This window comes from Cyrtonyx montezumae, unplaced genomic scaffold, assembly GCF_038088225.1.
Source record: "Cyrtonyx montezumae isolate F1298 unplaced genomic scaffold, pur_monq_1.0 scaffold_8, whole genome shotgun sequence".
Classification (NCBI taxonomy): domain Eukaryota; kingdom Metazoa; phylum Chordata; class Aves; order Galliformes; family Odontophoridae; genus Cyrtonyx; species Cyrtonyx montezumae.
The window spans coordinates 106,157,760-106,229,848 of NW_027072089.1; the positions used below are offsets into that span (position 1 = coordinate 106,157,760).

A 72,089-nucleotide genomic window follows, 5' to 3' on the forward strand; every position below is an offset into this window, starting at 1 on the left:
ATCACTTCAATGCATGTGCTGTAACAAAATATGTATTTTTTCAAAAGCACCTGAGAAATGCTACAAAACAGAGATAAATCCTTCTGAAGTTAATTTCTGTGTTCTGTTCCATGTTGATGGTTGGACTAGATAAACCTACTAGTATTTCCAACTGTAATGATTCTATGATTCTACCATCCCATTCTCTCTCATCTGACTCCATGCTGAAGAGACTCTTTTTGATCTCTTCTCCTATGGAAACCACCTCATATTCTTGATGATCTTACTGCCTTTATCCACATCTGTAGCTCCAGATCACAGATCTATGGAGATGAGAGGAACTTGAAATGAAAGCAATGTTCCTAAAGTAGGTTTCCCAGGATTTTATGCAGTGGTTTGTAGCACTGTTCAATTATTATGCTGGCTGGTCTATTTCTCTTGTAATAATTCCTGGTGTTTATCATTGAAAGTCTTCTTCCATAACATTTGTTCAAACTACCCAAACTGCTCCTTCAGTAACCAGATCTTGGATCTTACTAAGACATGATTCCCTTTTCTGGTGTGCTTGGAAAGAAAAGTTCTTTATTGGTTTGTTTGTTACCTTGCCTTTATATCTAACCTTATCACAATTTATGCCCCACTTCCACTTTTCTCCTTCAGATTTCACTCCTACAATTTAACGAGTATGTTTTTAATTCCCGAGAGTCTCATTTACTCCTGTTCAGCAATGCTAGCTTCTTTTTCCAAGTGTAGAAGTAGAATGACACTCTTTCTAATTGATTTAGATTTACGTTGCTACTAAGCATCACACAGAAACAAGCTGCAAGACTCCATGACACCATTAAGCATTTTAGCCTACAACTAATCCTTTTACTTAACCTTTCAAATTGAGAAACACTGTGGTGGATATTCAGCGGCAACTCTTTACTAGAACAGAACTCTTGTATTTTCTCACTGGTTTTCCCATGACCATATGCTGCATATGTAACTGTAGTGCCTCAGTAGCACTGCAATTCTATGTAGTTAGTTTGTTCCTTCAGAGGGGATCATGAGAACAAACACTGAATGTATGAACAAATCTATAAAAGAGCTTCTGCATACTCACAAAAATGCACATAGAAAAAAGGTGCTGAGACTGAAAATCACTTTCCTAAGCAATGCATACTAAAAAGATCTTCTGTCTGTCAAGAACCTGTTTCTCCTCAAAATGACTGGTCAACATGTCCACTCACTAATGCTGTTTCCTCCTTCCTGCTTTGGACTCATCCAGACTTACCTGTAATAAAATCTGCCCTTTGATGAGGAGTCCACAGCAGCACTGAGCACAGTGGAAACTGCCACAGGGATGTCTGCCCTGAAAGTTATGGCAGTGCTGATGCAAAATGTTGCTACTGAAGAATCATAAAGGCTGGAAAGACCTCTAAGAGCATATAGTCCAACCATCAACTTGGAATAGAACATAAAAAATAACTTCAGAAGTTATAACCACCATACCACTAAACCATGTCCCTCAGTGCCACATCTGTCTGTTTCTTGAACACTTCCAGAAACTTTATCATTTCCCTGGTCAGACTGCTGCAGTACTCCATCACTCATTCTGAGAAGAAATTTTTCCTAATATCCAACCTGAACTTCCCCTTGTGTTAACTTAGTCTCTTGTCCTTTCGCTGCTACTTCACAGAAGCCACTTCAAACATAATATATTTTAATAACGAAGGTATTTTTACCTAATCCCATATAAAACTGAGAATAGAATAAAAACAAATATTAAGTAAATATATAAAATATGAGAGTAAAATATGAGTCTAAATAATACAGCCCAAATGCACCATCACTTTTCTTATCCACAGAGCATAACAACAGTACAAAATCAGCAGAGAAAAATCAGAATTAGTTTTAAGGAGAAGGATCAAGCTGAGTGAGGTATCTTGAATCATTTAGAAACAAAAACTAGGATTTTTTTATTTTAGATCAAGACAGTGAAATCAATCACATTTAAGCTGTTGAGCTCTAGCCCTGCTTTTTCTATTAGTCACTGAGTTATGCATTTCCCTCTTTATTTTCTGTCATATACAATCTCTCGTGACTATGGAAACATCCAGTTCCTATCATCTGTATTTATGTGCTAAGATATCACAGCTACAAACATACTGATTTACTCGATTTTGAGTGAAACTATTTTGGAATATCATTCCTTAAAGTATCACACCATCAGAGCTTAAAAAGTTTTTGCCATGGACTTCAAAGAGCACACGGTAATTCAATGCAGAAAGGTGAGCAGTAAACATGATAAAAACAAGTATCTTCTTTGTCTAAAGGTTTCTACTTTTTCTGCTTCTTTTCACTGAAGTAAACAAATGTAACTCAAATACTTGAGTTGTCGTGAATACTAGCACCACCAAAACAACATAGCTGAGGCACAGTGATTTAATTCTTTTCCCTCTTCAGCTAAATTCAGCTTGAGGAGTTTGCATCTACTGGATGTCAGAGCACTTTGTTGATTCTTAGATTTTAAGCAGAGATTTCACTACTGGCTTTGAAAGAAAAAAAGTGTGAAGAGATGTTTGATAGGGAATCTACTACAGAAAATCAATATACCCAGAGAACTGATATGAAATCAGCCTTTGTGAGCCATTCTACAGAGTACAGCTGAACTGGGTTTAAATTGGTTTTGGTCAGGATTTATAGCACCTGTAGTCATTAGCTCACCCTGTGCAAAACAGTACTGTCCAGAACTGTCCTTATGGATTGTGTAAAAGGGTGGAAAAAATGGAAAAACTAAGAATAAATTATTTTGCTGTCTTTGTCAGTTTGGGGGAAGAGTGTTGTTTGCTTACATTTTAAACAATCCCTGCTTGAAATCAAATTTCAAAACCTACAAGTGGCGGACTCTCAAGAATTTTGTATATGTTACTATTTAAGTCACTTCGTCCAAATTTTCTGGAGAAATTGCTGTACTTAGTTGTGAACAAAGAGCACTGAATTCCGGATCAAGTTATCACCTCCTGTTTACTCTCTTCCTTTAGTTATTTCTCCTCCTTTTTCCAGAATGAATACACCAGCTAACACCCAAAAAACCACTTCAGCAGCATTGCAATAGAAGCAATACAAATTTTATCCTGAAGGTAATTTTAAAGAAAATAATAGAACTATTCAATGAGTGAACTTGATTCCACCTATAGACGCCTTACAAGTGTGTGTATGTGTGTTTGTCTTCACACAGAGATGTCCTGTTGGGCATGGTTTGGTACACTGGCTGTACAGTACAACGTTTTATCTGATCTCTTCAGACTCACATTTGTATTTACCCCAGCTGCTTTGGCTCCTGGAAGAGGTCAGGCAGAGTTCAATGCATTTGTGCAGCAGTGGAAAATTTGCTAAGATAGAGCCTGAAAAATGGATCATATAAAACGCAAATTTAACAAGATGCATTACCACTGGCCTGCTTCCCTCAGAAAAAATGAAAAAGAGGAGGAAAAAAAGTCCCTATTGTCTCAGTGCTTTGTAACAAATTTTAAAAGTGATATTTTTTTGTCCATGTTCTTGAAGGAAATAAGATCAACAACCACGTGACCTCTAAAATGTAAAAGATTGTACTTTTAGCAGAAACAATTGCTTGTAACTTTGCTAAGCTTTAATCCATAAAATAATATAAAATATTTTGTCTAACACACAACAGAACATGCTCAGACTCTATCTTCATTTCCTTTATTCAAATTTTTAAAAAGATGAAACCACTTGGAGTTTTGAGGCCATATACAAGTTTTAAAAACTAATGTTATCTATTTTTTTTCCATCGCTATCAATCCTTCAGTTTGAACAGCATGAGTAAGTTTGCTTTTGCCGTTTTGCTGTCTTCCCTAGTCCTCAGGACACCTACTTGAAGCTTGTGGGTGCATGACAAAAACTATCCCCATTTCCCCACTTACCTCTCATCATAAAATGTTGCTTTTTCATTGTGGTCACTCCTCAGCACTGCCAAAACACCCTCCAGGATCCTACACAATTTTCCATCCATTTCTCCTGAACTCAAGCACTCTGCTATCCCCCTTTCGTGTCCCTCTCCTATCACAAGAAGTAACCCAAAAAGTCAGCTGCCATTCACCAGGTCTTCATGCTGTGCCCTGGGGAGAGAAGCATCTTTTGGGAGCTCCCTGCTCTCATACCTTTCATAGCTCCCTTTATCATCATTCTCATCCTCCATCTCACAAGCACTGATCATTTCCCAGAATACTCTGGCACCATACAGGTTTCTGATCAAGAAATTACTCTGTTTTACATGGTTCAAATTTACGCTTTTATTTGTTTTTTCTTAAATTAAAAAAATAAATTTCATTATTAAATAGTGGAATGGGTCTAAACTAAGGTTTACATATTAATTCACTTGCTTTAGAATACCAGAGAAACAATTAGAGTATACTGCCCAGACAAAACTCTCTGTTAGAAAGCTCAACAGTGGTGTAATTCAGTTAAACGGGGGGGAAAAAAAGTCTTAATGTTTACAATGAATGTCGGAAGTAAAACTCTGCTGTTAGTGCCATCCAAATCTAGTTTCCATCGCAAAGGCAGTCATTGTATTTGGAATACTATACCACAGTGCTAATGTCATCGGCTTCATCTGGTTTCTTTTGCCTGCTTGGCAGGGATTTCAAGTATTCAAGGTGCCTTCTCGCATCCTCCTGATTTTGCCGGACATAATAAACCACGTATGAGATCACCATGGTGAACCAGCCAAACATAGTGACCAGCATGGCGTAATCGGTAGTCTTTTTGGGAAGGTTACAGAGGTCAGCATCACTGGCAGCATTGAGGAATGGTCTCCCAGCATGTTCATCCAGCACAGAGGTCTTGCAGATGACGTTGTTGGCTGTCTCATGGTTGACGGCCATACTCCTCAATACTTGCTGCAGTGTGCAGTCGCAGTGCCATGGGTTGTTTGCAATCCTGGCTCTGGCCTTTAAGTTGTTGAAAGCATTTTTGTGCACACTTTGAATGCGGTTGTCGGACAAATCCAGAGTCTGCAAAGTTTCTGCCACCCCTTTAAAGGCATGTTCATCTATAAATTCAATCCCGTTTTTTGATAAATTGAGGACTCTCAGTTGGTGCAAATCCTTAAAAATTTCATTAGGGATAGATGTTATCTGATTGGAGTCCAAATAAAGTAAGACTGTTTCTGCTGGAAGATCTCTTGGTATCTCCTTGAGGTTTGCATTGCTACAGCTGACGTTTAAACCTCCAGAGTGAGAACAGAGGCAGCCTTTTGGGCACATACTGGCAGAATGAAAGCACAGTATCATGAGGACAAAACTTTGTAAGAGTAGACACATGGAGAGGGAACGAGTTAACCACAGGTCTACCAAATGCATGCTGGGGTGTCAGCATAATCACACGACCATTTCTCATTCAGCCAACAGTGGTGGGAAAAGGATTGGCAAAGATGAAGTGTGGCTTCATTTTCTTCATCAGGATTAGTAAAAATTGACTAACATGTAGACTTCCTCATGGTCGATATGCTTCTTAAAAACACACCTGCAAAGAGGAAGAAAAGTTCCTTATACCATAAACTCCAATCCCAATTCTTTTTTTTTTTTTTTCTAGGAAATACAATAAAGTAAAAGTGAGAGCCAACACCACAACACCAAATAAACTATCTATTATCCTATCAGTGCAGCAGAGCATTTATTCAGGTACCTCCTATTAGCATTAATCTGAGTTTAGTACATAAATCCCTGGGACATTTTTAGGAGGATAGACTACACTCAGTACAAATTGCACTGTTTTAGGCTTTAATAGTTATTAGAGGAGCCACTTTTTTTTAAACTAGACTTTCCTAAAACATCCATAAAAACAAATCACATTTTCCCTCACTAATGCAGGAGACGCATTAGCAGGAATTAGGATTTGGATTTCCAGAAACAGTGACAGGTAAGTGAAGCATCAGTGGTGGTTAATGTGAACTTATCTCAAAATAATTTATGTTATTTTTGGTCCAAATCAAAGTATCCCAGCAAGGAAGTACTTTATCAGTAACAACAACAACAAATCATTGAGCCAAATAATATTGGAAGACACCACAAACATTCATCATTGCCTTGTTGTCCATTTCTTTTTTGCTTTCGCACACTGTACCTCTCAGTATTTTGTGAGCTACTGTTGAGACCCACAGAAATAACTTATACAACTAGTTTCTTGAAAATTTTCTTTATGTTTAAGACAGAGAGAAAGAAATAAAGGTAGCAGTTGCCAAAACCTCTCAGCCTCCCCACACCAAATAAACCTCACACAAATCTATGTGCAAGCTAAACAAAAAAAAGTTATTCATGGCATGCAGTTTGCTAATAGAACACATGAAAAATATTATTTCCTCTCCCCTTGCAAGTTGGCTTAAAAATAGTAGATATCCAGAAGCTTTTCCATTTTCCTCTTTAATTGGAACACAAATACAGAAGTCAGAAATGCTGACCTATAAGGTTTCAAAGACAACCTCATTTATTTTTTCCCCTATTATGGTAAACTACAAATTTCTAACCACTACAGGTCCATTTGTTTTCATGCACATGCACCCTCTGTCTTCGTAGCAGCTTGGATATTTGCAGCCTTCAGGTTGTATTTACATATAAATGATTTTTTTTTTCCAACACGCAGTGTAGTCTGCTGAACAACAAAATCCCTGCAGGGAGGATGTGTGTGATTCTACAGGAAAAAGAAGAAATTGTACTGCAATCATATTTGCTTGCAGAATTCACATAGTAACTGCAGTTTCTGGCATATCATGGTAATATGAATTAAATCATGGACTACTTCAAACCCACACTGCAATTTTTATTTAACCCTTCTGAATGACTGTCAGAATGTCAGTAGCCCTACAGGAAAAAACATCTTAAGAGTAAGTATATTATGTGCGGCTACTTCTTTTCTATGGCTTGGGAGTTGAAAAAGCCCACATCTCATTGCAACTTCCTGTATCACTACTACTTATAAGTTCATAAGTTCATAAGTTCATAAGGTTGGAAAGGACCTATAAGATCATCTAGTCCAACCATCCTCCTATCACTATCTCTACCCAACTACTAAATTAAGTCCTTTAGCAACTTAACTTTAACTTGTCAGCTACTGATCAAGAGAGAGATTGTACAAGAACATAAACAGCAAGCTTGTGTTTGGGCTCTGTAGCATGAAGGTCTTCTACCATGAAGTTTCTTTCTTTTCTTAAATAAAAAGTAAGTTAGCACTTTATCTTGCAGAGTTAACCCTAGCAATGAAAAAGCATTACAAAGGGAAGTAAACTGAACGCGAAGAGGAAAGGGAGGTGATGCAGCATCTCCACAATCAGCAGAGAATCCATATGAAACAGGCCACGTGTGAAAAAAGACCATTGCGCCGGGTGCCATTTCACCCTAAAGCTCTTTGGTCACTGCAGCAGCACAAAATCAGATCAGACAGAAATCTGCTACAGAAGGAGACAAGCTACAGAAGTTGTTTTATCCCAGCCTGCCCAAAAGTGCTAAGTACTTGCTAAAATGTGCAGCCCATTCAGAGGCCAAGCTGGAGGGGGTGGCAGTTCGCTCTGGCAACTTAGTGCTGGCAATCTGCTTCTCCCTCCCACAGCCCGGGATGCTGCAGCAAGAAGGGCTGTCCCCAGGTTAAACAGCCACATATTTTCTTTTCCCTTCATGTTTACGGGTCGCACTATGGTGCTGCACCAAGAGAGTAGAAGAGTAGTCCAACTCACCATCACAGAAGTAGTAGTCATCACCTCATCACTTTCTACTTGTACACAGTGGCTTTCCACTAGTGATACTGGAGTCCTACTGCTGGCACAGACTGAGGTAAAAGAGCAAAGTGCTGCAGTCATCTCAGATGCTTAACTGCAGTGGCATAAAAATCCTGCTGTTTTCACCAGATTGTGAGGATTAAGCATCATATTTGCTTTCTTACAGGCTAAAAAAATGAAGACTATGAGACACTGATGAGAAAAATCACCCAAATTACAGTATTTTAACACTCTACATCTCTCTACATCTATACTAGCACCTTTATTAGCATAAGATAGTATCAGTGGCATAGTTATGAATGTATCAGAACTAGCTTTATGAACTTCGAAGACTTTGATCATTATTAGTCCCTAGATAGCTGGACATCAGAAATGTAACATTAACATCTCTGCTAATGCTACCAGACTTAAGCTTTTCTGCATAACAATGTTCATTAATATTATGAAAGTGTGGGAAAACATTCGTGCACCAACCTAAAATTACACCATGAATCCTACTGAGCCCTCCGCAGCATAGCCATGGACCAAATGTAATGTGTCAAAGAAGAAAATGTGGGATGTCTTCAGCAGACAAGTGAAGCTCTTTTTCTTTAACATATTAATGTGTTTAGAGTGGAAGGAGTAGGATCATTACAGACTAAGCAGGAAAATGTTTAATGAAGCAATGCCTCTTCATAAGAGAATACTGACTAAATGGGTAAAGAGGGAGAAAAACTCCTACTGTTTTAAGTTGTTAAAAAGAGCAAATACAAGTTTAAACCCATAATTAACAATCCAGTCAACAAAAAACTTCACTGAGCAAGAATAAAGCTCAGCACTTTCTCAGTAAATTAACTGGAAACAATCCAATGAGATTGAGCATCAGTCAAGGGAAACAGAGCTTTTTAAACTTCCACAATCAGAACATCTTATCCCATATCTGTGGTGTGAGTTACACTAACAAATCCATACCAAACTCATCCCTTACTGTCAGCCATCCTAGCACCTGCAACGAATGAAATGAGAACTACAATATGACCTTTAGCAATGCCAAAAGGAAGGTTTTTTGACTTCCGGAGCATCTATCACATTTTCTCAGCCTGGAATGCGTTAATAAAGAAGAAGGGAATGGAGGTTGGAATAAAGACAAAAGACCCACAGAAGACCAGAAAACTAAAGACTACAAAAAGCAAATGGAAGACATAGAATTAAAACGAACATATGAGTTAGTTGGAAATCTGTAAATAAATAAACACTGAAAAATAAATTATCAAGTAAAGGCACAGGAAAAATCACAGCAATGCTTAAGCATGGATAACAGCATGGCATAGAAATACATTTTGTGTACCTTTCTAAAATAGAAGTAGACACATAGAAAACCTAACATATAAGTCAAATACTGCAGGGCAATAAAACTTCACAGTGCAGATGACACAAGAGAACTTTTTACAGCCTTGCCATTTTAACTGTTTTTTTTGGTGCTCCCTCATGGCCATTCATTCTGTACAAGCATCCAGCAATGTGGGAAAATGTGTTTTCCTTGAGGATTTCAAGATGTGTACATTTGATTTTAATACATGGTGAGTGTTCAACCAAATCTCCACGTCACATTCTTGCAGATGCTTGCCTTTCAGGCAAGCAAAGTGTATAAATGTATCCTGGCATCTGAGTGTTTAGCAACTATGATTCTACAAATTCAGGTATTTAATTAGTAACTCCTCCCCACATAAAATGCAGTGAGGTAAAGAAGAATTAGTGATATTAGCTATCTATCTGGAAATAAGGGCCTGCAAACTTAGCCAAGTCATACAGGAAGACCATGACAAGATTACTTTCAATATAGTTTATGCCATTGTGTTCAGAGCGAGATATAGGAAATCCTATAAACATCACAGAGAACAGCATAAAAGTGACACTGAAACAGAGTTTTTGTTTATGACAGTGCTAAGACCACAAAAGGCATAATAAGACATCATATATATTGCTAAAGATGGCTCATCACATCAATTTGACTGATAACCGATCGGGACAGCTGCACCTGCCCCTTGGACTCATAACCCAAGAACAAGAGAATGCAGCCATGTCAATGTGAAACATACGAACCCAGTATAAGTTTTTATCCTTTGGGTGCAATCGCCCCAGGTATTGCACATGACTACAAAGGTATGACAGGACAAGGGTATGACACAAAATGAGTTACAAAAGAAAAACAAAAGGCAGAAGCATTCCCAGTGTGAGAAAAGAGACTGCAACGCTGCCCCAAAAACATGAGTGATACTAGGGTCCACTACCAGAGTACTGGGTTCTCTGGGAAGATGGGGAAGGCAAAGGAGCAAGGCAAACTTATGGAGTCAACTCTGGGAGCACAGTATGAAAGGTAGAGCATAGCTGTCAGCCACTTGCAGATTTTTATGTGACTTCTAGGGTCAGAAAGTCTGGCTACAAAGGGTTTTCACTGCTAATCTCTTATGCCAAGAGAGTTCCATCTCAGATGTGACTATCTGCAGATTCCATAAACTAGATTATGTCCTCTTTGGCATTTGAGCAACTGCACCATCTTAGTTGTGAGCCAAGAAGGATGAATGGCACACGTCTGACTGTGAAGGAAATTCAGTGAAAGCATTTTCTCTATCAGTTATGTACTGGACTAATCTCTCTTCCTATCTTCAAAACCAGATTCCCTGGTGAAAAATACTGCCTCTCTCATCCTAGTAATGTCACTCAGGTCAGTGCCAACCAGATATGCTCAGCATCTGGGGCTAGCTTGTAGTTGTTGCTACTGAAAGTGCCAAGATTAGAGAGGAATTTCTTGTTGCTGGAGTTTATATGTTTAAACCAGAAAGTAAGAATGGGAAGAGGAAAAAGACAGAAGCCAGCCAAGCAACCCTGGGAGGTGGCCCATTGGTTGTGTAATGATTGCACTCAATCTGTTTGATCTGATGCTTTCGAGCTCCAGAAGGAACAGTGTGGAAGAATTAGAAAGTAGGCAAGCCTTTTCTACAGACCTCTTCTCTTAGTTATCCATTAAAGCAAACTTGAACTTTGAATAAATATTAAAATTTTACAACTAAAAATCCATTAAAGGATTGTAACACTGTAACAAGATCACTGTTTTACCTCTATTCCAGTCAAGATATTGATATATCTGAGATATTTTACACTTTTGAATGATCTGACACTGTTACAACAGTTTTCTTTAACACACTGACTTTTTTGGTCTATAGAAAAGACATGCTCATTGATAGATCCAGTCTCTTACTTCTCCATTAAAATGAGACTTAAATTTGACATACTGAATGCCTTTGTTTAAATAAGGTTTATCAAACTATCCTCTGTCAAAACAAATGCTCTTTTTAATGAATTGTTTTTCCTCAACTCATCTTCCTATGACACCAGTGTGTTTCTTACAGAACATGCACAAACCAGCCTTACTGTCCACATCTCAAGACTGTATTTTATGTCTTTGTATTCCTTTTTCTCTTTGTATAGACATACACTAGCTTATATCCAAAAATTTTACCTTGCAATTAGTATTAACAAGACAGCCATAAGCTGGAGGCTGCAGGTTAAGATTCAGAGGTGAGTTCCCCAACCAAGCAGTTCAGTTTGCTGAAGAACTAAGGATGTAACAGTTTTACCCAATTTTACTGAAAACAAAGATATTTGCAAACAAGGCCTGTGTACACTGTGAGACATCCTGCCTGGCTACTCCCAAGTACAGAGCTAGAAAGCAAGAATAGGTACGAGCTGAAGTTGAGCAGGAGCCACAGGACAGCAGCAAACCAGAGAGATGCCAAGAGCTGCCCACAAGGTGCCAGGTGATCTAAATTCCCCAAAGACTGTCTCTGGCATGGGAAGACTTTCGGTATCTCAGAGTGTGCCACAATGAAATTCTAAAGCAGTAACAGAAAAATGAAGAGAAGCCAACAGCAAATGAGGTGGTGAAAGGGGGTGCAAAAGATCACCGATTCAGTGAATAATTGAAATGTCATGATTAATCAGTGTGAGCCTGAACTTCAATTTCATAATGGATTCATTATCTAATGAAACACCAAATGTACTGAAACTATAATATTCTCCTTCAAGACAGAATTTGGAATGCACATCGATATTTTCTTCCCCAAAGTTTTCCAGTATAGAAATCTTTCTAACAGCTGCTTATGGCAAGATGTTTCTTGTGGCAGGAGCAAATAGCATAGGTACAAGTTTATAGATCTTACAGCTCTGAATACTCTCTCTTAACAATTACAGAATGATAAAATAGTTAAGGAAAGCCAAAATAACATTTTAAGCTATAATTACTTTCTGATTGTGAGATCACCAAATGTATTACTCTTTATTATAGATTAACAGCTTACTTAATTATACTGTGTGGGTAAATGAATCAGCACTTTGAGATTGATGGGTTGGGTTCACAGTAAAAATGTATTTGACTTTTCTCCCTTTTCATCTCAAGTCAAAATTATTTTATAACTCTGCTGATAAATAATTATGTGAAGCTTAGCAGATATAAGAACAGATCAGTGACAGAAGAAAATATTAGCAATTATCTCCTATCCTCCTTATGATGCTTTTCTTTTGGAAGTCTTCTGTGGCATAATATTCCTTGGAATCAAATTTGATATACTTGATGGAAATTAAAGGAACAGCTGTCAGGGATCCTCTTAGCCTTAACAAAAACTGAATGCATTCTTACTCTTCCACCGATAAAATCCCTTGCTTGAACACTTAATGCTGCACACTTTCCTCAGTTTCTACCTGCATCCTCTTCAGATGACTCAGACTACAAAAACTCTCATCCCTTCCCTGAGCAATGTGCTGCTAGGAAGTATAAACAACATTCTGATTGATTATCTATGCCGTTTGAAAAAGGAACCAAAACATTACATACACTTGTAGTGCATGTGTAGCAGCAACATGAAGTGAGTGAAAAATGAAAAGGGTAAGATATAAGCTGAATATCATCAACTGCTGAACATCGTCCATCTTTGTATTTGCAAGAAATCAGCTGATGATCTACAAAAGAATGAACAAAGGCTCAAGATATGCCACTCACTCTTCAGCAAACACTTCTGTAAAATGGATTTGTTTTACCACTATATCAGTACACGAAGAACTATAATACAGATGATTAACGGAAATGGTCCACCACAGATGGTCTGATGTGTTCTCCAAAGCCATATAATTTGTTTCTAGACTAATTACTCTTGTGCACTGGATTCAAAATGATTTTTAGCATTTAAGATCATATTCTATCCACTCTTTTGGGTTTTCTGTGACATCGTTAAAACTATTCTGTTCTAGTAAGAAAACCTGTTCCAAAAGTAGCTAAGGCAACACTCCAAATGATTTAAACTAGGAAAAAAATTTCTGAAGCATTGTAATGACATGAAACACAAATATTTCATCTTCTCCAGGTAATACTCAGAATAAAGTAAATTCTCAGAATAAAGTCTATTCAAAGCATGGGTATGAACCGAAAGCACAGGTGTTTTCATGGACAGGCAATGCAGTAGGCTTTCAACAAAACTGATAGAATCCAATGGAAAATCTTTTCAAAACAGACGGTCAGTTTCACAGTATTTGCTGATCCATTTTCTTCCATCTTATAAAAGAATATGATCAAAGAGAAAAAGTTCCACGCCCTGACTCTATCCAGGTCATGATACATGCTCCTTCAACTCAATTCCGCAGTACCATACCAGAGAAAATATCTTGATCTCATGATAATTACACTGATCACCTCAATGATTACCAGCATAATCAGTGACAAGTCTTGCAATTTAATCTTGATAACTGCATCTGGTGACTGCAGATGGTGCCCTTGTCCAAATGAAAATCTCATTCTTATTTTACACACTGTAACAAAGAAATGTTATCAGAAACTTACAGGCCTTCAATGTACCACCTTGCAAAGATAAGCAAGATACAGACCATCTCGAGACTCTTCTTCTACTTTTAAGAGTACTTATCTGTTTTCTGTAAACAGCTATCTTCAGGCTCATTTAGAGGTTCATCCAAACATTCCTGCAGCTTACCAGACAGTGGGAAGAGAGAAGCTGTAATTAGGCTGGGGAACTGTGCTGATAATAAAGTCAGCAAGGCAGAAATAAGCATGCAAACCTGAAGGGACCATTCAGCAAGGAACATGCTAGGAGCTCTGTAAAGTTGACAACAGTTGCACGAAGCAGCCAGCAAGACAGCTGCTGGCTGCTGATACCCAGGCACTGGGGAGCCCTAGAAGAAATAAGATGTGTTACAGACTCCAAAATAAGACAGTGAAGGGAGGAGGAGAATGAAGCAGAGCATGACTAAAAGTTGCTTCTCTTTGCCATAGAACAGGCTCCTAGGAACTGCTACGGGTCACTGAAGATGAAACCACATCTAGGGTCTCATCTTCAGCGGTAGGCAAGACACCTCAAAAAGAAATAAAGATGTGTGCAAAGATAGTGCCACAGAGACAGTTCAGCATCCACTTTCACGTATTTTATTGTTAACTGAGACCTGTGCTACCTTGATGTGTTAAACCACAGGGAACCAAGGCTGTTTCCTTCCATGCACAACTGCCCTGTGTCAAAAATAGAGAGCAATAACCTATGGCACTAGGAATTTGTAAGGAAAGAAGCCAGGACAGTAAAAGCTATTACTAAAATCAAGCATTCTGATTAACATCCTCAAGATGAGACTACAAATAAAAGAAACACGCTTCCAGAGCAATTATTCTGGAAGAAAATAATCTGGAAGCAGGGGTAAGAAACCACAAACTAAATTAGCTGCAGGGGACAGTGCTTTAGAAGAACACCACAGCAGCTATTTATTCAGCTCCTTGTGCTTTGAAATGTGCTGGGTGTATAATAACAGGACCTCTGTGAGGCTTTCAAAAGTAGACAATCTCATTAAAAAAAAATTAAAATGTGTAGCATTTTTATATAGAGAAATCCTGTAGTGTTTGAAATTCAAAATTACAAATTCTTCAAGTGCAGGTTAAATACTGCAATACCGCAATGTTTTATCACCAAAAGTAAAATAGTTAATTTCAACAAATTTCAGAAAATTGCAAAAGAGTGTAATTATGGAATAATAATGATCAATAAACAATTAAGCAGCTTTGAGATGACACTGAAATGACCTTCTGGAATCAAGTGACATGCTGAGTTAACTACAAGCCATTTGGGCTTGCTGAAGAAACAGTTTGATCGGTGATGCTGGGTTTGCTGGGTCAGTGGTTATTCAGCTGGCACAGTACTGACTTGCAAAGAGAGCAAAGAGCACATCTGCAGCAATGCATAAATATATACTTCATGATACTGCACTGAAGATGTCAAAGTGTCATAAACGGCTGCCATATCAAACCACCCACCACCAAAACCACATCCTCACTTTTAATATTTTAATCCACGAACAGCTTCAAATAACTATCATTTCTTTTTCATCAGCTTGCCAGAGAAGCACATCTTTTTTCTTTCAATGCAATAGTACCAGGCTAATAATAGATTTCTATATTTAGCTATCATTACAGCTGTACAAGCTGAACGTGCAACAGTCTAGAAGAGTTAGAAACTGAGGTTTTGCATTTCTTTGAGAACAAGGGTAGCAGCTTCCCATTAGGACCCAGAGCTTTTAGTGCTGCTGGCTGCTGTCAGCATTAGAGCCCAAGGAAAAGGCCAGCTCGCACACAACCTCCACAGCTGCATTTCAGCTGAGGATCTCCCAGGCAGGTAAAATCTAGTAGTGGAAAGCTTCAATGCCATTTGTTCTGGCAGCATTTCCCTAATTAAGAGTTTAAGGACAGATGGAGCCATTAGATCATCTAATCTGACTCTCTGCCTACCCTATGACGTGCTGTTTTACCAGTAAACTCCATATTGAGCCCAATAATTTAGGTCAGGCCAGAGCACGACCATACTGAGGAGACTGCCATGTGCACCTCTTGCATCAGATGAACTTGTACCATCCCACGCTAGGTGGTAATAGGATGCCTTCTACAGAGACTTCAGCCGGAAAACTCACTTCCACCAGCACCCACCGTAATAGCTAAACACACTTTTCCATCAAGAAATTCATCTAGCTGATACATCTGCTCCACCAAGACATAGACAGTAAGCAAGAATAATAAAGATTAAAAACAAAAAAGGCTATATTAAAAGATTCTGTTATGCTGCTCATCAGAAACATTTGATTGTTACTACTTGTCTCCAGATGAGAACAGGAATCTCTGCTTATTTTTTTAATGTGCTGGTGAGTTACCTTAGGCCCTCAACTACCGTTAAAGTACTCAGCAGATGTGTTCCACCTAAGCAAGAATCAGGATGTATTCCATCCAAAATGACTACCCCAAGGCTTCCTAGGAAGTCAGGTAGAATTCTTTCATTTTTTAAAACCATGTAGTTTTTGTGTTGTTTCTTTTTTAAGCCATAAAAAACATACAGTTCACATTTCTCTTCTGAGGATGTATGATCATAGAAAGTTGATATTACAGCTTGACACAGGAGGCTGAAATATTCTAAGAGTTCTCTGACCCTTACTCAGCAAAATATTGAGCCTGGATGCAACCCAGCGAGCCTTCAGTGTTCAGGGGGCTGAAATAAAAGTTGTTTATCAACAATTGCTGAATAATAGGAACAGCTCTAAAGAGAAAATGGATTGCCATTTCTCAGTGGAAATAAACACTAGCCTTTATCAGACTTGAAATCTAACTGTGCTAAAAAAACAAAACCAAGACACGGCTGCTCAATACTGTGTGAGATTTTCTACTTAGTCTTCAGTTGTTCTTCCCAAGGAAAAAAGAAAAGAAAGGAAGAGATGGAAGAATGCACTGAAGTTGCTTATTTTCTGAGAGGAGAGTTCTTTATTAGCATTTACTAGAGCACAACAGGAAGAGAGTCAAGCTCAGTTCAATAAAACTCCCATTTTAAAGACAAGAATATATCAGCTTTCTGTGCGTCTCCACAGAGTTTAGACAGCCAAGTTGACTTTGGCGAAGCTAGCTGATACAAAAAGCAAGGGTTGTGAAGAAAAAAATCTTGATTAGCCGGGCTGTGATCCAATAAGCAAGACACTAGGGGCTGCAAGTTCACAGGTGAAGAAACTCAGGTAGAAATAATTTATAATAAATTAAGCTGGATTGTGATAATGAAATCTGAAGACGTGCAGGGCACAATTTATTTTACTAAGGCTTTTTAAAAAGTGAGAACCAAGCAGAGGCAACGGTAGGGCAAATTTAACTCTAGTTACACTTGGTATTGGCACTGAGATAAACTTAACTTGACATATTTATAGTAAAAAAAAGAATTCAAGAATTGTGTGTTTAAAAAAAAAAAAAGCCATGGGGCCATGCCACCTTGCTCTCCAGCAAGGCAGCTCAAGCTTGAAGCCACACCACAACACAAACAAGGAAGAACTACCTCAGCACAGGCACTGGATATCAACATCTACACTGCCAAGCCCTTCCCCACCGGCACAGACCAAGGACGGAGGAGCCTGAGTAAGAGCATCAGTCCACTCACAGTTCACCAGAAAGAACTGGTCATGGAGTGGCTTGGTGCCTCATCCCTGAGGGCTTTGTGTGGTTCCCCAGCAGGTGATAGCTGGTGGCAGCCTGGGCTTGGCTCTGGGTGGGAAGGGCTGCAGTGTCATTATGTCCTCGACTGTACCTCCTGCCACCTACCTGCCTCTCTCCCTCCTCACGCTGTGGGAAATGGCAGGAGAGGAGAGAAAAGCACAAGCTACTTTATAATGGACTAATGCAGCAGTTTCCAGGAGGGAGAAAGAGAGAGTAATGAAAAAGCGTTAATATTAAAGTAATAAAGCTTATGGCCATTTTTCAGCCTGAAATGTGTAACACCATAAAACAATGCTTAAAGGCACTCACTTCTGTTCCAAACCACCTGCATGGTAAGGCACCCTGCTACTAGCACAGAAGTTGTTTATTACCATTCTCATTTCAGTCTGATTCCAGGAGAGTCATAAAACTGCATTTTTTCACTCACTACAAGAATCCAGGTGGCCCCGGGTTTTCTTTGCTATGCCAAGTCTTGCCGTGTCACCTGTGATCCCTGCCCAGTTGCTAATCCATTCATTTCTAACAAGACGTATAAAAATCACATTGGATAAAATGAATCTGTCTCCAGTGCTTGGCACATGTATTCCATTCTTCTCTTGTTCCTGAAACAGCAGCAACTCTTGGTGAGGTGTGTTTAGCATAATTACAAGAGCGGCTTTGTCTGCCAGTACACGTTCCATGCATCCACACACTCCCTCAAAACATTCTGGCTGGTGATAAGTAAAACAAGATCACTGGTTCCTCTCCCAAAACAACTTCTTTAAAAAAAAATGAAAAAAATAAAAAGGAGAAACAATGAAATGCAATGGCAGAACAGATTAAAAAGGGTATTTTTTGAAATTCAGAATTATTTTTACCTTTTTTTTTCCCCGCATGAAATAATACAAATTCTGAGCCACTCACCAGCTTTTCTGCCAGAAACACGTATCAGGACTTAGGACTTCTTTATAGAAATGACTAAGCAACAAAGAAAGACTTTGTCTTGCTGACAGGACTATAAGGACAAAAAGATTGTGGGGGACAAGAGCAGTGATATGCAGAGGAGTGTTCATGGCTCACAGAAACACTTGTGCTACTGCAGGAATAGTAAAAAGGGAAGAAACTGCCATCATACTTGTGCTCACACTGTGGAGTGAGGAAGTCCCACACTTCCATTGTTCCACACTGTCCTACTTGGACAATGCCAACATAAAGCAATTTCACAATGCAGTGGTGCCACACATGCTTCCAGTGCTAGTCAGGATGTGGTTCAGGAAGTTTGTCTGCATGCCACAAAAATACTTAACAGAAAATATTAGATTTTATATCTCTTGCAACTGCACAAAGAAGCCTGTTCTTGCAAACCTTAATTTCAAACCTTGCAACCTTTGCTTGCCCGAGGAACAGTCCACTATTAAGCTTCAGCTAACACAGCATTGACAACCAATTTTCAAGCTGATTCATGATAGATGAGCTGAATTTGAAGGCAGCCAGTGTCTGGCAGACAACAGCTATGTCACAGCACCCCTGGGGCACTCATGGTGCTCTGCACTCTAAAGTACCTCCCTGGAGCACAGGGGGAAGCCACTTGTAGCCACAGTACAGATAGTCACTGCATATTGTCACTATTTGGATGCACATCCTCATTAACAAATCTCCTGCAGACCTTAGCCCCGTTCCTGTGCTGAGCTCTTCAGTCTTTGGCTTCTTGCAACCAGCTGCCCTGCCACCTCAGAACAAACATTCTTTCCCAAATGTGTTGTCTCTAGATAAAGGAAAAATAAACTACCTTTGCAAAAAATGAAACAGTAGTTGTTATTCTTGAAAGGAACACGCACTAGGATATGTCTCTCCAGCATGACAGCTGCACAGATCCAGCTCTAGTGGGAATATTTCTCTGTAAAGAAATCTCCGAACAACTCACTCCCATGATCATCACAAAGGGCACTTGAAAAAAGAAAGCTAGAAAGCTAGGGTGTGTAAGACACACTATATTGAATAGGAAGAAACAAATCAAAGGTGGTTTCTTGATGTTCACAGCCATCAGGGGGTGGAGGATGAGGAGGCCTTGCTAGCTGCCATGTGTGCTAGAGCAAGTCAGGAAATTGCACACTGACAAGCAAGTGGCTCCTTAGTGTATGAGCCTTGACAAGTCCTACAAGCAATTATGTTGGCTTCATCTGCTTCCCTTCTCACTGAAATACACAAATTCCCCCTCCAACAAAAAATGGCCTCATGAAAACAACCCTTCAAAAATTCTTCAGAGTTGCAACACTGAAATGGTCTTTTGCAGACATAAACACCTCACATAAAACTGGGAAAAGTAGGCAAGTCAACAGTCAGCCCCAAAGGTGTTTTTCAACTTCAACTACAACATTAACCCACAAGATCATTACTTCATACTACTGAGTTACTGTTATGGTAGCACAAACAACTTAACGGGTGATTAGTTCTCCACCAATTATTTTAACAGCTGCCTTAACAGCACAATCATTTATTTATACATAAAAAAGAAATTCTAGCCTTCTCTTAGAACCAACTTAGTAGTAAGGTTTGAGAAAAAATCTTCTTTTTAAAACCTGCTGGTAATTATTTTATTTAAGGTTAGTAAAATACTCCCCAGGCAAAATTATACATTTCACGTTGACTCATGAACATGTGCAGCTGGCTCAAAATTTGAGCTGGATGAAGAGAAAAAAGAATTTCACAGCCTTCCCTTTACAGTGACACATTTTCATTTAAGTCATTTCTTAGTTCTGCTGCATTTTTCATGTTTGCAACTGGTGTTACATGTGTTACTGACAGGTAACAGGTATTACTGACATCACAATGGATTTTTCAGTGCTATTGGAATACGCATTTTCTCATAAAATTGAATTACATGAAAAACCATATTCTTATTGATACAACCTTAAAAAAAAACTTTAAAAAAGTTTAGAACCTCTGAGAGATAAATCAATTTGTCTAAAACATCATAAAAAATGCAAAATTTCAACCAAAACAACAACAACAACAAATTCAATCTCATGCATATTTTTCTCTCTTACTGAAGTATTACTACTTTTTCAGAAGTCCTTCCATCTGTAGCTTTCAGTCAGGCTTCTTCAAGACAAAAGGAAATTACTTGTTCAGTGCACTGGAGGTCATAACTCCTCACGTAGGCTGGGAACAAAGGGGCCCTGTTGACTGCTGCTTGCCTGGACTTGGGCTTAGGATCTTAGTAGTAATGGGAAACTGAATCTTGGATGGTTGTGGTGAGGAGGGGATAGGATTTATCTGTAAGATGAAATGCTCAATGCAGGTTACATTGTGAACATCCTACCATGAAACACACACACTCCAACTCTGACTCTACAAGTCACATTAACAACAAAAGATATGATAAGGTAAGTAAATGAACTCCTCTGCATAACACAGCCAGCAGAAAGCAGCCCAGAAGATAGCACAGCTTCTCTTGGGTCTGATTACCACACCACCCTCTAGTTCTGAGGCAGAGCCATAGATCCCACTCAGAGCCATCCCTCTGCATGCAGGAAGAGTAGTAGGTAGGCCATGCCAGGCTGAGTTTTCATTGTTGTTCAACCCTCTGAGAGCTGCTGGCTTTTTAAGGAACCCTGAGAAACTGAAGGGATTTAAAATGTTATTATTAATCTAAAGTTGATGGTAGCATTCTGGAAAAGTAGATGAAATTTGCCAAAGATGGGCAGCCCCTCAGTTGTGACTTCAACCGGTGGGGATGTTCAGTACCTCCTGGAGGACAGGGCTGACTAACCTATGCTTCCCACTGACAACACACACTCAGCAGGTGAGGGATGATCTGTGCCATACGCCTCCATAAGTGGCAGGATTGCCAAGTTGCTGCTGGGCCTGGAGCTAGTCAGAAGTGGGGAGCCCAAAATCTGCATCTGTACCCTACAAGGCAACAGCCCCAGGTCCTGCTGAGCTGGAAACAGCATCTTCACTTTTTTCTTCTTCTTCTTTTTTTTTTTTTCCTGCTTGATAGAGAAGTATATGTAGATTGGGACTCTTGTAGCCGTGCTAGTTTAAATAACCCTGCTCGGGTACAGATGACAGCTCTTGACTGCAACAGGAACATGACTACAGACTAATCCACCTCGCTGTTCTGACACATTGAAACTAGAAATGAAATCCCTGTGCTGCCTGTACTTACTCTGTAACACGCCCTTGTGCAGCCTAGCCAACACAGCCAGGACAAGCACAGGAGAAAGGAGTACATACAAAAAATTCATGCAAAGGCATATATGCTTTAGGTTTGTACGTATTCCAATATTTGTACTGCAAATCTATTTAGTATACACATTCTGCAAAGAACTGGTTTGCATTTAAAGCATGTTAAATGTAGCTCTGATAGCCAGAAGGATGGACTACTACCAGAAAATAAGGCAGTGAATTGAACACAATTTGCAAAGGCTGCAGTCAGCAGCACAAGGTCTGGCTGGAAGCCAACCATAAGTGGAATACCCCAGGGGTCAGTAGTAGGCATCATTTAATGTTTTGGGGAATGACCTAGACAATGGGACAGAGTTCTCTGTAGGTTTGCTGGTGATACAGAACTGGAAGAAGCAGTTGATAGACCAGGTGGATGTGCTACTGTTAAAAGGGAACAGGCACAAAATGAAATAACGGGGAATACTACCTGAATATAAGAAAATAATCTTTTTTTTCTGTTTGTTTGTTTGTTACTGTGAATGATTAAACTTGGAACAGGTTTTACAGAGATTCTATATCGAATCTCCATCTCTGGACTTATTCAAAACCCTGCCTGTCCTGAGCAACCTGCAGCAGATCCTTCTTTGAGGAGGTAGGCTAAACAGAGCAATATCCAGAGGTGCCTTGCAATCTGAGACACACTATGACTATTTTCCCTCACTTCTGTAAGAATGAAAATCTGAAAGCAATGTGGCTTAACACAGAGATAATTCTAGGTTATGCAGCACAGCATTTAAATACCAATGAAATGTTTTTATTTCCTGTTTATGTCATACATAGTTGTACAGTCTGTGTTGTCTTTACAGAAGAGATGCACTTCACAGGGTGCCTTCGCTTGAAACAGGGAATTAATTATAAGTGCATGCCCCAAAAGCAGAAATTGGATGTATATGTTTTATATTACTTAGCTGGGTTTACAAAACATCTAACCATTGAGCACAGTTTTCACTGTGACTTCTAAAAAAAGTGAAAAAGACTTGAGTAAAAAAGACCAATTAAAAATGTTCTGTTTTTAAAATGTTAATTGTAAGGCACATGGTGGAAAACATTAATTAAAACTGTTCTAGTTTCCACAACAGTGCTTCTTGAGAAATGGATATATTACCAAACAAATGTTGAAGGTACGGAATTATTGCTTGGTCATACTATACTGTAGAGCAAATTAGTGGTCCTCCTTTCAGCTTACATCAATATCTAAAACCTAAGGACCAAATCTGTAAATATTTATCCATTTATGTCACAAAGTCATAATCAACAAATTGAGTAAAAGTTAATGAACTGACAATATGGTAATAGCCCCTCATAAGCGAGCACACACACACACACAAAAAAAAACTGATTTGGAAATTCTTGAAATGAGATTTTAGAAATGACAACAAGTCACACATGGCCAAACTTCTGGTAAACAAATTCTTAAGAATCTAATGAGCCAATTAACCGACTTCCATGCATTAAAAACAATAATTTGTATACCTACTTTCATAAAATCTGTTTGAAGAATATTGCCAAAGGAAGGGAAAGAGAATGAGAAAGAAAGGAGAGAAAGAAGAGAGAAGAAAAGAAAGGAAAGACAGAGAGAGAGAGAACTGGCAACAGAATGACACTTAAACTGACCAGAAGAAAGATTTTAATTCCATTTTCTGCACCCACATTACAGAAAAAAATCCTATCCAGTTTAATTAATCATTATTAGTTTTTAAAAGTCAGCCAAATGGATTGTAACAGGAAATACATTTTTCCATCCTTCATTTATAATCCTGTCCTGGAAAATTTAAGGGCAATTTGCCCTTCTACAGAAATAGATGCAGTATGTGTCAAGGGAAAAGAAGAACTCCACAGGAACAAGCTAGTGAGGTTTTCCCTGAAGTCTCCTGGTGGGTTTTGTAGCCTTAAAAGGAAAAAAAAAAAAAAAGGCTTTTTATCCTACTGGTCTCCAGCTTGCCAATCTGAGAATCACTGGTTCTGACTTGATACCTTGTGACTGTGTTCACTGATGGACCCCCTTAGGTTTTCTCTTGCTATCTTCCAGTGAACCCAATATAATTGATCTCATCTCCCTGTATCTGTTAAAATTTCTTCCAGGACATTTTCTTAAACTAGCAATCCCAGTGGTTCCCAGAACACCAGACTCAGAAGGTGTTCAGGTGCTCCAAGCCACTGGAGAAGAGTTATTACCTCCACTCTTCTGTTATTACCTCCACTAATTCTGTAGGCCCAGATGATCTGCAGTTAAGGAGTGCTGCTGCTAACCAAACCAGGGAGAGACTCATGCACAGAGATAACCTCTGCATGAAGACAAAAGAGCTACATGATGGTCTCATGTAGTTAATGCCTTGAAAGAAAAAAAAAAAGCATCATCTCAATTTTCAAGTTTGCATTAACAAAAATATGTTTAAAATTAACCAAAGACTGACAGCAGAGAAATTCCTTATAAATACTTTAAACAATTTTGGTATACATTCCAAGGCAACAGGTTTAATTTCTACTTTCGGTGGATCCTGAGTAGGAGTTCCCTTAGGCACAAAGCCTAAAAAAGGCATCTTTGTCCACAGTCATAACTTCAGAATGCTAGCAACCACTGCCGGCTGCTGTTCACAGTGGGAAAGGGGTGATGGTAAGGAAGCAATTAAATACACAATTCCAGTCAATCATCATGCGGCAAGATGAGGCTGCCCCTTACCTATCACATGGTGGTTTGAAAAGAGTTCAACAGAGTTGATGCAGATTGGTACAAGAGCACGAGTGAGTTTTTATTTCTGTTTTATTTGAGAGAGCTCTTTCTAATCATAAGGCTAGAAAAGTGGTTATTTGTAAATTTTCCCCTAGGGCTTAATATTTTTTTCTTAATACTTTGTTCACTCTTCTCCACAAAAATGTTCATTCTCTTCTGTTTAGTCTCATTTCTTTGACCAACTGGATTAAGCCCACTTGAAAGCCTATTTCCTACATAAATGTTCTATTTTTCTGTATGCTATTCTGTTACTCTATTTATTTCACTTTATAGTATCTTCATTTCATTTGCTAAATGAAAAAAAATTGCACATGGAAAAAATAATGCAGAAAATAACCCCGGAGGAAACATTTCTAGAAAGGTACAAAAATAGAGGGAACGTATGTATTTATGTAAAGGAAAAAATACAATTTATGTATCTATGAGAAAGAACAAATAATGAGTTGCTCTGATCTTTTAATTTAATTTCATCTGAAATGATTTCTTCAAGCACTCTTCTTTAATTCTTAGGTCAGTTCATAAGAAATTCAGATAACTCCTAAAAACACTACTTAATATAGCATATTCATGCATGACTACAAAAAGCAAGCAAGATTCAATACTGTGGTACAGAGAGAAAATGAAGTGTAAAAATATTTTCCCTTACAACATCAAACAGGTCACTTTCATTTAAGTAAATATTTTGCTGTCTTCAAAGAAGTGCAATTCACGCTTTTTCAAAGACATGCTTTAGGTGTTGCTTGCAAGCTATCCTGTTTTTTTTTTCTTTTCTTTTCTATCTTTGTAAAAAATGACACAAAAAGTTTGTGTTCACAGAACACTACCAGTGAAATGTCATTTACTTTTAATGGGTTGTTCGTAAGTGACATTTTCTCTCTCTCAAAAAGGTGAAAAAATAATATCAGCCAACATTTTTGTCCATCCTCTTGTTCTTGGTAGAAACAAATTTCACTAACTGTAGTAAGCAAACTGTGATGCCATGTGGTAAAGCCATGATACACACCAAAACCTTACAAATTTCTAGTGACCTTACCGTCACTAGTAAGATACTCTGAAAAGTACCAGTTTCCCAAGAGGCATGTGTACCAGTTTCCCAAGAGGCATGTGGATGGCTTCTCTTTCACATTCAATCCATGCACACCATTTTCACAGAATCACAGAATTGTACACAGAATTTTCCTCATTCTTCCTAAATTTTAAACATTTTCCCTACAGTTACTTCTTCTGCAGTTCAGTAGTGACAGTTTCTTCCTTATACTCCTACATATATTTTTCACAAGCTGTTAAACAGAATTAGTCCATGTTCCTCTTTCACACTGGTCTGCATTGGCCAAAAATTTCTCAGCAGAGTATCATCCAACTGACTTCACTGTTGGAAAAACTCAATGTCAGGCTGACTATTAAATACAACGGAGAAGGAAAGTGATTTTAAATGATGCTCCAGCAGACAGTTGGAGAGAAGGCTGTCTTTCCCCTGCCCTGAAGGAAACTAGTAACTATACTTAGAGAAACTCCAGTTCTGAATCTTGTCACTCAAATGCTAAGTGCTGCAAATACAGCTCAGCAGCCAGGATAAAGATTTTGCAAACTGTGGTGATGCACGCTCTCCAAATGGCCACAAGAAGTGTTTATGAGATGAAGACTGATTGCATGTGGTTATCAGAGAAGTAGTATGAATGCACCATTTGGAAAACAGGTTGAGAGCCCTCAGTGTTAAATCTATGTTATTTTTAAAGGCACTATAAAGGCACCACTTAGAAGCATATAACAACAAACCTATTGCTTTGTGTCACTTGCTTGTTGCACTCTGCACAATATAACTATCCAGGTCAGCTCAAAATGACCCTGTCAACAAGGTCACTTGCTGAGACCTTAACCTAAACACAAAAAGAAGATTCCTTATTTACCCTGAGCATAAAGGCATCCTTCAAATTCACTGATAACTCCTCCTGCAAATTCCTCCTTACCATTCAAAGCTAGTAGATAAATATCTGAAAAATGAACAAGCAAGGATTGCCTAGATAAATTAAAGCTTGTTGTCTACAAAGGCCTAGCAAAGTAAAAACATTAATATAGGCAAATAATCCCCTCAAAAAAATTACAAAATAGTAAAGTTATATCCTAATAATTATTCCAGATGTATTCCACAATGATATTTTAATAACAGTCAGTTTTAAGTCAACAATCTGGACCCTAAGTGCTCTTTTTAAAAATTAAATAAAAATACTAGAAGCAATACCAAGAAGAAAAAAGTGACATTAGAAAACTGACAAATTCTGAGAGATAAAATAATTCAGGTTTGAATGTCCTTCCTCCACCATTTGCTAGGACCACATGGCAAGTGAAGAAAATCAAAGGCATGTGCAGTCTCTGAAAACCAAATCAAAGAACAGAAAAATCTGCTGAATAATAAAGAAATACTCTATCACACGAGTGATATTTAGTTCTAATTCTGGGCCACAATATTCTGTGTAGAGTTCTTTCTTACAGGATTCATGGGGAAAATGTCTGAATTTACAATAAAGATAAGAGTGAAAGGAGCCTATCTGGGACATAGTTAATGTTCATACTGAGGGTACAATTTCAGGAACAAGGAGTTGGTCACCATGTCTCTCTCCACAGCCTATTTATTCATCTCTTTTCTTCATCCTACTCCTTGGAGACGTGTTCACACCAATGTGATTCTGCTAAGTCAGCTGGGGACATTCCATGCATTTACTTGCTCTTATAGAAGAAACTCTGCAAATACATTGGACCTTCCTCTAGGATTACTTTCTTGATATGGATTTTCATAGACTATGAGATGGACTCCTCCTGTGGTTTCACCACATCCTGCTCTTGAATATAACCACTTTGTTTCTGCACAAGCTGACTTTTGTCATGCATACTAGAAATGAACAGAGAACATCTTCTTACCTACACTGTACCCACTATGAAGCCCAAAAGAGTCAAAATTAAATAATTCATAAACAACTTCTTAGTCACAACCACATTTTTTGTCTTCTTGGTTAAAAAACACAAAAAAAATTACCAGTGGAATTACAATCCACCCCAAAGGCTGCAAACATTTATTGCTAGCTTTCCACAAAAACTAATCTAAGAATGGGATAAGATCAAGTGCAACCACACAGTGAAAGAAGGGAATGAGTCATCATTCTGCAACCTGAACAACAGACCAAATTGTAGATTCAGACCAAGGCAAGCATAATAATGAATGAAGCACCAGCTTCTAAATTACACCTCTGGAGAAAGCAGTCTAGGACAGCAACTCACAAACACACCTACCTAGCCTCACATTAAAAAACATAGAGGGAAACCAGTGGACCACTGAGAGCAAAGCTCCAAGGCATTCAAAGGTAAAAACATCTCCCTGAAAAGCATTGAAATCAGCTGAAGAAATCCAATTACATGAATATAAACCTCTGTAACTAACTTGGTCAAGTATTGCGCCTTATGTTCTTACAGATGTCATAAATATTAAAGATTAAGAAAATGACATTCTTTAATAAACTAAATACTTTTAATTAATGTATAGAGAACTCTATTAGTTTTGCTTCTACTAAAATTAGTGCATAAGTTCTTTCCCTATTGAAGAAAAACAGACAACAGCACAAATTGTCTCATTTTATATTCAAGTAGTATCTTCTTTGATTAAACAAAGACAGCAGGCTCTCACAAAATGAGAGTACTTCCCACCACGCAGATAAAATGGTTCAGATTCTCTTTGCAGTATTGCTGGTCTATATGCAAATAATCTATTTAATAAGTGTAGATTTCCACCAAAACAACTAAAAGCAAAACACATCCCAAGAGATCTACACTCTGATTACTGATGATAAGCTGAGATAGCATGGCCCCAGCTACTCAATATTACACACACAAAAAAAAGGTGGGTAGGTTCACAGAAGGCTGCACTTGTTGGTTTCTCTTCTATTCTCAATTTACCCTTGCTATTTCATTCACTAACTCTCTTTTCACCAAAGTATGAAATGCTAGTTGTTTAGATTTAAGCCGTTCAACATTCAGGTAACAGCATCACAAATTACTAAGTAAACTAACAAAATGCCACCATTTCACATAGTAACTTTGATCATCATGTTAGCCAAATATACATTCATATACTCTGCTGTTCCCTCCAACTCCTCTGCCCTGCTGCCACTGAACCAGCCGCAGCACCTGCACCAAGCTGCAACCACAGCTCTTGCTCCTTCCCAAGGCAGCATGCTCCTCCTGAAGATCCTGTGGGCGCAGTACACATCAAGATACCTTTCCCCCAAGCTCCTACCTGTAACCTGTACTCCTATGAATATTGCATCATCCCATAAATTACCCCTTTAGTTACTGCATCTACACAGGCCACGCTTGCTACTCTCTTCTGAACCCTCTTTGTAGCCAGCAGAAGGCTGCGTGATTAGCTTAGTCCTCCGTGGCAGACGTAAAGAGAATGGGAAGAAGGAAGACATGTGAATAGGGTCCTCAGCTCTGTTTTTTGGGGAAACTTCTCCATCCAATGACTGCTGGCCTAGATAAAAGATTTTTAAGTTTAATTTTGGTATCTCTCTCCCTACTAACACTATTTGACCCCAAACATACACAAGCCTGAGTAGGGTGAGTAAGCTCAAAGCACACAGCTGGGAAAAGTGAGGACCTCACTAAGTAAAAAATGTATAGACAGTGATCAAAATGGAGAAGTAGAGGACAGTACATCATCTAGGGACTGCCAACATACACCAGCAGGTCTCAAAAAGGATATAGTACTACACTGAACTGTTGACCTTTAAAAGCCTCTTCAATTCAAATGATTCCACCATTTCTGTATTGATTCCCCTAAACCTATGCTTCAGTAACTTAATATGAAGATAATTCTGAAGGACATAAAGACTATTTCTCTCCAGTGTGAACCTGCTTCTTCACCTGCTGTTTTTTAAGGTAGCTCAGCTTCCACCCGTTTCATGGCTTCTAATTATCTTATTCCTCATTCTCATCAGCTTATTCTCATTCATATTTGCAGCCCAGAAGTAGGAAAAAAACAACCCAGAGAAGGTGATGAACTGAAGGAACAAAAAATGGCTGTGCAGAAAGGCCCACACCAAGATCACCTCACCAGAGGGCAGGATGGAAAGCAGCCGGGTAATGTCTCCCTACTGCTCACAAAAAGAAAAGGGGCTGTGAAAGGTTGTTTTCCCACCAGATTGTGGCTGCATTACACCTACATGCAGTGAGCCAGAGCACCCCACCACACACACAATTAAATTCTGTCAAGCCACTACTGACCACCCCTCGAGCACAGCACATGGCACGCTTTAATTTAGCATTTGCAAAATACCAATGGCCCCTGGAGAAACTTGGATTTAATTCCACTCCAAAAAATATGTTCACTACACTAGAAACAAAGCAGCAGCAGTGAATGATAATTCTTAATTGTCAACTACTTGAACATTCTCATAACTATACTAACTGCCTTGGAACAGATAGCTCCTCCTCCCCAGTAGGATTGCAGAAACCATGTTCTTCTGAAAAGCAAGGCCATTTCAGAGTGCCAATGTTAGCTCTACTTTTCTTTTCTAAACTATTCAGATTCTGGAAGCAGAAGAAATAAAATTTTGGTATGTAAAAACGCATCTCAAATATTTTCCACAGCACAGCAAAATCCTCTTGCACACATTCCTGTGAGTTAAAAAAACAGATCTGCTATGAGGCACAGCATGTACCTCATGGCAACAGAGCAGATTTATGCTTATGTTCTCTGGGAAGTCACTGCTATGTAAAAGGATATGACTGTCTGCACAGGTCAAGGTAAAATCTATTGCTGAAAATGGAAAACAGATCTAGCAGTCTGAACACACAGAGATACCAGAAGGGTCTGAAAGATAGGGCACATCACTGTTGATTTATACAGTTTAAATGGCACAGTCAATTCCTTTCTCCGCATGCACCTCCATTTGACAACTTCTCTTTTAGCTTTACATTTTCCTTGCTTTTCATCCTTCTGGAAACTCACACACAATGGGAAAAGATGTCACATTTCCCCTGGAACAAAATTGGCTTATGACATGCTGTATAATTCTAAAAATACATAATTTATTAATTTGACACACTGCTGTCATCAAGAATAATTTGTAATATAGTCTTTTCCAAATACAATTAATATAATTCTCTACCTTAGCCATCTAATTTGTATCGCTTGCAGAAGGAGAATTTCTCTTGGCCCAAGATTTTTCTCTTGTGATGTCCTCCATCCAAAGGGAAAGGGTCCGAGTCTCTTGTTGAAGGCAGTATGTTCTCAGCTGAACAAGTCACTATAAGCAAGCTGCTTTTTGAGCCAACGCTTCATATTCTAATTTTGCATTTTAACCTCTTTTTCTGTACACTGATGTTTCTCCTACAGTTGTGTTTCAGCTTCTCTTACCACGGTTTTGCTTTCTGGATCTGTGTCTCTCCTCATCTTAACCACCAGACTACCACACAAGTTACCTAAAATTTTACAAAGTATGAAAGTACTGATTCTGCTATATGTCCTCCAATTCCAGGAGTCCTGTCTGGCAACAGCTCAGGTAGGTGCTTAAAACCTAATCGGTAATTTCTGTAAAACAGATGCTCTTCAGCTACATAAACTTTATGCCCTCATACCTTCTCTAGATTTACAGCAGTTACTCTTTTGATGTAAAAGGCAAGAAAAGAGGAAGATGGGATATCTATATATACTGAAGTGCTGTATAAAGTCTTCTGTGGGAAAATGAACTATAGCCTGTGAGCCAGTGAGCTGTAAGAGATCCACCTGCTAATAGGTTTGTGAGTTATACACCATTCCAGACAAGCTGCCACTTCATCCTCACAAACAGACCTCACTTGGTTAAGTATTACATGTATATAGCTGAAAGCAGAATTACTGCCAGAAGCACCATTAAAATGCAACAGACTTTCCTCTTTTTTTTTTTTTTTTTTTTGCTTCCCATGACACTGAGCTACCCCTGCAGTGACCTAAGATGAGGTGACAGATGAGTAGGAGGGGACAGACTCTGCACTCTCAACGGCACTACAGGCAGCACTGTCACTATGTGACAGAACAGCCCTGTCTTTGCCTTATCTCCCTCATCACACATCTTTTGCTTGCTCTGCATGCCCTAATTATATGTATACACACAAATAAAATAACCTGTTGTTTTTTATTTTTTCTTCATTGGGACATCCAAAAGTCAATTTCCCCAGTTTCAGAGCGTGATGATGCAGAGAATAATACGAGATCCCTAAAAAACAGAAACCCACCCCAAAATATTCCCTGATGTTGGCATCAGTCTTACTTCTCTAAATCAGCTCTAAATTAAAATATCAAAAGGGCAGGATGCTTCCCAGAGATATAAATACCAGTCATTGTTCTTCATAGCCTTCTATGCAGCCATTTGCACTTGTGAAAGGTGATTACAAAACATTATTCTGTCTCTATGCATCATCAAATCAAAATAGTGAGTATAATGTCCAAGCCTACTGCCTTTGCACTGCTTCCCGTAACTATTTGGAGATACTGGGAAAAAAAAACAAAAAATCAATATTCATAATTTAAAGAATTCTCTTTCCATGTCCTCTTGCATTGTTTTTTGTTCAATCCCATCATGACCTGAAAATCAAAGCATCATTCACTGTCACGAAGCTGCATACTGTGCATAGAAAGGAAAAACTTTTGGGATCAAATCCTTCCGATGGAGAACATCCCCTCGGTGAAAGTGACATGGTTGTGCCACATAAGAAAATCATAGGATCATAGAACAGCTTGAGCTGGAAGGATCTTAAAGACCAGTGAGCTCCAGCCCTCCCTGCTGTGAGAAAGGCTGCCACTCATTAGATCAGGCTGCCCAGGAAGCCCAGGCCATCCAATCTGGCCCTGAACTCTGATCTGGGCCTGAATCTCCAGGGATGAGGCATCTACAAGTTCTCTGGGCAGTAAAGACTTCTCTGAGTAAAGACTTTTTTCCTAACAACTAGCCTAAATTTTTCCTCTTAATTCTGCCCAGTGCTGAAAGAATACATGGAGCTGAAGGACAGCTGCTTGGGCAAGCGGGTCTGAAAGGAACAGGAAAGGCTGAAAGATGTGTCTTCATAGGGTCAAACAGACTCCTGGTTGTGTCTTTGCTAACATTTTTCTTCTGACTACATAATACATTGAACAGCAAATTATGTTTGACACACAATTTTTTTTCCAAAAAGATTAAAAACAAAACAAAACAAAACAAAAAAACAATGTAAGAGACTAATATTTTATATCATAATGGCGTAGTTGGCAGGATAACCTCCATGACTCGTCTCCCTCCTTCATATTGGAGCGTGACAACATTTAGTGGCTTAGACTAGTAAAGCTGTAAAGGCTAAAAGCTTCAGATTATAGATTATATATTGGTCTACTTTATTTTTCATTACACACCTCATGTGGAAATTCATTATGGTAAAATGTATCCTAATTTAATTTATTACACTTTGATCTCTTTTTTTAACTTAGTTAATCAAAAACTTCCCAAATTATGTAATTTATTATGGCATGACCATTGTAAATGAAGCTTGCAAAAGGTTCTGTTGGATAAATTCATGCAATGGAGATGAAGCAGAGCAGAATGAGGGATTATGTTTTCAGAATTCTGAGGCAAAAAAGACTGAAATAAATGCAAGTTGTGAGTGTTGGGAGCAGAGGGTGTTTTCATTGTAATTATTTCAGACTGCACGCTGATTGCAAAAGATTAACATAAATAGGACTTTTAATTGCAGAGGTTTCTATCTTGCTAGGAAATCCCTTGAACACAGGAAACAGAACTAAAGCCATGATGACACTGTACCACACCATCACAAATTTGTGTACCCTTATTTTTTCTGTTGTAGATATACTGAAAGAAAGCATAAATAAAACATCTTTAGGCCTTGAAGGAAAAACAACACTGTTCTCCAGTAACACAACAAAACAAAGATGTAACCTCACTGCTCAAGAGCGAGTGTTCTGGCAGATACTTGCTCCTTCCTCCCAAAAGCGCACTTGTACTACGTGACATAAGGTTATCCTCCAGAGCCTATGGTTCTAGCCACAGACCATGTAGTCACTGCAATAAAAATCATTACAGCTAACAACTTTTAACACCCTTTCCCCTCCATTCACAACAGCTAATTGGACACATAAACAATTCATATCTAATTTAAATTATTTCCTTCTCCACTTCCACGTTAAGCAATGGTGAAGATTCATGTACAATTCATTCAGTCTAAGAGAAGAAATATCTTCTTTCTGAAAAATTTCCAAAAAATATAAGTAGATAAAAACATCTGATGATGGTCCCGGAGGTGTGCATAATACATTTACATGTACATAATACATCTCATTGTATCTTCCTCTTCGCTCCTTCACTTTTTATAATCTGTTTTGTTGTGTCAGTAGGATCACAACATACAAACAAGAAGAAAAGTAAATGGCTCAAGGCTGGGTTCTTTGAATGTATCTTAAACTTTATTAAGCCTATTATCGTAATACCTTCTTTTTTGTTTTGTTTGTTTTTTTCAGTTTTAATGAAAATGAAATAGCTTTTCAAGCTATTTGGTTATCTGTGCACCAGCTGTGTGAAGAATAGTATCACAGAACCACAGAATTGTAGGGGTTGGAAGGGATCTCTGGTGATAATCCAGTCCACCATCACTAAACTGGATTCCCTATGGTACGTTTCACAGGAAATCATCCAGGTAGGTCTTGAATATCTCCAGAGACTCCACACAAAAGGAGATTCATACACTCAATGAATGTAAGAGGCAAATATGCTACCTGTTCAAAGAAGCATGACTACAGTGGTCAGTACCACGTCTCTCTATAGGATGAACATTATTTCCAATTGTTCTGCATTGACCAAGATACAAAAAGGTCATATGAGCCTTTCATCTCTAGGTATGTCAGGCAGTGCAGTTACTGATAGCACAGTGGTCAGCCACACCACCACTGGCCAGACCCAAGCCCTTCACCCAGGTGCATGGAGACCAGGGGGCTGTGAGCATCTTTCTCTTACAAGGCCTGCACTTGCCTTGTACTGGATGGTGCCAGGAGCATGAGTCATAGAATTAAAGAATCATTAAGACTAGAAAGACCATTAAGTTCATTTAGTTCAACTATCAACCCATCCTCACCATGCCTACTTATCATGGCCCTCAGTGCCACGTGTACAAGTTTCTTGAACACCTCAAGTGACAATGACTTCACCACTTCCCTGAGCAGCCTGTGCCACTGCCTCACCAGGGTGAGACCTAAGCCCTGTGTTCTTGGCCTGGGGAAGACATGTGCTGCCTCAGATCTGCTATGCCACAGGGTCACCACACAGTGGAAGATGGGTTGAGGATTCTGGGCACCGCCACTGCCATCTGTAGCCAGAAGAAGGGTCTGGCCCCTTCCCAAAGGCAACAGAGGAGGGACGTAACACTGTGACCAGTAGTTTGAACATGACCAGGAGCCAGAAGCCCATGGAACATGTCCACCTCACACCACAGACGCACACTGCTGTTGTGTCTCACTAAGGCAGTTTTAGTAGCAAGATCAACTGACAGCGTAGCACACCTCATACTCCAAATTTGTCCCTCTATTTCAGTGCTGTGAAACAGTACCATTGACTGCAGTTCAGGTAAAGCTTGAAAATAAAATGTACTAGTGAAAAAACAGCAGCCCTGTCTAACATTTACAGAACGACTCTCCATGAGATTTTTTAAGTCTTTCCAAGTCAATTGTATAATGCCACAGGTTTTCACAGGCATAGCTAAGGGCAGAGTTCAGGTCCCTGTACATGCATTTCTTCTATTCACTGTCATCTGCAAGGGGTCAAATGCTGACAGCACTGAAGCAACTCTACATAAAAATGTTACAGAAAAGGGGAAGATCTGCTGAAGAGGCAGAGGGATTAACCACAACCAGGATGAAATCACTGGGGTTTCAAAAAGAGGCAATAAGCAAAAAATGAGAGTTGGTTCTTCCCCAGTTCAGAACAGAAGGGCTGCAACAGAAACTGCACCATACTTGCAGGGGGGAGGGAGAATTTATGGGCACAATTACAAATTCTGCAAATCCTTTCCAAAGGACTGTCCTTGAACGAGTGTAGCAAGATCCCAATCTCCCCAAATTAACTACATAACAGGGCTCAGCAGGAATAAAACACATTGTACAACTGTCACTTTTATCATTTTGAGCAGAATCTTGTTTTAGCAGGCTGCCAGATGACAAGGGTAGATATGAATTCAGTAGATAATACCGAAGTACCAAAAATAGTTATTTCAACTATTTTTATATTACCAATTAGGAACAATACTTCACTTTTCATTTGGACATACAGTATGTCCAAATCAGTATGAATAATACTCATTCTTAAGGTGTATTCATTATGAAAAATCAGGTAACTAATGCAAACTGAGACAGCATGCACATTTTGGACTTAAATCAGTTATGGTTTACACCCACTGTAATCAAAGCAACCTTAGTGAGCTCAGATCTATGCAGGAATACCTCAGATCTCTAAATGCAAGTGATTCTCAAGCAAGAAAAGCAGTACTGAGATTTCCAAAACAAATAGCAACTGAATCGCAAGTGAGAACACCTCTGAGCAACTCCTAGTGTTGTATTTGAACCTACAGACTTCCCCGTGGCTTCGCTCCCCATAAGAAATTTCTGAAGTGGACACCTTTAAGACATGGGAAAATACAGCTTTCAAAAAGCAGCAGCAATAAAAAGGAAAATGCGAGAGTAAGATAAAAAGAAAATAGTAAAAAGGTTATGGACTGTAAACATTCTCATTAGTATCCAAATATTTGCCAGGAAAATTACACAAAGTTTACTTTTGATCAGCCAAGTTCATTGATATGCTATAATACAACATATCTTCAGCACTGCCTGGGAAATGCAGAGGTGCTGACATGTTTAAGCTTTCTGAAGACCATCCTAAACTACCACTTGAGAATGCCTTACCTTCTTGTTTAGAATGACCATTTTTCCTTGAGAAATGGAAGACATACATCTTGAATCTCCTAAAGTAACTTGCATCTTCTGGAACTATTTTTCTTGGTTATGTCAATATCTCTAGCGGACTTTGTTCTTTAAACATAACTTAGGTTCAGAGACAAATTAGAGCAAAGATTCACAAGCTGTGACGGTGGGGGAGGGAGGGGGAGAACGAAAAAAAAAAAAAAAAAAAGGAAATAGCAGGAATGTTAGAGATTTCAGAACTACACTGCACAACAGTCACATGGGACTCCTCCGCTCCCAGAAACATTAAAAGCTCACCAACCCAACCTCCCACAGCCATGCTACTAAGGGAAAAGAACTGAGCACATCTTCTCAGTGAGGTTTTGAAGGAGCACTGAATCAGAACCTTGTGTAAACCACAGAATTTAAAATATCTTTGACTCACACTGCTGATTCTTGTTAATAACTCAAATGCAGGTATGTTAGAGTGCAGTAAGAATAGCTAAGCTTGGCACCAGCAGGTACTAAAAACTGGTCATGGTTCCTTTTACACCCAGGACTGGTAACATGTCCCGTAAATAAACTCCTTTATAGAAAAGCCCAGGCTTTATTTTAACTTGAACAGACTTTTAAGATGCCAGCTTCTCAGGGAAGCACACTGCTGTTCATGGCTCTGAGCCCTTCATGCATAGGCAGAGCTCTCAGCTGAGCAGCTACTCTTCTGTAGCAGTGTCCATGTCTCAGCCCTAACAAATACCCACATCCCATGCACACCCAAACTGCCAGTTTTTCCCTGGGCAAGGAATACACCTCCAACAAGCCCACCAAGAAAGTATCTGTAAGTTTAGCAAGGAAATACACTAGCAGGATGTTTTATCTTTCGCTTCTTGCCAAAGAATTACAAACTTAATAGAAAATGCTTTGTCACACCTTGATATTTCTGCCCTTTTCTTCAGCTAGGTCTTCTTAGAAAGGTATTTGACCTGATACATCCCTCTCAGCTCTTCATAGACAGAACTGTTACCTCATGTCACACCAAGCCTGAAAAACCCAAGACCAAACTGAAGAACAGCCCCTTCACATATAGTCATTTATAGTTGTCAGAGGCCAGTTTTTATGTTTGGTGAGCTGGGGGTTTGTTGGTGACTGTGTTGTGATTTTAATTCTGGACAGACAAAGAAATCAAGTTTCCTATTCAAATGAATCCATATTTCCTTAGAGGTCAAACACTGAATTAAAAGCAAAAGCTTTCACCAGCACGAGGAACTACAGCACAGCCTAAAGACCCAAGGTGAGCTTTCCAACATCAGCAAGAGTCCCTGAAGCAAAGAAGCAGTGCTCTGGCATATTCACAGGCACATCACCCTCATGATGATAGAGCTATTTCCCTTTGCAACACTGAAATCAAGGCTCCAGAACCACTCCTGCCACAGAGCAGCAGGTTACTTGACTTTCAGTCCCATGTTTCACTGGTTATCACAGTTGTTGAGTAGCAGTTTTCTTCTGATCACATTTGAAGAATACGGAGTTACTCTCTAATCAGAAAAAGCAAAGGCCATGACACAGGAAATAGATTTCAAAAGGCTTACACATAGGGGCTTTTTCTTCCCATTCTGGTGTGAAAATGATTAAAAGATAATATAATTAGCACATTTTCCCATTGATCTTGTTTTGGAAGTGAAGAGCACTTATTTTTAATTTATCTTCTTTTTATTGTTTGTTTGTTTGTTTTTGCAGATCCATTCTTTATTTACTAAGAACTATAAAAATCCTGTGAGAAAGTAATGTATTCAAGTCTAATAAAATGCAAGCACAAAACATTTTCAAAGGCAGTTTAGGTACAATTATTAAGTTGTCAAATAAAAGCATCTAGCCTAAGTTATATTGGAGAAGGGATAAAGTTTAGAGCCTATTCCTCAGAACGAATCAGAACTATTTCCATGAGCAAGTCTTCTATCCAAAGTGCCAGGAGGGAACTCTGTGAACAATAAGGGGTGTGGGTGACAACTCTGCAGATGACTGTTGGTAGCAAGAAGTCCTCCCTCCCCCAGTCTCTGATTTCCACTACGACAAAGCTTTCACCTCAGCAATCAGCCTACATTGATTCATACCAGCCAACCACACCACGCTCATTATCTGCAATTAAAAACAAACATGCATTTCTTTTCCTAGGCAGGAATATTGAACTGCACTTTGCTAATAGATGATCCTTACCAATTAAATCTCTACCAGATGTGGTATTCAAGTCACAGAGAAGTTTTGCTGTCAGTGTCCTCTGCCTGCAACTGAGTGCTCCAAAAAGAAGAAACAAGAGAATCAAATGTGCTCAGGCCCCATGCCTGTAGAGCTCCATTAGCTCCTGCCCACACACAACCCATCTGCATTTACAAATTTCGAATACAAAATAGGTATTATTTAATTCATCAGCATTTTTAACCACACACTTCAAATACTTTTAGAAAAAAGGTGCCACTAATACAAATATATATGAGAGGAAACAGCAGGTACACAGGAACTTGAGAAGGCCTTGGTACAGTAGACAAGTGAATGGAAGGGCAAATGATTACAGAATCAACCTCTTGTTCCCCCCTTGCTACTGTTGAACTGAGTGGCTGATGCTGAACCGAGGAAAATGAAGGAGCTGAGCAACCTGCAGCCTCCTCATTCACCTCACGGTTTTCTAATGATTTCCCAAGCTAACTCAAACAGCCATAAACTTTGTAAAGCAATTTACTTATTTACAAAGCATTGCTTGGCAAGTCATGCATGTCACAGTGAAAATACGGAGAAGAAAATGCACGGAGATGACACTGCATGGACAGAATTGCTCTACGTTCTTTGGAGAAGTACAGTGTTTAGAAGTATCTTTGTGTGCAGTGACACAGCTGTACAAAAACTCTAAATGTGAATGGTATTTTTACACAAACTCACACTGAAATTTATGCAAAAAATATCTTTGATTGTATTCAATCTGCAGTCTGATTCCATAACAAGAAAGGCATGAAGCACACCAGCTTTTTGTCTGTAAAAAAAGTAAATACATATCTGAACTGACATCAGTGGCAAAGGTGTGACAGCAAATATCCCTATTACTTACTTACGAGAAAGAACCATTCTCAGGCAGCACAGGAAGAAGGCAAGGAAGTGTTTCAGTTATTGCTGTGCAAACCAGATCAAAAGAGCAGTGTGCAGCTGATACATCCACAGCTCTTCATGCAGCATGACAATGAGAAGGGCTGAGATGATAGTAAATGAGGCAACAGCATGGATTCAGTCTTTAACAGATTCATGTAAGCATTTTTTTTTTGCTCACCACCAAGGGAAGCTGCAATGATACTGACGCTGCACAGTTGACGGTTGTTGTTCAACGTGTTAAAAAAAATAAAAAAATAACAAAAAAAACCCCAACCACACACAACTGCTATAATTAAGGGAATTGCTTGGCCTCTGTCCATTTTGTTCCACACTGCTGCTTCACACTTGTTTAAAGAACTGAGAAAATTTGTTGAGAATGTGGCAGATAGTGGGAAAAAAAAATGTCAAGCTTGACTGGTTCAAATTAGGCAGTATTTGTACAGATGGAGCACCTGCCGTGACTGGCAAGAAGAACAGTCGTTGTCGCTTTGCAAGAAAAGTTTTTGGATCGAAAGTTATTGAAATATCATTTGTATCCATCATGAATTTTTTTTCTGAGTCAAAGACTGAGGTTTCTTGCACACTTAAATCCTGTCATCTCCTACTCTAGCAAAATAAGTATTTATGCATGAGAGCTGCCAATAAACATACCATGTAATTGATGAAAATGATGAGCATAATACATATACAATGATGTCTATTGAAGGGCAAAAACTGAAAGATTCTGGAAACACAGATTGACCAATACAATCTCTTAACAGAAATCATTATTAACTCTTCGATGACAATGCTTAAAACAGGAATGGGATGAGGAATCTGGTCTGCACAGACAAAGCATCTCTGCTCAACTGCCTCAATCTGCACCCACAGGGGAAAGATCGCCCACTGAGTGTATGCTTTCATCCATGCGCTGCTTTAAAATCAAAGGTGAGATGTTCTTACTCGATTTGAACTGGTGTGCTTTAGTCATCTGCAGTGTTTGAGAGGTGACAACTGAAGTTCTGAGGTACTCTGTGATCTGCTGTTTTGGGAGTTGTCTCACTCTTAATTTGAAGATTCTAGAAAAGAACGATTTTCCATTCATAACTCTCTTTATAAAAAGTCACATAGACCGTTTTCTTTGAAACAGATTGGAATTTCTCAGCTTTAACAAGGAAGAGATATTCTTGTAGAACAGACTGAAGATCTATATACTATTATATTCAGAACAGCACCAGACATATCCAGGGAACAGCAAAATCTGAAAATGAGCACTTGAAAGCAGATATCCTCTGATACACACCTTCCCTTTTTAGTGCTTCTGCAGCTTGGCGATGACATGTATTCAAGAGCAGTAATATTCTATTATGAACTTCGTTAGAAAGAGACTATTTAAAAGCAACCAATTTTGATCACAAGGACTCGGCGTCAACAACACTGGAAACAAGGGCAAAATGAATGGTCGGAAACTCAGTCAGACTATGTGAAGGTTGCAGTGGCAACTGTACTCTGTTCACAGCACAAAAAAGGAACTAAGGGTCATTCTCTCTTTTGGCACTAATAAGGATAAATTATATGTAATAATCACGATAAATTTTAAAGACCATTTGCAGCATTTCTAGAAAAAAAAAAAACCAACAGCGGCAAACCCTGGCCACTCTTGTTGATAAGACATAGCCCCAGATTTACCGACTCCTGGCCCTCTGTGTAGCCTCCTGCCTGTATTTTCTCTCTTCTCAACCTCTTAAATCTGCACATACTTATTCAATTTTTCTTCTTGGCAAACACCATTTTTTCCTGAACAGAGGGAAATAGAAGATACTTATTTCAAAATAAAAAAAAAACTTCAGATTAAAAAAAGAAAGAAATTCAGAATCTGTTTTCAGCAGCACATGGGGTTAACTTTACAAAACCCCATACAGCGTGGGGTTTTGTAAAGTCAACACTGTATTATAAACAATAAATAAATTCTGCTACATGAAGAATTTTAAAAAGTAACACAAACGGAAGTCTAAATGAATCCATTTCCATTATCCAACATGAAATAAAAATGGGCAATAAGTTCAGTAATTTGAACATTTGTAGCTTAAACTCCTGAGTGCTCTTTGTAACGTCCATAAGCTGGAGTTTCATCGATCAGACACACAACTACCACCACACCCGAAACCACATGCAATGTAGTAAGCACATTCATGGAAGATATTGTTGCAGTTCTTTTTCTTAATATTGTTACAAATTCTGTTCTTTAGAGAGGAAAAACACCGGCAGGAACCAAACACTGCATACCATCACCTTTGTTTATTTTTAATGAGGATGTCTTCTGCAATAGTAAACAGCATTGATTAATCTGAATGTCCAAAGATTTCATGCTTTTGCTGCCTATTTTTCACATGCACATAGAAGTTTATACTTTTTAACTATTACAAAAATACTTCTCACAAAATATATACGGAAACAAATCCTACCTAAGCAATACACATTTGTAATCTAGAGAAAAGAAAATACGAAACACATGCTTTCCATGTGTCCTATTAACTCCCAGTACAAATCCGTGAATTAATCCTTCAAGCACCCTACCAAAACAGTGAATAGCCACAATATTTACATACAAAACCAACTTTAGCAAGAATAGATGCATGAACGTGCAACCTAATTTTGGTAAGCTGCAACAGAAAATTGCAATTTAAAATCAACACTGTTATTTGCTGGAGAAAGGAAGGAAAGAGAACATCCACAGAACTTGGGCAGAAGAGAAAATGATAACACCATTAAAAGAGCACCTACATAGTATACCTCTTAGGATAGTCGGTCACCAAGATGTTCACCTTAAAACATGTGCCCTATTAGCTACAGTTGAGTATCCAAAGGAAAAACAGGGTCATGAGGCAATCCCCAAGAGAAGCTGCATCAGACTCCCACCATTTCAGGAGAAGTCATGGAAGCACTGCAATACACCAATTTATAGATCACATTTTCCAAATGAAAGCCCGCCCCCTGCCCCCTTGATCCCTGCCCATTCACCTTCTACTTTCCTTATGCCTTATTTCCTTCTCTCAAATTTCTGTTTATTGTTTGTCTTTCTTTTTACTGTATATCCAGACTTATTGTTTATTGTTCCTTAAATAATTAAATAGTCTCCATTTGCTTTCCCACTTCCAAGCAACAGCAGCAACCCATCTCTGTGCTATCACTCACTTCTCTCACCTCTCATTTTCTCTTGTTACCATACCTTTACAGCACCATTCAGCAGGCAGAGGTTAACTTTTTGCTTTTTTCAAATGACAATTTAGAAGCTTTTCAAAATTGTTATTAACGTAGGACGAAATGTATTTTCACCACATACAAAGTAGTTGAAGTGATCCTGAAAAGCAAAGGTAAATCATGGTCAAGTGCATCAAGATCTGTAGTGCTAATTTTCATCTCCATTTAAGTAAAAATTCCAATTACTGAGCTGAATGTCTCTGAAAAGGCCCCTTTTCCAACACCATTTCCTCAAGAAGCACTTTTATCTCCTCTCAGTCTGTGAAGCTGAGACACAGGAAGCTCAGCCTGTTCCTTCAGCAAGGCTCCTACTCAATGAAACCAGGTAAATCTACCCCATGGAAGTGTCTTGCCCAAAGCCCCTGGGCAAGCTCCAGCACAGCAAAGAGCTGAACACCAATGATGATTACTTCATCTTTCAGGAAGGCTCAGCTCAACCATTCACCCAGAACTTTTTTCCTTGCTGTCTTTTGCTTTTCTCCTGTTTCTGAGGCATCTGGCCTACTTTGTCTGTTCCCATTTCTCTCTCTCTTTTCATCCTTCAAAAGTTCACCAGAGAGAAAGCAAACAAACAAACAAACAAAAAATCCACAAACATGTTAATTCAGCTACCATTGCCCATTGAGGGGTTGGACTTGATGATCTCTAGAGGTCCCACCAAGCCCTGCAGTTCTGTGATTCTGTGATTCCTTGCTGATGGGAAGCAACACTTGGGGACTGTGGCAGTCCACATGGCAAAAGGCTTTCCCCATGTCTGGTGCTGAAGTCAGCAAAGAAAGAAACTAAATTAAAAACAAATCTCCTTGCTGAAGGAACTTGATTGAGCATTTAAATATCTAGGAGAGAGGAATTAAAGTTATTTCTTGTTCAGTAGCATTGTTTTGTTACAAGTTTATTCTAGGTCCCTGTGTAACACAGGCTACAAACGCAGCTTTGGATAAGAATAAACTATGCCAACCATCAACAGCAAGTGTGGACATACGGATACCAACTACCGCAGAAACCTTCCTAAGGAGGATGCATCTTTAATCTTTATGAAATAACAAGAACCTCCTCCACAGTGCATTTGGCAACTGTTTATCCAGAGCATGAACCCAACCAAAGCACAGAGTAGAACCAATCCCACACTGCACTACTTTCCCTCAGACACATGCAGACATTCAGCATGCACCCAGACCAACACTGCACCAGAACAGAGGAAGCACTGAAACTTCTTCAAGGAAAGACTCTGGATTAAAACTAGAAGCAGAAATTTAAATTTGCTTGGAGAGAAGACCTCTGAATGGGATGCTACCTCACCGACAGCACACTGCCTTTAAGAGCAGAAGGCATCCCTGCTCACACATGCTCTTATGGACAGTAATCCATCTAAAAATAATGTGTGCTGAGAAATTTGTATATCCTTATTACATAGAGTTCCTGTAGATGCATCAACTTTTGATTCGTACCAGTGTTGAAGAATCCAACCCAGTCTGCACATTCAGGAGATGACTTTTAGTAAATAAGGTAATGTTTAAAAAGAGTTGGTCAAACAGGCCAAGGTAAATGATAAGGTAAAATGATTGCATGAACTCCAATAATTTATTCTTGGCTCAAATACTATTTTTTTTTAAATAGGGTTTTCTTTGCATTATAAGTTTCTGGATTTCAGAGCTTTGTAAGAGTTTTCCTCAGATCTACTGAAATTCACTGGATGAAGCAAATACACAAAGATGATTTTGCTGGGCACATTCTCAAGTCAGGACTGATTCAAACAACTTTCATGCAAATGACAACAAGGATGGTAACTACATGTAAATCCTGCAAGTCATCAAAAATACAATATTCTACACCAAGAAAAGCTCCTTTCTTCATCCACCTCATCAACTGAAATGGTAACAACAAATATTTCTACACATTTTCCTGCTTCTTAAATTATTCATTTCATTATAAGTTTAGAATCCTTTCTGACAGAGTAATCCCTTGTGTGAGACATATAAATATTCATAATGGCATACCATGAAATCCCTTAAAAGTGAGACTTAGAAGTGCCTTATTATTGAAAGTGAACATCTAAAGGTGAGTTTGTAGTACAGCAACGCATTTTCTCTGGGGTTAGACACCCAAGGCTGCACTTTAAGGAAGACCATTTTCATAAACTCCATTTCTACTGCTGGGAGAATATTTCCTGAGTTGGCCTATGATGCAGTTGTTCTGGAGGCAGCCAGGTTCTAACGTAGCTTCAGCATGAGCAGGAAAAGACTGAGGTCTTCCAAAAGACTTCAAATAAAACACTGTGAAGCACATGGCAGAGACAAACCACAACACCTTTTTATTCTTTTCATGTTGTAGCAAAGCTCCCACTGACTTTACCTTCACAGGAACGGATCCAGAGCACAAACATCTATAACTATCAAAAAGATATTTCTTTTTTGACTAATTAATTTGATTGATTTGAGCCAAAAGACACTGATTCTTGACAGTTGCAGATCCGATCATCCCCCTTGATCACTCTGGCCCTGTTCTCCGAGATGCTGATCAGCTTCAGCTCGCCCCAAGCCATCAGAAAGCCACAAGCCACAGGAGCTCACCCTGCTCACACCAAAGGCAGTGCTCCTTTACAGCAGACCTCAGGGTGGTAACCCCAGCAGCAACAGCTGAATAAATGCAAGAGATCTGGACTCAAACTCAAGTTGTTCCCCTACCACAGCCATGGGCCTCACATCAGGACCAGTAGGCACATCCCCGCAACACACTGTGCAGGACTGTCTGACAATGGTCCCAATTGTGCTGCCTTGAATCATCTGAGTCCTACCTGTAGGAGTGATCCCATAGAAACCCATAGCAACTCACGGAAGCAAGGGCTGCAGAATCAGCACAGCAATCACACCGCTATTGTTAATTCCAAGCAAGATACAGAAACTCCAGTAGAAAACTAGACTCTGAACATAGCAAAGGTTTTGCAAATTAGTTCATTCTATTGCTTAATCACTTTATCCTTTCCCTCTAAATCAAACCAGAAGCCCATTGTGTGTCTGTCCTTTTTAATTAAATTACTAAGAAAAATACCAACACGTAAGCCAACTAAACACAGCAGTTTCCTGTATCAAAGCCTTCCAGTTACTGCTTTGTATGACACACACACCTTGCAGTTTAAACACACAAACTGTTAGATAGATTACCATGAGGAGAAATTATTCCCTGCTACAGTTCAGCACTCAGAAGGGGCCGTCCTAGGAAGAGTTTGGGGCTCTAAAAACACTCATTTTCTTTTCCTTGCCAAGTCTGTAACATTTTGTTGTGGTTATTATTTTTAAATAATTCCAATCCTCTCAAGTTGCTTATTTTGTCATTTGCATATGTATGGAAATACCTCTGGGCTCATTTCTTTGAGACAAACACTATACGCTGGTTGCTCGGCTTTCATTCCGACTCTGTGAGGAGTTGGCTTCTCCGTGCTGCTCAACTTATGTGACTCTTCTCGTTCCATAATCACACCATTTCCGCTCTCTAGGGACATTCAGCGAGACCCGCTGATAATCATCACCCTGGAAGGGCTTCGCGATTTTCTGAGCAATTCTCTAAAATCTTCTAATTTTTAAGGGGAAAAAGCCAAGAAGGAAAGAAGAAATACCACCGCCGCGTCCGAGACGTGCCCTACATTTCTGGGGACGGGAAATTCTGGACGCACAGATTCCCAGAAAAGCGAGGGCAGAGCCTATCGCTACACGCGCAGCATCCAACACCGGCGCTCTAAGGTCGCGGCCGTGCCCCGCCGGGGGATCCCCACCGCCCGCAGCCCCACACCGCACACACGGAGCCCCCGGGGGCTGCGGCTGCTCCGGGGACCCCAGCACCCCCCCGCCAGTGCCCTGCGGGGCTGCGGGCGGTGCAGCTCACCTGGCCGCGGCCAGCTCCGCCGCCGCCCCCGCTGCCATTTGTTGCTCGCGTACGGAGGGAGCCGCTCTCCTCCCCATCGCCGCCCGCTCCGTAGCAACTGGTCCGGGTAGGTCTCAAAGTGGAAAAATCCCACGGCAACACCAACGGCGTTTTCCCCCCGCTCCGCGCCCCGGCCGCCGCCCGCATGCGGATCGGCGCGACCTCGGGAGCCTTGGAAACCTGGGCACGGCGGCGGGCGCTTTTTCCTTTGCTTTTCGGGATCGGGGATGGCAGCCTCCCCTCCTCGTCTCCCCCAGGCTGCGGGTGGCAGCCCCCTCCCCGCAGCCTCCGCCCCTTAATTCCCCCTTCCCCCGCCGCCTCGGCTGAGCCCCGACACAGTACGGCAGTCCCTGGGCAGCAGTAGCAGCAGCGGCAGCAGCAGCGCCGCTGCCTCCCTCCCACCCTCCCCGTCGACTTTTCCCGTGGTGCTGCCTCTCCCAAACCGTGCCCGCAGGACCCCGCAACTCACATCGCAGAGCGGCGACGCCTCCCGCAAAACTTCGCGGCGCGACTCAAGCTCGGCTCGGCTCAGCTCGGCTCGGCGCAACAGGCAGCGCAGCCTCACCTGGCGCGGGGCCGCCGCGCCATAGGAGCGCCGGGCGGAGCCTGCCGGCGGGCCGGGGCCGGAGCGGCGGGGCCGGGGAGCAGCCACCGCCCGCCCGCCCGCCCTCCTGCCTCCGCCGGGCCGGGCGGCTCTGCCTGCCGCCGCCGCTCCCTCCTGCCCTGCGCTGCGGCTGCAGGCAGCGGGAGGGAGGAGAGAGCAGAGGGGGAGGCAGGGAGGGAAGGAGGAGACTCCCCTCGCGCTCCCCGCGGGCACGGCGGGAGATGCTCCCCCGAGGCGGTGATGCCGGCGGGATGCCGCTCCCCTCCAGGCCGGGATGCTCTGGGCTCGCCTCGCGGGTTCAGGGGCAGGTGTGCGGGGGTGCCCCCGCTGCTCGCCCCGGTGCCCTTCCAGCTCTTCCACAGATCCTGTATAAGGGTTGTTGCGTAGCCGATGTGAATGGCAAACAAAAAATTAAACTCTTACTGCCAGCTGATAATACTCGATTTGGCCAACTTGCCGCTGCATCGTTTTGCCTGCTCTGCACCCAGCCCACCCAACCCTTTGCCATGGTCCTGTGTAGAAACCCTGCTTTGATTTTACCAGAGCGAGCTTCTCCTCTAACCCAGAGGGGTGCTTCTGTGACATGGACCTTGAGATTAGGCTTGAAGGAACATTGCCAGTGGTTTTATCTACTCAAACAGACTTTATTTAGCACTTCTCTATGCGAGCTGTGCAAAGTGAACTTCCTATTTACCATTGTGCATGAAAGGTTCCTGTTGCCTGTCTCCCACTGACATTGCCTGCATAAAGAGGACTGGGGAAAGATTCATCTTCATCTTGTATCTGGCTTATTTGCCTTAAGGTGAAAGTCTTCTTAAAGGCTATACAGAGCAGAAAAGATATCGGCTTGAATTTCCTCAGTAGCGTATTTTGCCTCTAACTATACAAACCTGTGCTATCTTCATGTAGGCCATTTTAAAGAGAAACTGCTGGGTCAGAAGGACAGTCATTATGGCCATGGATGGATTGCCGTTTTCAGGGTAAAGAAGGAAAAACAGCTGCTAAATGCCATTCTCCATCATTAACACTCAGTATTGAAAATCTCTAACTAAATGCCCCCCCTGAATAATTTATCTGAATCGTATTGGCAAGATAAAGTAGGACCAGACCTTTGTGTTGTACCAAACTCTGCCTTCTTTGCTCTTAGGAATATTTGCTGATCGTCTCATAAACATTTTTATATATGCCCATCATTTTATATTCTTATTGGAATAAGAGAAAGTAGCAAATATGACAGAAGTTGATAGAAATCACTTCTGTCAGTTTCTTACATGTTCCTCTCATTCACTGACTGACTCAACCCAGCTTTGAGGACATCATCACGCAAAAAAACAAGAAGTACATGAGCCCACAATCCTGCTGACAATGGACTGGGTGGTGCCCCAAAGCCAGCACCAGGAAGAGCCATGACCAGGCTACCAGCCCTGTATTGTTTACGACGGGACATGTAATGAGATTCTCAATGGGATACAATGGGATTCTCAGGCTCAGTGAGTTTGATTCCTTTGACTGAAGCCGACTTAGATTCATTTTAAGACATCCATTTTGATTGTTGCTCAGAATCCCGAAGCTATAGTGCAGGGGACATTTTTTTTCAAATTCACCTTGTATTTATATTATTACTGTTCAGAATACAGACATCTGACAACGGAGTACAGCACCCAGAGTGGATGTGCTTGATTGTCCATACCCACAGTACAGTATTCATAGCAGAAACACTGAAAATCTCCTTGGAGTGACTTGCTGCAGAAGTATTTTTTAAATAAAAAAGATTGGCTGATCTTTTCATTTGGGTAAACAGCAAAAAGTAATTCTTTGATTAGATAAAAATGCCATCTCTTCATTGTGGTAAATTCCCTTTAAAATTGAATCTCTAGAAGCATTTTGTGGACTGAATCATTTATATAATTATTGTAACAGTATAAAGGAAGACAGATCCCAGCTTGCATGACTTTACTTGCCACATTACCCATGGTGTTATTCACCCTGTTGACTTGTGCACGATGCCTTGTACTAAGAAGAAAGAACATCCCGAAGGACAGAAATATTTATTTTTGTCAATGAAATCTCAGTTCTGCAGTTCATAAAACAAGTTTTCTGACCAGCTGCATGCAAGTAGCTGGTTTGCAGGTTTGTATTCAAAGTCTCGCTCCTGAGAGCAGCTAAGCATCTGTAACTTCAGCTGGAATTAATGGGTGTTTAGTATATCTTTGTGAAGGAAAAATAAAGTAATTTTTTCCTGGGGAAGATTACTGCAAAGTGATGCACAGCTACTTGCTGTTAAAAATATCAGAGATATGTAAGAACTGAAATACAGCTGATGTCATGCTCCCCCTCAGTTGGCTGTGTGTGCATTAGGAAGAACATGCTATTATTCTCAGTGGAAGAAACTTTACTCTTGAGATCATGCTCCATGAGCAGACCCACTAGTGGATTTCTCATAGGCTTATAATCTCACACATCCATTTTATATGATAAATAGAAGTCAAAGGAGTAATCCTCTCTTAGGAAGGAATATAAGTCTAATGGAGAACGTCATTCGGCTGCCTTCAGAGAAGAAATAAATTGCTAATATTTGCTGACCTCTTACACATAGCTATTGAAATTAAGCAGCATGAAATGATAGGTGATACCACATGGTTCGTAGGTTTACCTCATAAATAATTTTGATCAGAGTTCATAAATATAGAAGGACCCAGTACTACCATCCTTATTATCTTTTTCTGATGCAAATGAGCCAATGTAATTCATTGAGTCAGTTTGTGAATAAGGCTTATTCATGCAAATATGACCCCACAGGACCAGATCCTTAAAAGTGTATAAACATTAACAAAACATTTCAATGGCTGAATTAAAGGATGATCCAGTATTATCAAGCCTTAAAGCTTGCCAGATATTCCCAACCTTGTGCAAAACCAACTCTTCTTCCAGTGCTGAAATAAATTGAGTGACCTTCTTCTAATCCATTAACTAATACTCCTTTTACTAGAGGATTCTTTCTTCTCATAGCCAACAGCATATGAAATCCATATGCTAAAAGTAGATACATTCAAGAACTAAATCATTTAATTGCCTTATCTTAAGCAGTAGGTGTTTAAGAAGCTAGAGGGAGTATTTTCTCTGTTCATGGGCCATTGTAAATTTTTGTAGAGGACAGCACAAAGACATATGTCAGTGGCACATTCTCCTTGACATGACTCTATGCTCAATAAGAAGACACAGACAGGGCCCAGAGCAATGATCTGTACAGAGCCATAACAGCTGCAAAAAGCGTGAAATGACACATCGTGGGAATTCTAAAAGCAACACAAAGTCCAGTGTTTGCGCTATACTCATGTTCCTAAATTGGGTATCTGCTTCTGCTGTCTCTGTAGGTCAGTGATGTCAACAGACTTCATGCTCCTCTCTGCCCATGGGCACCACCACTGCATTTATAGATGCTGAGGTTTTGCCCCGCTAAGAATAATGGAGAGAAACGGTCTTTGCAGAGGGCTATCACAAATCCTTTTCATCATGCAATTTCTGTCATCTACCTCTGGTAGCAATATGGATCATTCTGGAGTCCATCTTGCTTCCTGATGCTATGTTTAAAAAGATTGGAAGATTGAACCTGAAACAATCTCTTCAAGACTTTGCAGTAGTTCCTGGTTTCCTTTATTTGACAAGTTCTGTCATATTGAACAATCTTGCCAGCTTTGCACATACTCCCCTTTCTACATAGTGAAGAGCTGCTCTGTATTAAAGAACAGAGTTTCTGGTTTATATAACAGAAAATCCTTAGATTGTCAATAATTCATTAGCTCTGAATGAGAAACAGCAGCTGTAAATAAGCTCAACTTATACAGCTCATACTCCACCTAGCTCTGATTTAGAGAAAAATATAAGTGGTGAAGTACAGTGTTCTGCTATGCACCATCCACTGCCTGAAATTGGTGTTTGGGCTGCTCACAAAATAGTATGCAGTTCTGGGATGCTCAAATATTAGAAAAATAACTGGAAAATAAATATATTTCATGCTAATTAAATGGGTTAGTAGGGGTTAGATCTTGTCAGACATTCTAGTGGTGTTTTTGGTATTTTGAAGATTTATATAAAAGTAAAGTAGCTATATGGATAGGACAGACTTGGATTTCTGCAAGGCAGTTGGCTTAATACCACATGACATTTTGATTTCCAGTCTTGCATTACACAGAATTAACAGCTCACACATTATGGGGATTAAGAAGTGTCTCAGTGACAAATTTTAAAATGTAGTTTTTTAATGGTGAGGTTTCATTCAGTGTGGGGAGCTTTCCCAGCAGAGCCAGAAACAGTCTTTATCTAATACAATTTTATATTGTTTTCAGTAGTACAGACCCAGATAAAATCTGTGCCTTTAAGGCTTGTATATTACACAGGGTATTTTGGCACAGTAAATAAAGAAGATATATTACTTCAGCAATGATTTGATTCACCTAAATGATCACTGTCCAGCAAGCTGCACACTAAATACATTTTAATGCATTCAAATGCAAATTAATACCTCTGGGGACCAAAAGCTTGTATGAATGGGTACTGTCTCAAAAAGCAGACTTGGGGAATGACAAAAAAGTTATTACCCTGGATAATAACTCCTAACACAAGATCTCAGTGCAAAGCTATGGCAAGGACCCAGCACAGTCCTAGCATGTTCCTAAAATAACAAGCACAGTTCTGGTGCTTGCACTTTAAAGAAGATGAGAAAATATTGGAGGGAATCCAAATAGTTTGCAAGTCAAGCTCATGTCTTGTGATGGGAGGCTTAAAGAGCTGGGCATATACTTACCCAAGAAAAGGTTGAGGGAATACATGGAAAAGACAACAGGCAGTGGTGAGCTTTTCCACTCTTGCTGACAAAGGCACAACTAAATCCAGTGACTGTAAGTTTAAGGTTAGATGTAATCAACCATGAAATCAGATGCAATTTCCTAGCAGTAAAGGTAATTAAACTCTGTGAGAGTTTACACAGGGATGCTTGATACTGTCCTAAAAACTGTCTTTCTTAAATTTTGGCTTTACTTCAACTTCTGGGAGAAGTTCTAATGGCCAAAGGAGCCTCAAACGAGGAGGAAAGGAGGGTCATGTGAGGCAAGATTCCCTGGTAATCCCTGGAGCCCTACATCCATTAGAATGTTGCAACTGTGCAACTTCTTCCATTATGGTTGAAACAGGATGGCTTGTATTACACCCTGCCCACTCAGAAATTTGCAGGTTGGCATTAAGGTAATGAGTATAATCAAATTCTGTACTCAAAGGCTCCAGTTGGCTGCCTGTAGAGGTGAGGAAGAATCCCTTCCCATTCCTCTCAGAGGATATTTGGCCTGATACATTCTGCAGTAGAAGTTTTTCCATTCCCTTGAAACATGGATTATTCATTTTGCTGTAGCCAGGAAGAGAAGAAACTAAAGCAGAAAATGATCTTAGACATCTGATGCCTAGGTCTGAATTTAGTCAAGTCCAAGAGGAGTTGAGAATTTTATACTTCAAATTGGCAAGGATAGTGAATTTTTTGCAGAGGTTGTCTCTGTGATTATCTGGACATACAAGAACTAATCAGTTCTCAGGAATTGCAGGAAACTCAGATACTGCTTCAGACACAACAGTAGTTTGGCTTCTCAAGGAATAAGACACCATGGGCTAATGAAAGTAACTGTCTCAACCTTGAGGTACATCTACATCTAATAGTCACTGGCACACAAGACATCAGACTAGACAATACAGTAATCTCTCTTGGCCCTAAACTATGGGGAAATGTAGAGCTTGTACATAAGAGCTCTAATTTACCCGGTGCCCCTAGGAATTTGAGGAAGCAGGTATTCACACCACGAGTCACAAATGCCAAACAGTCTCCAGAACCACTGGTCAGGGACAAACAGACCCACAGTGAACTAATAAACAAAGCAACACCCGCCAAAATTTAAACTTAATAAAAAAAAATAAGAGAGAGATAAACATAAAATATAGCCTTTTGCTTGAAGGTCTTTGTCTTGGTAAGCTTGGGAAGAATGCTTCAGATGTGTCTGCCTTTAGTAGCAGAGAGCTGGCCTATGATTTCTACCATCTGTATTACCTCCTTGCCTATACCAACAGGACAGCTAGACAATATGGTTGTAAAGAAGCCCTGTTCAAAGCAGTTTTTTTAAGATTTCCAGCCCTAAGCCAGGAAATAGTTCATTTTTGTAGCACCCAAGGATGCTGAGCATCCTTGAGTGAGAACTCAGATATCTAACACTCCGTCTGGCAAAGTATTCACAAAGGCACTGTGGTGTTCTACTGTAACTCCATATGGAAAACTGAATATACATAAAGCAGCTGTTCCTGTATGTAGACTAACATAGCTGGTGGCAACTTGTTTGAAACCTCTTACCCGTATAGTCACAGAAAGGACTGAAAGAAAGCCAACTCATATTGGTGAAACAGGACAGAAAGCACATAAACATTTATCGTGCCAGTAGAGACACACATCTCAACTCATTGCCTCTGGATTATATGCTTACAAAATGAGAATGTTGTATTAATCACTAATAAGTATAATCAATAGCGAGGGAATGCAAATTATCTATAAACAAAGTGAGTAAGTGACAGTTTACAGTGTTCAGAAATGTTTATACCTGGCAACCTGCAGCAGCACAGTAAATATAGCTTCACATAATGCTCCTGTCACAAGACTGTGAATACCACTCTCTGCTGGAGCATGAGAGGTAAGAATGCATTATTATCCTCAGCTCATCAGAGTATTCTTCTTGGTTAAGATTTATCACAGGTTCCTCCTAAACCAGAGATGTATTTAAGAAATGGGCTTGTCTCCTAGAGTGTATGTACAAACTGTAAATTAGGTTTCCCAAATAAATTCTCTGTTGCATAATTCTGTCTGTCATTTTTAACAGCTAGATGAAAAAAAAAAAAGTAGGTTTAAGAATCATTGGTTATGATGGGACATATAAGGAGCAACCAGCAGTATCTCAGAATCTATTTATAGGACATCTGGGCAGCAAATGGGAAACATTGGTGGATTCATTATGTTCCTGAAACAGAAGAAAAAGAGGTGTAAAGAAAAAGTAATCCAGAAACAACTAACAGTAGTGTGTAAGATTTTCATTCTAGGTTGAGATGCTGTTTAGAGGATAGTAAAGATATTTCTTAATTTATGTACAACAACACGACTTAGAAAAATGCCATTGCTCTGGAAGAATATAATCAACTTGATGTTTTAGGTTAAGTGTTTAAATTATGTCTATTATTTTTAATTATGCTTATTATCTTCATGCAGAAAATTGTTAGCTGAACTAATTGCGATATTGTATGCCTTTGCAGAACATATTTTATCTGACATTTATAAGATATTTTACGTTACTAAAATGAGAAGTCTGCTATGCCCCAGAAAAACCGCCAACATAAGATCCTGATCTTGCAGATATCTACGTATCTGTTCCATGTTATGCACTGAGTTAATGCCATTGACTTCAAGTAAGCTTTTTAAAGGACTTGAAGTTAACAGTGTGTCTTTCATTGAGTAACATTATTAACAGCACAAATGAACACACAAATTGAAAAAAAATAGTAAATTAAACAATCTCTCATGCTTAATCACACCATCACTTAGATAAAATAGGAGAGTATGTGCAATTTCAAAGTTATTCTTGCTCACAGTATGAAAACTGCTATAGAAAAGTTGCTATTATTATAAGATATATATATATTTTTCCCCAACCAGATTGTTAAAAATGTGCTTTCATCTTCTATGAAATTATTTTACATTTATCCAAAACTGAGTAATAATAGAATGAGGGTATATGTTATGGTGCAATAACACGTATGACAGAGGAGATGACCTGGTAGTAACATTATATATATCCTACATGTGAAGATTTCCTTATCTTCACATACATCAGATATCAGCTATCAGCAATTCCTCAGTACTGCTGTTCTTCAGTTCTGAAAATCAGGGATGACGACAACTGAAACCCTAAGAAGACATGCATTTTTCCCCATTTATAAACTGAACTGTGAGGAAGAGCTGCCAGAGATTTATCACAGTCTGGAATTCTCATAAATATTCTCCAACATCTTCCAGCTTAGGAGAATTCAACTTAAAAAAGTCTAATGGGAACCTCCCATTGAACTTAGCTTTGACAGTGCAGCCTGGATGGAGCAGCACCATGAACACATCAGAGGTCCTGGGAAAATGAGAATCATGAACATTGTCATCATGCCTTTAGGAAGGGAGAAAAGCATAACTTTATCCCTAAGGAAGCTCAGTAAGTGATTTTTTGTTACCAGGCACTGATCTCAGGCTAATTGCTAACACTAAAGTTACTGGCTCTCAATATATACATTGCAATCCACAACTGTAAATGAAAACGAAAGAAGAAGAGGATCAAGTAAGCAGAAACATTAGAAATGTAATTTCCTCCTTTTTTTTCTGTCAATAAGATTAGACCTTTTTGCTCTTGTTTAACTAGTTGAGTGCACAAATTATGGATAGATGTCTCATTAACCGTTGTGCTGAATGGCACTAATGGCTGTCATTCAAAAAGTGTTTATTTAACCTGAACCAACGTTAGACCCACATAAAATCTGTGGTTTGCCAAGAGTTCTTTCAGGCTCAGTGGAATATCCAAACCTGTTAGTTAGAACTGGTCACTGATCACAGAAGAGTAATTGCCTCAGGTGCCCAACAGGCCAAAGCAAATACATCACAGATGCATGATTTTCCTGGTTGAAGAGTTTGTTACTGGAGGTACCAATGATCTATGTCTGTTAAAGAGCTGAAGCGTAGAACTTCTGTTTTAATATATATTAAGAAAATCAAATATTTTGTGATATATACATTTGCATTCATTTAAATTATAAATAGGTAAATAGGATTTAGCTTGAATATTGTTAGCTTGGAGGAAGCAATGAGAGAGTGTCCACAGATAATACTACTGCAAGTACTGGTTCACCAAGAGGTTAGTCTTGTAATGATAGTCATATCAGGAATGCCTAAAATCATCTGAATTAATTTTAAAATGGTCTCTGGGAAGCAGCTGAGCAGGGACTTAGAGGAAGAGAATGAGAGAGAGAGAAAAAAAAGTGAGGACATTAAAATGGACTTATTAATAAAATACGAATACAGATAAAGCTGTGCAGCAGGGGTTTTACACCAGCATTTAAAAATAGCAACACATATTACTCTGCCTTTGGACCTATATCACTTTAAATTTTTTAGAAACATATTAAAATTACTCAAAGAGAATTTTGTTGAAAAGCTCCCTAGAGTTATGCATGATAATTAAAAAGAGGTTCATTGTAAATCCTTCTGTCTAGTTCAACAGTATTATCTGCTTACAGACAGCCCTGAGAGGGCAAAGTCACAGCCTTGGTCTGGCAAAATTATTGGCCACTGATGATGCATTCTTCATGCTTGCAGTAACTCAGCATGAGCACAGTAACAACAGATCTTATATATGGCTGCTACAGTGTCAGGAGAAAAAAAAATCAACAATGTTATTGTTTATATTAATGAGGCATTTATGAAATAGCACCATTTGTCTAAAACAGAGGACAGATCAGTTTCAAAAGTCAAGGAGAGCTGGCAAGGGAGCTCAGAAAATCAGTTGTAGTTCAATCTTCCATGTGAGGAAAAATGCTACCATTCTCTAGATCACATAGAGATATGAAATTAATCTTAAAACTGAATCTGAGGGAGCTGAGTGATTGAAATTTAGTTATCAGAATGGTAAGATCATGGTGTACATGTGTTGAGGAGATCACCATCTTAGGAATAATACGATTCAGTAAAAAAAAACAGAGCAGGAAGAAATATTGTAATTAGTCTAGAACTTTGTACTGAAGGAAAAAGAGAACTGAATTTTAAGCTCTTGTTAGTCATCACTGAGGCAGGACATATATCTAAATCTGATCTACAAAGAAGCAAATTTTTGAAGTGGTGTACCACCATTTCCCATTGGACATGCAAAATGGCACTGCATTTTGTAATAGCATCCACTCTAATGCAGAAGACTGGCATAGACCTGTGCAATTGTCCTTCATTTAAGTCTTCAAGACAGAACTGATATCTTGATCTCTTCTTCACACTAATATCAAGGAGTGATTTTCATCCTATTCCTTTTTTCCTGGTCCTTGACATTCACAATTAAGAAGGGCTTGAGCAGCACTTCCTAGATGTGCTGAGATTTCTCCTAGAGGGTCTATGCATGCAAATCTTGCTCATGCTTTCAAGGGTGAGTAAAGATGTGGCGTCTTATCATGGAACTGTAATGAAACAACACATTCACTTCTATTGGAGCTACACAGGCACTTCCATGTTTCTTATTTCAGTTCAGTGTGAATTGTTGCTTTCATTATGAACCTATTAGTTTAGGGCTTTAACAAAGCCAAGCAGCTCTGCTTCAGGCTACTATTTGGCTCACACCACTACAAGAGTAATGGTTTGTTTGGACAATTTAATAAAATTCAATGTCTCAACAGTTGCCAGGCTCAAAGACAAGCAAAAATGCATGTGGATGATTTCAGATTTTGCTAATTGTATTCAAATTGCACAAGACGGTTTTGCCTTTGAAAGAAAAAAAAACGATGAGTTCCTTAATTGGAGGTAATTGCCTTGTCAAATTAAGTAAAAACTCTGTTAAATATTGGCTGGCTTCCTAATGGATAAAAATAACGTTCAAAGATAGCACAGTAACCAATAGAAATTCCATGGAATTTATCTTTAAATATCTACTAATGATTGAATTATCACAATGTGAGTTATCTGCCATAGTGAGGTGTGATCATGCTTCCATCCTCTGTTAAGTTTTGAGGTGTGTCAAAGAGCACTTCACACCTGAGTATTAATAATGTAATTGTCAATGATTGAGAAAAACGTAGTTTGGTGACAAACTAAGCATTTTTTGTCATTATGGATCAACAAAGAACTCATCTTCTGAAGTGCTTATTAAAGCTAAAATCATTTCAAAAAAGAAGATTTTGAAAGCTGTTGCAGTATATGTGGAAGAAACACCATATATGGCATACATTTTATTGGAAATATATTTAACTTTTTTTCTCCTGTGCCAGTTATTTCCTACCTTTTCACGTTTTCAAAACTGAGAATGAAGCATACTGGGAGTCATAGTGTTAAAAGTCTTCAAATGACAGTTTTAACTTAGAGCCTTTGTTTCAAATAAATGGATGACTCAGAAAACTGGTCTAGACTATACAATCCTTAACAGGGCAATTTGTTAAGTCAGTCTGAAGTGTGGGTGATCACCCAGCTCCTGCAGAGGGCTGATGAGCAGCCCTAAGGAACAAGTGTTCTGGGCTATGTGGCCTTCAGGAAAGCTCTGAAAGTCTATGCCAGTATCTGAAACTGGTATCTGTAGAATCACAGAATTATACAATCACCAAGGTTGGAAAAGACCTCCAAGATCATGTAGTCCAACCGTCTACCTACCACCAATACTTCCCCACTAATAATGTGTCTTAGTACCATATCTACATGTTTCTTGAACACCTCCAGGGTCTGTGACTTAACCAAAACCCTAGGCAGCCTGTTCCTGTGCCTGACCACACTCAGAGAAGAAATTTTTCCTAAAATCCAACCTTAATCTCCCCTGGAACAACTTGAGGCCATTTCCTCTAGTCCTATTGCTAGTTAAATGTGAGAAGAGTCTGATCCCCACCACACCAAAATCATGTAGAGAGCTATAAGGTCTCCCCTGAAACTCCTCCAGACTAAATAATCCCAATACTGAAGACAGTACTTTCATAATCATTGAAATACATGTTTACAAACACTGCATCTGTGTTTTAGAGGAACATTCTGTATTGAAAAAGCATGCAAACATTTCATAAAACAGCAACATTTTTGTTGACTGTGTACTTTACAGTCGTCTTTGCTGCAGATTGCTGCCACGGCTGTATTGCAACATGTGTGGACAAATGCTCTGTTCTCATCCCCCTAGACTACCTGTGGGATAAGGGAAAAGAAATTGCTCCATCTCAACTTTCTCAGAATGTTGAGCTTCATGTCTCTTAGGTATTAGTATACAGGCTCCTTTATGGTATTTCAGAAACATTGGCTTCATGATGCTCTTTCCTGGTACAAGTGGGAAGCAACGTGTTGTGCTGTAGTGCCTCATACAACATGAAGCACAACGGGGCTGCTGAAGGCGTGTGATTTTGCACTGTATTTTAACAAGGACTATGGCACTTTGCTTCTCCTAAAAGAATGGAAACTCTTAGTATTTAACACATAATGTGTTATGCTATCTGTGAATATTTTGTTGATTAAAAACATGGGGTTTTTTATACTGTATTTTCAAAACTTACATTTTAGTTTAATCAACACAAGTGAATCAACACTTGGAATTACTTGTTGAAGCCTCTGTCTTTTTTTGCCCCATTAGGATGTGTGTTGGGATTGTCCATAGAGTCCTCCCCTGTAAGCAATATAGGATAGGGAATAGATGTGGAGATTGATGGAGTTTCAATCACATGAGGGAAAAGGACTAACTAGAAACTGAAAGTAAGTCTACAATGCAGAGGAAGTATTTGGAAGACATCCTTAATTTTCATGCCATCCAGGATAATAACTGAGCTCAGCCATCATTTGCAGCTGTTCTGGGATATATCACAATGAACAGAGATTAGCCATTATTATTCAGCATCTGCTTCAGTGTCCTCAATATCCTATAAAATTCTGTGCTTTACCTAATTGGGCTAGAAGGAGAAACAAACCAATAAATCTGGTTTTATTATGATTATGTTACCAGTCTGGGAGTAAATGAACTTCAGATATAATGCCTGGGAATACTTAGATAATCATCTTCCAATCATAAGAGTAGCTGTTAAGAAGTGGACTGGGGTTTAGAAATGTTGTTCAAAAAGATTCTTTTTTTTAATCTTCTAGCAATTAGAATAGCTATTTATTATTAATCATTAGTGTCATCCGTCACTATCAGGAACAGTGGATGCCAGTGCAGTCAGAGGAATGCTTATCCCCTTTAGCACATGGAACAACAATTGAAAATACATTATGCCAACTCTGCAAGTCAGCTCTAACCTAGAATACCCTAAATGGTTTGGCATCTTAGAAATGGCCCTCACCTCCATGTCTCAGTGTCCCTGGGGAGACCAGAAGAGTGTCAGTGCTGTAGTATCTTTGTTGTAAAGGGAAATCTTCTAGAGTAGGTTTAGGTCTTAGTCTCAGCCATGAGACCAGATTCATTAATGTCTGAGACATTCACTTTCATCATGGCAGTTGGGGGACTTGCAAAATGTGAACTGATTGGTGGCTTTCTTCTATACTTGCCCTGTGGTTTTATTTTATTACTTTTAATAACATTGGGATTGGTGCTTTGACTTAAATTTTGTACCAAACAAAAGCATACATGCATTACAGCTTGCATATTAAAAAAAAATAAAAAATAAGTTTGCATTTCTAACAACAATAAAAACAGTGGGGGGAAATGCAGAGCTTCAAATACTGAGCTTTCAAGATCAGCATTTTCCAGTGTTGAGATTATTGTGAAATAAACACTGGTGAGACTTGGTAGTATTCTAGGCTAAGTTGTACAAAGGGAGGTATATTCATCCCTAAGATGGGTGGCTTATGGCTCAGTTCTGTATGTTTGGTAACTTACTGCATGAAACATTTCATTTTATAAGACACAGGTTGAGGACAATTAATTATTTTAGCAATATATTTTATAATGTGTACTCAAACCTCATAATTAAAATTAAACATTCTAATTTAACAGCGTATGACTGACTTGCGAGGATTTCTTTTTTTTTTTTCAGGACTGCTCTAATTGTCATATGTTTTATCTTTCTACACAGCTATTACAGAAATAATGACTGATGAGTAAAAGCCCCTAACACTGACCCTGTCAGGACTGTCAGATTTTGTGAGCTAATGCTAAGTCTGTACTCATTTTGTAAAACATTGAACATATTTTTAGACACAGTAAAAAAAAAATCCACAGAGATGAAGTATAGTATGTTAATAACCTGAAAAAGTGAGTATATCAAGTGGGTTTTATATAACATAATATATGTAAAATGTAAAAATTCAGTAGCAGATCAAGTATTAAACCTTTTTTTTTTATGTCAGCTGCGGGAACAAAGAGATAAAATACGTCTTGAACCCCCCCCAAAAAAAAACTCTCATTTGTAATATAAATGAGCTCTCTAAGAGAGAATCTTTGCAGAGAATGAACATTAGAAATGATCAGTCATCAAAATGGGGTCATGAAACACAAACCTTCAGAGAAGGGATCAGTATGCTTCACTCTTACAACAGCCTCCCAGGCAACCAGGCTGCTCCAAGTATTTATATCTGAAATGATCTCTGTTTTCAGGCTTCAGATCAGCGAGGAGGAACTACAGCGCCTTCTCTTTTTTCAGCCCTATCTGGCTGCCACCGTACTGGAACTGTCAAGGAACAAATGCTCTGATTTCAGGCGGTGTGCTCTCTTCGGTTTCTGACAATGCCTCTCAGGTTCATAGGCTTGTCAACTCGATTGTAATGATTGTCACTAAAACTGATGCACTGAGGAATTAAAGGTGGAAATGTATGTTAAAACTGCCTTCTCTATTCGTGAGAGGTGCCAGGCCTTGGAAGAAAATTCAGAGGAATGAGAGCATCTGTAAGGGGGTATTTTTGGCAACTACAGATAATATTTTGTACAAAGCAAGCACTTTCCATTCTGATTTTCTTATCAGAGGGGTGCAGGAAACAACCTGAACTGGAAAACTGACAGAATCTTACCATTAAGACTGTCACAATCAGAAATGTAATTGCTTTGCAAAGGAGCAGTGAGATCGCATAAAACAGGATCACTCCATTTTAAGTTCAGCATCCTATCCAAATATATTCTACATTCTTGAATTATTTTCAAGGTGTTTCACCAACTACATTAATAAAGATGATGATGCAATATTCAGCATGCAAAAAGACAATGTCTCCAGGATGAATGTTTTTTTCTGAATGGAAAATGCTTTATACATAAATATCCCAGGGGTCCATCACGTTATCCCAGGAAGAACTCATGATAGGTTTCATTTTGGAAAGCCTTTGGGATCTCTGTTAAATGAGTGTTAGTGGGTAGCTTCTATCTATCTAAGTTTCACTGAAGTACTATTTTCAATTCCTCCGTTGCTTTCAAAGTGTTTTGGTTCTTAAAAAAAAATAATTAAAAATGGTAGGAGAGTGACAGAGAGAAGGAATAAAAATTAATATAAATTGAATAAACATCAGCTCCAGCTGACTTGGTCTACATCAAGGGATGATTCTTTTCAGAAGGCTATTTTTGCTGTATATCAATTTTAGAGTCTAATTTTATGAGATCAGATTTGGAAATATTTTCTTAAAACTGTAACCAGTACATCTAGATCTGTAGTTCACCCATAGTCATTCCCCCCCTCCCCCCATTAGTGAATCCTGCCTAAATGTCCATTTGGTCTCTTGCTTGTCCAGCAATTAAAATACTGTTATGAAATGTCATGGCATGGGAATGAGTTCTTGAGTCATGTCTGTTTTTGGAGGACAGCTTATCTGATCCATGTTCTAAGCTCAGGACTTTTGTTTTTCCTACAGTTCAGTAGTTGTCTGTCATGGTCTCCAAAGCCTGGCTCTTGTCTACAGCAGTCTGCGTCTGAGCTGAATGCTGCCCTCATGCAGCATCCACAACTTAAATTCCTTCTGAGATAGATCAACCCAACCCCCAGTGCTCTGGAGAAGAGCCTCTCTGTTGTACTGCCTGGCCAACACTGGTCTAAGCTGGCAAGAGCATGCTGCAGCTCATTCTGACAGCAAATAACCCGAGTTCAGCCCTGAAGCAGAGCACAGCTGCTCCAAGCCAAGGCTGAATTACAGCCAGCAGCAGGGAAGGGAAGGGAAGAGGTGGGGAGGGGAGGGCTAACAGGGTTCAGTGGGTTTATGCCTACTCTCAGATCCTGATCTCCATGGGGATTACGTAGCTATCTTTGTTGGAACAAGAATTTTCTGTTAACTCTGAAAAAGTTCAAGTGTTTTTTGCACAGTAACAGCACTGCAGTGAGTCTTGGTACACTGCCATACTTAGGAGTCCCCCATCAACTGGAGTCCAAAACAACACTGATCCCTATTGTATCCAGCCACAGCAGACAACTTCAGGCAAATCAATTAATGTTTTAAAATACATGCAGTACTTCATATTCTTGCATTTAGTCCATCCACCTAAAGTCAGTGGAAACTAAATTAACTCCTGTACTTTCCAATGTCTAATCCATCACTCATGCTTCTACTTCATGAAGTGCATCTTCTGCTATTCTGTTCCATGAAGGCCCAGAGCAACAAGGGCAGTACTCAGAAAAGAAGCAGGTGTCCAAACTTTCCATTGCCTTTTTTCACCATCAAATATATCAGGGTTAGGATCTAGCCTGTATAAGTTACTCCAGTGCCACTGATTTCAGTTCACCTATGTTTAGCTACCCAAGGCTAAGATATATGGGACATCAGGATAAATGAGCAATTGTCTACATGTAATTTTTAACTGAAATGTTAATGTAATCTCCTGTGCAACAGCAAGCAACATTTAAATCAGATTTTCTTCAAATTTGCTGTTGCTGGAAACGTTTCTCCCCTCCCCCTCCCCCCCCAAAAAAAACAACAACAACAACAAAACAAGACAAAAAAACCAACAACAACAGAAATTGAATACTCAGATGGGAAAATTCACAGATAGATCTCTTTAATTAATTTAAACATGAGTAATCTAAACCTCTAAGCTCTCCTGAGTAATTCTGGTAACAGCACTTAAAATAATGCTCCAGTGAAGAGCTCTACTAATTAGGAAGACTGATCAGAATTAATATTATTCATTTCACAGAGAAAAAGAAGACTGTCTCCACTGTGGCACATCCAGGAAGTTCCAGTCTACTAGCAAAAAATATATATAAAATACATGGTCATTAATATTGGCCGAAACAAACATGATTTTTATATTTAAATATGGAATAATTGAAGGGAAAGACTGAAAGGAAAGGAAAAAAAAAGTATCCTCACAATGAATACACAGCTTAAAGCACATCTTTTAAGAGAAGTCCCTGCTCTTTTGCTTTTACAGGAGTTCAGAATATTCAGTGCAACTGAGGTAATGAGGCTTTGGATTCTCTTATCAAAGGTTTGTTGTTCTTCCCAGAATATAATTCAGTTTCACTGGTGCATCGAGGAGAACCATTCATGCAAGGAGCCAGCCTGTAGGCATGTGTGATTAAGTGTTCTTGGCTGACTGTCAACGCTATTTGTTTGTGAAATTAAATATATAGATTTACATCTGTAAGAGGGATCATCTTTGAGTGGACTTAATAAATGCAACCAGCTAGTTACATGACATTTCAGTTGCACAGACTCAAACAATGAAGTATCTAAACATTCACAGTGAAAAATAAGTAAATCAGTTGTTTCATAGGTTAGTTTGATATGAAACAAGATGTATAAATATAACTTCTGCAGCACTGTAACTGTTTCCTACTGCAACCACGCAAACTCAGCCAACACACATCCTGCCTTCTTGGACGATGCTCATTTTTTGTCCCTGGTCTTTTAGGGGTTGATAACATGGGTATATTTATTGGTTTTACTTACAAGTCATCACCTCCATGTCCATCATCAGACCTATTCATTTCTTTTCTATTTCTGTGTTGCCTAGGCTGCACAGTGGAGGAAGTATCGCAAATAGTAAAAAAGTTGGTGGGGTTCTGAAGTCAAAAGCAAGATGGCTAATTTCAGATATTTCTGTCATTAAGTGTGTAAATACTGCATACAGACAGTACCTTTCTGTCACATCTTCCATTTTTATTGTAGAAATCAGCAGGAGGTCACAAAGACTTAAGTGTGTGTGAGCATGGGTGCAAGCATGTATGTGTGCATCGCTTCCTTTTTGTTTTAGCCTATTTCATTCACCTGTGCTATTGAAAATAGAACACTTGGAAAGACAAGGTTTGGGGTTGTTACCGCTGTATGATGTTGCAGTATTCTTTTCATTTTCTTCATATACTTCTGGAATTGACTTCAGGTTTTTTTTTCATTCTGATATCAACTGGAAAATAAGACACTGTGGGGGAAGAAAGATGAACAGGAAGACCTCTGATCTTTTTCCTCATTTAGATGACTGAGATTACATTTCTATCAGTTTGCATTTGAGATGTACTTTCAAGTACTTCTTAGAAAAAAGAAATAAACAAAAAAGTAAATACTTTTCCAAAGTACTTACTTGCAAATTGCACAACAGTGTATTTCTACAGTCAGCTTAGACTGAGAATTTCAGAAAGATATTTCTCTTTTAATTATGTTTATATTTAGATCTTGCCAAGAACTTGGGCCCAACTAAACAAATTCTGACATTAAACTCTCAGTTGGCATAGATATACACCAATCTACTGTCCTTTATTTAAAGTAAAACCAGCTGAGATTCTGGAAAGATGAATAATATATGTTTGCCTTGTTGTATTATGAGAGGACATGGAACTAAGCAATAACAGAGCATGTTTAGATACTCATTCTTGAAAAGACTGTACAGAACAGTGATTTGAGTCTAATTAATTCCAAGGCTAACACTGCAATACTTTCTTAGGCAAAACTCTCATATTTTTTTTCAGTAAATTCTGAGACAGTATTTAACAGCTTGAATCAATATTTGTAAAGACATGCATGTAGGTAGCTCTGAAAGAGTCGCCTCCTATTTATTTCCATGGAAACCACAACAGTTACAAAGAGCCCAATGGCACTATTTGATAGAGTATTCTCAACAACCAAACAATATTTTTCAACATAGTCACCCCCATTAGATATGCATTTTTGCCAGTGATGAACAAGAGCCTGCATGCCTCACTCATTAAAATTTACACCAGCAGAGGTGAATCACTGCTGCTGTCACTACTGCTGAAACACACTGCCCACCACCTCACTGTGCTTATATCCCTGTTTGATCTCCACAAACATTCACAAGCATCAATGAATGTCAATGAGTACCATTTTTTCCACATGGAGAAATTCAATTCTACACCCCTGTTTTGCCAGCATTTCCATATGAGAAGCCATTCTGTCAGATTGCCCCTTTGCTGCTGTCTGTCTAATGGCAACAGAATGTAGTGGAATATTGGTGGGAAGGTTCAGCCTCTACTGCTATTACACCAACATCTCCCTATGACATCACAGACAAACACAATGAAACGGAAGGCATTACTTTCAGAGTATCTCCCATGGATAAATAAAAGTGCAGGTAAGCATCAAGTATGACTTCTAGAAATGCCTACATGGGATGTGGGGCTGATACCCATTGCAGAGGAATGGAATTTAAGCATCAAACAGACCTAGTGCTTTGAGAATCTCATTGGGAACTTCCATGCTATGCTAGATGGATAACAGCTTTTGAATTTTATTCTGTTGTCCTTCCATTTGGAATTACTTTAAAAATCTGTCTCTTGGGCTAATAGTGAAGAAAGAGCAAATTGCAATTTTATATTAACAGATTAAAAAACTGAAAATACTAAATGAATATGTCAAGCTGTAAATATTTGCTATGTCACTTCTGGATGTTCACATTTTAAACTACTATCCTAAGCTGACTTCATGGGTTGGGAGGCCAGGAGGGTGTAATACACAAATAACAGAATAGATTACCTACCTTTACAAGATTGTTTATAGGAACACATCTACTTTGTCTTGGCATTTGAAATATATTTATAGTACAAGAGCTCCTTTCTCATTGCAAGCTGAGTACAACTATGTAAGGTACTACATTTTTCTTCTGCTGAAATTCAGAGAAAATGAAATTGCCGCCTTGAGCCATGCTTTGAACTACAAACCACTGTCACTTGTACCAAACAAAGCTTTAAGACTTGCACCTCAAGACTTTGTCAGAAGCCACAATATTCACCTCCAAACCCCTACGAAGCCTCTGAGTCATTTGCTGATTTGAACAGACTTTTTCAGATTGCCCCACAAGGTATTTGTCTTTCAAGTCAGAACATCACTGAGTTTATAGTACCTTGACCTTACACAAAGTAGATACCTATTCAGTACTTAAAATAAGCACTAATGTGCCTAAAGTGTTAGTGTGCCACAACTATATATGTATGTGAAACAGCCTTGAGTGTAAAGATCTGCTGAGTCCCTGTGCAACGTGATAAACAAGTTTTACCCTTTCAGGTTTTTTAATCAAACAAGTAAAACCAAGAGAGATATCTTTTGTTCTGTAATTGTATGTGTGTCAGTGCCGTGCCTTCCCCAGTTCATTTGTTATGATTTATGCTTTCAGAAGGCATATGGTTTTACTGCATGGGAAATGTCTCTGTTGAATTGAGTTCCCTGACTGCAGTAATTCTGTATGAGCTCCGTCTTAATCTGCTGATGATTTCTTGTTTCTGTAACACTAGTTTACAGTCACTGCATTATTTATAGTAATTAATTTTGGTTTCATCCTGCAAGTTCTTCACTGCATGAGATTTGCCAGAAAATGCTTTCTTGTGCATATAATAAGATGAAACAATATTACCACCATCAAGATTCTATTTAAAGATACTGCCACAATTCAAACTGCTTTAGTTGTGTAAGTTCAGGTAAAATATCAAGAAGCCCAGAGAGAACAGAAAGAATTTCTAAAACTTCAGCAAGTCTTCTATATCCACTGTCATTAATATACCAAAATGACCGAACATTCAAGGTAACTGGAAGTTCACTGTTTTTATGTCTGATATCTCTGGTGCAGGTGACTGGAGGACATCAAAGGAGGTGGTAAGAAAAGCAGAGTACAAGGAGCAGAGGTGGCCTTAGTTAATTGGATGGGAAGCTATCAAAGCTGGGCTCTGGGAAATTATACTGTAACTTCAGTGTTACTACTGTGTGCTGGCAGCAAATGGTCTCCAATCAGTTGTGAAAAACAACCAAACTCGTGTGGCCAGATCATGGCTGGAAACATGTCAGCAGCATATCATATACTAGGGCACCCTTCACCACTTCAAATTAATAGCTTTCTCCAAAATAACTAAACCGGGATGAAGGCCATCAAGATTAGGGCAAGTGGAGGCAATGTGTTAGAAGAAAAATATAAACCAAGAACACTTCACATGTATATATGAATTTTTCTTGTGGACTTCAAGAAGCAAGAGATGCAGGAGAGCTAAGAGATCAGACAGCATGCTTCTGTCTGAACACAGTTGCTGCTCCTCACCCCTCCTTCCCAGTGTTTTGTACTGAGCAGTCAGCCTTACTTCAAACACATCAAGCAATGACAGGTAGCTTTTCCATCATAGGACTCAATTCCTTCTTTTCCAGCCCTCAGCAAAATGAAACTTTTTAACATACACACAAAACGAATGCTGCGTGTGATTTTGGGAGTGTGCTGCTTTGTTTCTCAAATAGGCAAGAATTATTTTGGAATTCAAAAATAAATTGGAAAAAAATAATAAAAAAGGAAAACCCTTGTGTAAGATGCAGTTTGAAGGCAAGACTTTTACTTATGGGAAAGATCAGCTTACAAGCCAGTATGGCAAAGATATCTGCCTGCATGGAGTACTGGGATGGAACTGGAGTCACAGTCTTCTTTTGCCTTTGAATTTTCAAAGGTGACAGCAGCAAAATAACCCAGTTTATATGTTCAGTTTTGGCACCCTCATGTTGCTAAAACTGAAGAAACAACTTTGCAAGCAGAAATCATAATCATTCTGTTAGGTAAACTGTGTCAGGAGATTTTTGTTTGAACTGTTGAGAACTTACATTCATTTTAATGGTGCTCTTCAGGATGTGCAGGGTGGTGGCTCAGGATTTCCTGATTGTGAGGAAGACAAAACAGGACACAGAATGTGCCTTGGGGAGACCACTGTCCCAAAATAACAAAAGAGAGGAAGAGTCTGCATGTTTGTGGTGGAAGGCAGTAAGTGATCTTGGCATCATGAGGATCTGCCATTGCAAAATGTCCTGAGAATGGGATCCAAGAAGCACGTCTTACCAGCCTGAAGGGGTGGGAAGGAACCTGATGGTGGAAGGGGAAACAAGGTTCTCTGAGATCTGTTTGTGTAAGGTACTTGCTCGTCTCCTAGCAGTTCAGCTCTCTGTGCATAATTCTGCACAGTCACCACTGGTCACATTAGCCAGGGACCACGTGCTGTGTACAGAAGCTCTCAGCACAGGCACACAGCAGCACAAGCCAGGCAGTCTTGCCATTTTTCCATACAGCTACTGTTACAGGTTCCCAAAACACATTAGTTATTTGCTCATTATTGGCTGCCCAGTCCCATGCATGGCGCTTTCCAAATAACAAATCCAAACACAAATCTCTCCTAGTAGAATGTACCATCCAAAACAGGAAAGATATAGTTGGAAGAGTGCTAAAGGATACCAAATATAAGCAAAAGCATTAAGGCTGTCAGCAATGATCACTCTTTTAAAACATTTTTGCTACCCTTGTCTTGACACATGAAGTTTCCATTCTCTCCTTGCTTTCATATCACGTAACAATTTAGTTCAGCTATTCCCACCTCCATCTACTGGAAATCCTAACTACAATTTTCCAAACAGCTCAGACGGTCTTTTTATTTCTTATTCATTTAAACAGAAAAATCCTACTCTAATAACCAGGTTTTCTAGCTCATGTGTAATATTAGCTGGATAAGAACTTTAGAACTTCTGTACAAGACAGCCATCTTAATTGTTTATGTGGCAAGAAAAGAACATAAAAGCCTCCATGTTTGGTTGAAGCTCTTTCTTTTATGAATTAGCCTCTTCTTTCTAACCATCAGGAGTTGCTACTTAGCTGTAGCACAAGCAGGTGCCATCTCACACTTGGCAATGAGTGAGCTGACTGGCCATGTTAAATGTACCAAGCAGAGAATTGTCTCTGTTTGAAAAAAGCAAATGGGCCTCCCTGTCTGAAATATGATCACTTTCTCAGCACTGGTGGAAAAATGTGATGAAAAACATCTTAGTAAGTAGAATGACCTATTCTCCTGGGCAAGATGCTGAGAAAGTGGGTTAAACTGTGGCTTGTCAGATGTGTTAATAGATGAGCTGCGCTCTCAGTGCTGATCCTAAGAAGAATATGCAGAGCAGATGTCACTTTCGCAGCCATTAATTGAACATGACTATAGCTGATAGCATTTTCCTACCTCCTCTGCCTACCCTCAATGACTCTGTCCTGATTGTTTATTGGAAATAATTGTGCTTCCCCAAAGATTCAGCAGGGACTGCATCTCTCTGTCAACAGGGCCTTTTATGTGGAGCCATTATTCTGCATTTGCCTCTTGTATTTGCCTGATCCAGACAAAGTGAATCATCATGTCCATGCAGCATCTCCCTTAGCAGAGCGTGGAGTGAAAACCATGCCTAACTTTGCATTTGGTTATGCAACTCCCCAGAGTCATCAAATCAATACAAGGGAGGTCTACATTCAAATCATGATATCTGCCCCTTTGTAACTTTTTACTGCAATATGTAGGTCACTCCAAAAGTAATGCCTCCTATTTATTTCTATAGAAATGATGACATAGACAAAGAACACAATCACACTATTTGATAGAGAAAATTCTTAGCTACAAAACCTTATTTTTCAACATAGTCACCACCATTAGCTATATATTTTTGTAAGCAATGAACAAAAGCCTGCTTGCTGTGCTCATCAAAATTTTCACCAGTGGAGGTAAACCAATGTTTCACAAGGTTTCACCACCCACCTCTTCACTGTGCTCACATCCAATCTTAGGTGTCCATAAACATTAGCAAGTGCCAGTGAATGTCAATGAGTGCCATTTTTTCCTCATGGAGGAGTTCAGTTCCTCCCCTTTTCTTCATCAGCACTTCCATGTCAGACACCACTCTGTCAGAGTGCTCCTCTGCTACCATCTGTCACACGGCCACAAAATGTGATGCAAAACTGATTGGAAGGTTCAGCCTCTACTGCCATACCACCAACGTCCACCTCTGATGTCATATAATAGGTAATAAAATAGGAGGCATTACTTTCAGTACAGCCCTCATACATGCTTTCAGGGTAACAAACAACCCTGGGAAAACTGCTGAGCAATTAGTGTTCATAAGAGGATGGACAGTGGGAAAAAGACATCAAGAAAAGTAGCATGGGCTGAAGCAAGACGTACTAGAAAAAACATCCCTTCACAAGGCATCATACGTCGAGATGATAACCTGCAAGAAGCCCATGGGTTATGACTTCCTCATACTTTTACACATGGATGTGCCTAGACCCAGTTCATATTCCAAGACACCACTTGGCTCCCATCCATCAGTGACAGCCATCACAACAACAGAAGTCCATCCTAACAGAAGCCTTGCTGAAGTTTAACACTTCTGTTTGAATGTATCTCAAGAAGCAAAAGATAAAGTTTGCTTCTAACTGTAGACTGCACTTTTCTACTCTGCCAGAAACTGGCTGACAGTTCTTCTCATGCGGTATCCATTCTGCAGGTAGTCCCAGAAACACCACATTTCAGCAAGATGGCTGCCACCAGCAGTATGTCTGCAATGCCAACAGCAACTAAAACCTTGAAAAATAGCATGCAGTATCTCCCTTTTTATGAATAATGATGAGTACCTTATTTCCCATAGCCTCCATAGATGAACACAAACTTCAGGTAATTTTTCATCTGCATCCTCAAATCAATCACATTTCTGCTATGGACTTCTAAAAAGGTAGAGCAAGATATCTCAGGACATTCAAAGCCTCTCATGCTCTGCATGAACAACAAGGAAAGCACAGCTCACACTGGAGCTGCAGCACTAGCATAAAGCAACATTTCCTATTTCAGCCCAGATAAAATTCACCCATTGTCGCATGATTTATAACAAAGTATTCTCCGTGGTACTGTTGAAAGAAATTAATTCTGGAAAGTAAAACAGATTCAAAGAAGCTTTTTTTTCCCCTGTTAAAATAAATAAATAAATATACTTTCTCCTTGCTTTAATAAATAAAAGAAGATGAAGTCAGTTAGGAAGGGCTG

At 39.3% G+C, this 72,089-nt stretch overlaps 1 protein-coding gene across 3 annotated transcripts; it reads right to left on the bottom strand.

Moving 5' to 3' along the window:
- Window positions 1–3,935: 3,935 nt before the first annotated feature.
- On the bottom strand, window positions 3,936–47,125 carry LRRC3B (leucine rich repeat containing 3B). 3 transcript variants are annotated; one of them, XM_065751738.1, is made up of 2 exons: window positions 46,959–47,125; window positions 3,936–5,508 (listed from the first exon to the last, which is right to left on the bottom strand). In XM_065751738.1, exon 2 carries the CDS (start codon window positions 5,343–5,345, stop codon window positions 4,566–4,568), a length of 780 nt encoding a protein of 259 aa, XP_065607810.1. In that variant the 5' UTR covers window positions 5,346–5,508; window positions 46,959–47,125; the 3' UTR covers window positions 3,936–4,565. The 3 variants fall into 3 exon arrangements, with proteins under 3 accessions (XP_065607810.1, XP_065607811.1, XP_065607812.1); XM_065751739.1 differs by lacking the exon at window positions 46,959–47,125 and adding an exon at window positions 46,451–46,708; XM_065751740.1 differs by lacking the exon at window positions 46,959–47,125 and adding an exon at window positions 36,200–36,215.
- Window positions 47,126–72,089: the final 24,964 nt, after the last annotated feature.

Coding starts and splice junctions, on each gene's coding strand:
- LRRC3B (XM_065751738.1), bottom strand. CDS start 5,345: ATGCATTTGGTAGACCTGTGGTTAACTCGTTCCCTCTCCATGTGTCTA.